This window comes from Peromyscus eremicus, chromosome 2 (assembly GCF_949786415.1).
Source record: "Peromyscus eremicus chromosome 2, PerEre_H2_v1, whole genome shotgun sequence".
NCBI lineage: Eukaryota > Metazoa > Chordata > Mammalia > Rodentia > Cricetidae > Peromyscus > Peromyscus eremicus.
In genome coordinates, this window is record NC_081417.1 from 148,351,602 (window position 1) to 148,423,133 (window position 71,532).

General features: G+C 43.8%; 1 protein-coding gene across 4 annotated transcripts; it reads right to left on the reverse strand.

Moving 5' to 3' along the window:
* Positions 1 to 10,830: 10,830 nt before the first annotated feature.
* On the reverse strand, positions 10,831 to 52,908 carry Cdc42 (cell division cycle 42). 4 transcript variants are annotated; one of them, XM_059255219.1, is made up of 6 exons: positions 52,732 to 52,908; positions 28,026 to 28,180; positions 24,930 to 25,002; positions 20,224 to 20,333; positions 19,923 to 20,120; positions 10,831 to 12,309 (listed from the first exon to the last, which is right to left on the reverse strand). In XM_059255219.1, the coding sequence occupies exons 2-6, from the start codon at positions 28,128 to 28,130 to the stop codon at positions 12,220 to 12,222; spliced, it is 576 nt and encodes a 191-aa protein (XP_059111202.1). In that variant the 5' UTR covers positions 28,131 to 28,180; positions 52,732 to 52,908; the 3' UTR covers positions 10,831 to 12,219. The 4 variants fall into 4 exon arrangements, with proteins under 4 accessions (XP_059111202.1, XP_059111200.1, XP_059111203.1 ...); XM_059255217.1 differs by lacking the exon at positions 52,732 to 52,908 and adding an exon at positions 49,520 to 49,642; XM_059255220.1 differs by lacking the exon at positions 52,732 to 52,908 and adding an exon at positions 48,691 to 48,711.
* Positions 52,909 to 71,532: the final 18,624 nt, after the last annotated feature.

Consider the following 71,532-nt stretch of genomic DNA (forward strand, 5'->3'; position numbering starts at 1 on the left):
ATTACAGATAGACTGTTGAGTCTCCAAAGGCAATGGGGTGGATTGGGGGATGATTCTCATGATCCTGACTTTGTATGATTTTAGAATTACTATGAATTTTGAACACTATCAGATTACTGTTTCTTTCCCCCATCTTTCGCTTTCCTGAAGGTGTGTTCTGTCCACTCTAACAGAAGCGCCATGTACTAGTGGGGATAACATTTGAATGTGCTAAATCAGGCCAGAGCGAGACATTAGGAAGACTGCCTCAGTGCCCAGCACAGTAACAGTCCCAGCTCTTGATTCTCCCCTCACCTCAGTCTTCCAAAGATTTGGGTGGAGTCTAGCTGGCCTGCGTAGTCAGGGGAAATTCCCCAGAGTTCCTGTTTCCTGTGATATGTTTAAGTTCTACTAAGTTCTTAATAGCAAAAACCTCCTTCAGGAGAACCCACGGTCCTGTCCCCTAATCAGGGCTGCATGACCCAGGTTAGTCCTACCCCTAAATGAGCATTATTCAAATTCAAGCTGTCCTTTCAGAAACTGAGGGACTAAAGGTAAGCCTGGGTCTCTTCTAAGTATATAAAACCTTCCCTAAGCCAGGCGATGGCACACACCTTTAATCCCAACATTTGGGAGGCAGAGCCAGGGGATCTCTGTGAGTTTGAGGCCAGCCTGGTCTATAGAGCAAGATCCAGGACAGGCACCAAAGCTACACAGAAAAACTCTGTCTCAATAAACAAACAAACAAACAAACAAACAAACTTCCCTAACAGCTGTGGTTGTAAATATTCGTGAGTGCATGTGCTTGCCTGGCATGTACCAGGCCCCAGGCTTGGTTCCCATCACAGCATAAACCAAGCATGGTAGCATATGCCTGCTTGGGAGTAGAAATAGCAGTATCAGAAGTTATCTATTCTCAGCTAGTAAATATTCTTCATTCTCTCCTTTAATCCTAGCATTTGGAAGGCAGAGGCAATTGGATCTCTGCAAGTTCAAGGCCATCCTTCTCTACATAGTGAGTTCCAGGCTAACCCAAGCTATTAAAACAGGGTGGGGGTAACTAAGAAGCTAGAGTAAGGCCTACACCAATGGTATTTAAATCTCTTGGTAAAATGCCATGCACAGGGGCACACAGCTCAATTTGCTTGGGGCAGTAGTGCAGAGCAAAAGTGATGAGCCTCCATGAGCTGCAAGAGCTGCTTCACGCTAGTTTTTGTTTCTGTAATGGGGTTCTACCATACAAATCAAATACCCCAAACAAAACCTGGGTCTCCAACTCCCAGAGCTTGTTCCAGCGGTATTGTCAGGACAGTGGGAGAAGTGGAAGGGAACATCAAAAACCATGCTGCAGCAGAAAGCATAGCCAGTGCGCGAGGCCCCTGGGGGGTCTTGGAAGAAGCTGGCAGTCACGACAGAGTCCTTACAGCAGCAAAAGCAGTGAGTGTGGACTCAGCTCAGCTCCCCAGAGGCCAGGCAGGTACTGTCCACTACTCAGGTGGAGGGATGGATCTAACTAACTCCAGTATCCCTATTCCCTTAGCTAATAAAGAAAGGGCTTCCTTTTATAAGTGCTTCAGAAAGGAAGCCTCAAATCCCCTTCCATCAGACCAGACCAGGACAGGACAGTCCTCTGATGCTCTACAAAAACCAGACGGCTGGCATCAGGGCTCCAGGGTAAGTCTAAAACTTCAGGCACATTCCTCACACCTCCAAAACTGGTTAGAGATGAGAGGGAGAGATGGGGAGATGAGATGGGGGTGGGGGAGAAAGAACAAACCGAGGATCCCTCATTCACCGAGTAACCCAAGGGCAGGAGTCGGTCAACAGACCTTTCTGGCCCTGCTTGACAATGACAAGGAAAGTGACACTTTCCAGCCTCACAGAAAGCAATTCTCTAACCTCAGCAAAACACAACTACTTCCACTTCGCATAGGAAATGTTTACTGGCCTCATATTCGAGATCAGGGGAGTAGTCGAGCCAAACTCAAGCCCCAAGCCTATGTATGCAATCTGCACAGCACTACAATGCCAAGATGTCTAACTTCGCTCTCGCCAACTATCCCCACCTCTCTCCTCAGGGATGTGAGAGGATCAAGTAAACCCAAAAATGGCTGAGAGCCTCTGTTGAGAAACATGCAGCTAGAGCCCAACTGTCAACCTAATTCGGGGCTAACAAATGGAGGGAGGCAAGCAGGCTTTAGGGCCAGGTTTCCATTCCCAGCCTCGGGTACTCACCTAAGCCTGGCCTGCTCTCACCCCCACCTCCCCAGTGCTGAGAATCAAACCAACCCAAAGCCTTGGGTGTGCCAGGCAATTGCTTTCCACTCAGCCTTGGGTATGCCGGGCAATTGCTTTCCACTCAGCTACACCCTCAGCCCTTTCAAGATCCTCTATTCCAAGGGTTCTCAACCTTCCTAATGCTGTGACCCTTTAAAGCAGTCCCTTGTGTTGTGGTGATGCCCAACCACACAATTATTTTCCCTCCTACTTCATAACTGTAATTTTGCTACTGTTATGAATTTTAAGTACTTTGAAGACAGAAGTTTGTCAAGGGGGTCATGATCCACAGAATGAGAACTACTGCTCTAAGCCAGGCAAAGGAAAGGGTGCCTTACTCTAGCATTGGCTCTACGGTTCCTTCTCTAAAATGCTGCTTCCAATTTACCTGACCTGCACAGGAAGCCTTTTCCAGCACTCTGTCGGCCCTGACCACTGTGAGATGCTCAGGCTACAATTTTCAGCTGTGTGATTAGTCACATGGATTTTACTTCCACAGAACACTAGTCAAACCCACATGTTCCAAGTCAGAAAGATCTGTTCTAACTCTGACTGCAGGCATGAGGGAATTTCAAATCAGAGTCTTTCTCTAGTCAATGAAGATATCTGCATTATCAACTTCACAGGCTGTTATAAACTTTAGTGTGATGCATACTCTGCACTCAGTCAACACAGCTATTACAGCAAACGCGTGTTGTTTCTCTTATGGTCCTGAATGTTAAGAACCACTCCCCTCTTTAGTTGCGGGCCCTTGAGAGTCAGCTCTCCCCACTACACATATCTGTCCTCATTTTGTGGTGGACCAAGATTCTTGGCTTCCCCTCAACATGCCCAGGCTCTCCCATATTTGTTCAGGCTCCCACCCAGAAATTCTTAACTATGCACCTTACTCATATACATACACACTCATACACCACATTATTTCTGCATGTCAACTGAAAGGACAATTAAATGTCATTGGTGGGAGGCGTGGTGCAAGCGACAACTATGTCATCTCCCGACCTGATGGTTCATTTTTTACAGAAGCCCTTTCTGGTTTATCTAACCCCTTCCATACATCCAACTATGATTTCTCCTACAGTGTTCAGTAACTCCCCACGTACTTTCATTCTGAAAGCTTTCACCCCAGTTTCTATCTCAAAGACCTCTCAGCAATTTTTTAAAAGTACATTGTCTCTACATAAAAGGCATTTAGGAGATGTATGGTTTTAAGCATTTTATTCCTTCCAGCAGAATCCTTGTGTTAGCCATCCTGAAGATTGTTCTTACCATTCTGAGACACAGAATACCACACAGCTTGTCTAATCTTCAGACATTGATTATCAAGGGACATAAAAAATAAGAATCTGAGGCTGGGGGTGTAGCTCAGTTGGTAGACTGCTTGCCTACCATGCACAAGCCCCCATGTCTGACCTCCAGCACTGTATAAACAATGTGGCAGTCCATGCCTAAAATGTGGCACAGCATGCAGGTGAGCAAGGTCTTTCTCAGCTATATAAAAAGGTCAAGGTCAGCATGGGCTACAAGAGATCCTGCCTGGAATTCATGAGCTTCTAACTCAAGGAAGAACAAGTGAGTGAGTAGCTAGAGAAAACACAAAATTTCTGACACACCACAGTGGCACCAGCCAGAACTTCACACACCATGTTCTTCCCCCTGCAATGCAAATCTACACACTGCTAACACTGCACAGCAAAAGCTATGATCTCATTTAGTCCTCACACTCAGGGACAGACTCAACCATTCTCTCTCAACAACCTACTGAAGTACAGGGGGCACTCATACACTGTGCCAAGACTGGACAGCACCGTCAAGGCTCTGCACAATTTTCCTACGTTAGAAGTTCCATGGATTTTACATTTTGATTGCCTATGGAATTTGTAGGCTAACTCTTGACATCTTGAACAATTCACTAGTCTTCCCAGTCCAGCAAGTTACTAAAGGCAGCTCTATTACTTTCTGTCACTGATTTAAAAACAAAAACAAACAAACAAAAAAAAACACCCATAAGGAAGAACTGACATCCGAATTATAATTTGGATTCAACCACCAGAGTTTTAACCTAGATTTACCACTAGATGGCGCTAATCTCAACCATCCAAGCAGCTCTTATCAGAAATTCTTGTCTGGGTTCTGAGCTAAGTCTCTCTAGAAATCATTCTAAAGAGTTAAGACAGTGTGGTGTTAGCAGAGGCCTTCCCACCTTCCTAAAGCTGCTCCAAAGCTCATGATGAGAACTAGCTCAGTAACACTCTCCAGTTTCTGCCTCCGAGACTGACCAGATACCTACGTTACAGCTCACAAATTAAGCTAATCCACAAAAGCAGGTACTACCTGTTTAATTCTTTACAGCTAAAAATCAATCCTAGCTGGGGACAGTGGTAGTGTACCCTTTTAATCCCAGCAGGAGGCAGAGGCAGGCAGATCTCTGTGAGTTCAAGGCCAGCCTGGTCTACAGAGTGAGTTCCAAGACAGCCAGAGCAACACGGAGAAACCCTGTCTTGAAAAATCAAAAATCAAAACAAAACAAAAATAGGAAGAACAAAGAAAGTAAAAATTATTAACCCTAAATAATCAGAAAAAAAAATTCAATCCACCTACAATTTCCCACCAACTGATGGAACATGGGCCTGACATTGTGCCGAGGTGAGGTGATGAGATCTTCAGCAAAGGAACAAACCATTGCTTCTATGAATTTCCTAGAAGCCCAACTTAGCCTATGAGAACAGCTTTAATTCATATTCACTTCAAACACTGATTCACAAGCCTGGAGTTTGCTACTGTGTTCTCTCTGGAAGTGAACTGAATGAAATATTTCTGAGTAGAAAATACACCAACTTCCATGAAAACTCACACAGCACACTGTCAGGTACTAGAAGGTGCTTTTGCTTAAAGCACTTACTTCACACTTAACTAAGACAGGACAGAAGTCTGCTTGCCTTCAGCTGTTTGGGTTTTTTCAGGGCAAAGTGATGCTTAACTCTGCTCCAGGCACATTAATCACTGACCTGCCAGTGATACCTATCTCAGAGAAGAGTAATTGAGGCACCTCACTGTCAGCTTTTAGTGTCCTATTCCAGACCTCCATAAAGGCACCAGGAAGCCTTCAGTCACTGTCTTAAACCAGCAGTGTCCTTAGATTCCAGACCATCAGAGCCTCCCAAATAGATCACACCATAATGAGATCACCCTCAACAGGAGCTGTAATCTCCCAGGAACTAGAACAGAGCCTCAAGTAGTAACTTCACCAAATCACCCAGCAGAACCTGAACTGATTCACTGACCAAAACCAGTGGTCACCAGTGGCTTAATTATGCGTACCTCTGGACCCTGCCCAATTCTTCCTCTATATTTTTTTAAGCTTAAGTCATTACCCGCAAGGAGGACTTGGGAGTCAGTGTACCCCCTTTCCAGTATTCAACTAGCTTAATTGCTAGCTTTGCTAATTTAATCTCCTCTCTTGGCCTTTGGCACTATTCGTACCTTTAGTTGGTACACTGGGGGTGAGTGGCTAAGATCAGCATACTGGGGCTCCTGGTATCTGATGGTATACTCCAGTAAAAGTAGAATATGCAAGTAAGATGAACTCAGAAGCCAGAGGGCAACTCAATAGGATCAACAAAATAGCTTCATCACAGGGATGCTCTTCTGCCTGGGGGTCAGTGATTCCTACAGAGAACAGTGGCCACGGACCAGAGCTCACAGAGAATGCTGCTGGACAGGATGTGACAAGAGCAGCCAGGGCTGCTTCTGATGTGTACTCTAATAGGTAACAGACTACTCCATTCACCTTTCCCTTCAAAACCTGTCCCTTCTACTTCAGAAAGAGAGTGCAATGAGGACCACTTACTGCAGGGCTTTCTTTACATCCTGGCCTCACTCATCTGCACAATTACTTTAAACCTCCCCTTCAGACATATATCTCAGTCTTCCTGCAACCCAGGACTCTAATGTATATACTTTCAATAGGCAAGTATCCACCGTTACAAAATTTAACAATTCTGTCAATAGCTAGCTCTAATGCCCACACTACCCATAGGCAGCAAGACAGTAGGAAGAATCTAGGAAAAAGCAGAGATGGAAAGCAGTACTCAGTGCCGAGGACTAAGATGAGGCCCTATTACTCAAGCCTGGGACTAATAAACTGCAAGCAAACACTATAAAGGGGAAGCCAGGAATGTAGGCCCAGCTGTCACATAGCTGTGCAGGGAAAAGATGTCTAAATTGTCTCATTTTCTTCACCACACACACAATTAAGGGATTATATGAACCACTCTCAATTCTGTGATTACAAAATACAAGGACTATGAAAGAATCACAAAACTGTTCACCCACCCAGCTGTCCTTAGCTTGTTTTAAATTCTCCTACCTAAATTTGACAGAAAGTAACAACCACTTCGGCAGGGTGGAGCATTGTTCAGCAGTTATGAGCACTGGCTACCCCTCCAGGGAACCCAGATTCAACTCCCATCACCCACATGGTGATGCACCCATTCCTCTAGTCCCAGGGGATCTGTCGCCCTCTTCTGGCCTTCCCAGGCACTACATGTATGTGGTGCACAAACACACATGCAGGCAAAACCCAAACACATAAAAATACAATGAAAAGCCTGATGTGGTGCACATCTTTAATCCCAGCACTTAGGAGGCAGAAGCAGGCAGATTTCTTGAGTTAAGGACAGCCAGGACTATACAATGAAAACCTTGTCTGAAAGAAAGACAGAAGACAGACAGGAAGACAGAAAGGAAGGAGGGAGGGAGGGAGGGAGGGAGGGAGGGAGGGAGGATTTAAAGAATATTACTAGTACAGTTACCCATGTCTTTCAAAGTCTTACGGGGGGTTGACAGTGGGCCACATGCCAATCATGGCCTCCAGAGAACTATGGGTACTGCAGTACACGTACAGCAAATACAGTGGATAAAGCAACCTATGGGGTACTGACATCCTTACCCTGCCAGCTTACATAGGCATTGCTTGACACTCACTTTCCAGTGTTTACAGTGCCCCACATGGGACACATCCTCACTAAATACTGGAAAATGAATGTATCATGGTATACACACAGGCAAGCCCTGGACTGTCTTGGGAGCAGTTCGAAGTATGATGAGAGCATATGCTTATTCAAGAAGAGGCAGCTGTCAAAACCATAAGGGAAAGAAACTTCCAACTAGAAGGCAGGTTAGCTACTTAATTCTGTTATATTCTCTACTGCATTAAGTGTTTTTTCTTTTGTTGTTTTGTTTTTTAGACAGAGTATATGTAGCCTTGGCTGTCCTGAAACTCTGTGTAGACCAGAGTTTCTGGCCTCATACAGAGATCTGCTTCCTGGGTGTAGGATTAAATGTGTGCACCACTACACCTAGCTTGCATGAAGTGCTTTTAAATATACTACTTATTAAATTTACCAATGACTGCTGAGAATGAATGAACAGCACTTTTTGAGCTATCTTAGCACTTTGGCATCCTCTAATTAACAGAATGAGAACAACTCAATGTACTTAAATGTGGCCCCCTTTACCCCCACACGCTGCTCATGATAAGTCACTCATAGGCAGTCACTGCTCTCTAGAGCTGGTTCTGGAGTGAGAAATATAGGACCTAGATGAGTACAACCTGAAACTGGAGGTGTGTGCAAATGATCCAACTTGAGAAAGTAAACACTAAACTACTCTCCTCCTTGTGGTTTACAGCACACTGCCATGGCCACAGCTACTAAAATGGGCTTTAAAAAGAAGTGGGGAACTCTGAAGAGACTCAGAGCAATTCCTTACATGGCAGTGGCAAGAAAAGAACACACTTGGTGAGGTCTTCAGCTTCTCTGTGTAATTATGTCACCACGCTCTGAAGCTGGTGAACACAGGGAATGATTTACAGAGTACAAGGAAAGCTAAAACAGGAGTGCGATTGGAAGCCCCTTTCCTCATACTCAGTCAGAGATAGTCTGATTAACTGGTCATTCCTCAAAGATTAGAGCTGTCATTACCAAGTAAGATGGTACCTTCCCTATTTACATAAGAGACTTCATCTAAAGAGGAAAGCCAGGATCAGCAAGGATCAAATTTTGAATTTGGTTTTTGCTTGTTTGTTTGGGTATGGGGGATTTAAGGTATGGTGGGGGCAGGAGTGAGATCTCAGGGCCTCATGTTGCCCAGACTGGCCTCAAACTTAATACATAGCCAAGGATGACCTCGAACTTCTGATCCTCCTGCCTCCACCCCCCAGGTGCTTAGGTTACAGGCATGTGCCACCATTCTTGATTTTCAATCCGTAAGCAGGGCCACTGTACACAGAGTATTTGTTTTTGAGACTGTAGCCCAGGCTAACCTGGAACTCACTACAGGCAGGTGAAGATGACATTAAATACCTCATCTTCCAACCTCTACCTCCCATGCTAGAGATAGAAAACAGGGCTTCATGCATACAGAGCAGGCACTCTACCAACTGACCTACAACCCCAGCCCCAGTAAACTACTCTTTAGAACACGAGTGATGTATTAATATTATAAATTCTGCTACAACCTAAGTCTGCTATTATGTATCCCAGGATATCTATGAATTTGGCCAACATATTTGCAGATGATCAAGCCATATTGTCAAAAGATTGAACACCGGCTGGAGAGGTAGCTCAGTGGTTAAGACAGAGCACTGTTCTTACAAAAGAGCAGAGTTCAATTCCCAAGACCCATGTTAGGTAGCTCACAACTACCTGTAACTCTAGCTCCAGGGATTCTGATGCCCTCTTCTGGCCTGAACAGGTATCTGCACTCCTGTATGTATAGCCCTACAAAGACACAGACACATGGACATACACACAAATTTAAATTGTCTTTAGGGTTGAAATGCCATGAGTCTAACCCACCACACACTACAGAGCAGTATCACTCATAAAGACTAAACAAATTTCTTGAGTCAAAGAAAACAGTATTTAAGTAAAAAAAACACATTATCTCCATCCATTTGCTACCCAAGCATATCTTCTAAGATGAAAAAGCCAGAATGAAAAGTACTTAAAGTTAACTTCAATTACCTGTTACCCTTGTTCTTCTCATGTGTATACATCTAACATCAATGCCAGGAGTGATGGTGCACACTTTTAATCTCAGCACCCAGGAGTCAGAGGCAGGTAGAGATCTCTATGAGTTCAATACAACCTGGACTATATAGCAAGTTCCAGGCCAGCTGGGACCACATAGCAAGACCCTGTCCCAAAAAAATAAAACCAGGAAGAAAAAAAAAATATATATATATATTGCTTTTTTTCCCCCCTCAATCACATGGCCTGCTTTTGTGTACTCACTCTTAAAATCATGTACTTGCCAGGCCATGGTGGCGCATACCTTTAAACCCAGCACTGGGAGGTAGAGGCAGGCTCTGTGAGTTCGAGGCCAGCCTGGGCTACAGAGGAGTTCCAGGAAAGGTGCAAAGCTACACAGAGAAATCCTGTGTCTGTGTGTGTATGGGGGGTGGGGGGGATTTACTTATCCAATAACTAATCTCAGCCAAATCTTGGGCTAAACACCATTCTAAGACAGGCACAGAGCCACAATAGAGGACCAACTCATAGCTACTATACTAAGATGTTGGGACAGACATCTCTGCTCTCCAAAGTATCATTGCAAAATCCAGTTACCCCTCCCTAGACTGGTCAAAAAGCAAGGTGCGCTAGTTAAAACTGCAAAGCAGAAGTCAGCGAGACATCAGCTAATGGCTCAACTGGTTAAGATATTTGCTGCCAAGCCTGACAACCTGAGGTTGATCATGGGATTTACCTGCTGAAGGAGAGTTCATGTGCCATGGCATGCTCATACATATACTTACCAAAAAAAAAAAAAGTTATTAAAAACAAAACCAAAAAACCCCAAAAACTAGTAAAGCCTTCACTGTGCCTCTTTCAAACCCCTTCCCACCCCACCCTGCTTAGTTTTAACATAATGCAGTCATGCCAAACTTGAATCCCCATGGGGAACTGAGCCTGCACTGAACTGGACTAAGTTTAAGCTTCCCAAACAAATAGATATAATGCAACTAAGGTAAATATATCATTCTTACCGACCAAAGAAAATGAATCATATTGACAAAACAAAATTTTCTAATATGAGAGGAAAAACTATCTAGGAACTCAAACTTGACTGCATTTTAGAAATGCCTGGAATACTATCTGTAGATTTCACTATGAAAGTTGTACTTTGTTAAGTAATCAAATTTGAAAGCCACCAATGCAGGCAGGCTGGGATAAATGGTCTACTTTCCCACTGCACTATAGGAGTATGTTAGTGCTTCCTTCCAACAATATGAGATGAGATCTTCACAAATGTTTCTGCACTAACAACTGCTCTGACCTACTCAGCATACAAGGTGAGGAGTTTCTGAGCTAGCTATCAATTTAGGAGGGAAGGAATAAACCCGAACATATGGAGGGAAACAACACAAGCTTATTGCCAGAAAACAAAACTAAAGCTTTAAAATTTTATCCCAAAATCTGTTCGATGTTGGTGTCACGTAACTATCACATCCTCGGTTCTAAATACCTGAAAAGTAAGAGGCGGAGGGAAAACAACGACCTTCAGGCTGGCTTGTGAAGGGTTTTGTTTGTTTAATACATCTGAAAAGAATTCATATACAAAGAACTGAGACACAAGAAAGCATTGGTTCAGCACTGACGAATCCACAAAATTAGGACTGGGGAAGGAGATTACCTAAACATTTTTTAAAATTGGAACCTGCAAACAAAATAATCTGATAAAATCTCTATTAACACTTATGAAGAGTCATGAGACTCTTACCATTTTTCTTGAGTGAGAGAACTTCAGCCAGTTGTTCAAGGGTTCCTCACAGGCATGGAAGAAAAAAAGGGGATAGCCCTGACTGGTCCCCATATTGGTTAAGTACGCTATGCTCCCCACCCCACATGCTCATGGCTTCTTAATGAAGCAGGCCTGTAACCTCATCACCTGAAAGGAGATGGCGATCATCAGGGACCATTTGTCTTCTAGCACCATCCCTTCAGGAACCCTACGTACCAGGTCTTCAGCTGAACCTGGGGACACTACAGTGAGTTGTAAATCTATGCTGAGCATATAAGAACATGACTGACAGGGGCAAAAGAACTTTTTTTAATTAGGAACTCAATCCATTTGGTGTGTTTCAAAAGGTGCAATACTTTTTTTCATTTATCAATGAAAGAAGTTAGAAATTATCCCCCCTCCCCAAATCAGCAAATGGCAAACAAACCCCCTTGAAAGTCACAGTCACATACAGAGTGCATCCTAGAAAGAGGGGCAAGACAGCTTCCATCCACCTTCATGAGTTTCATCAAAGACTGGATCCACTCAAGGGTGGAGAGAAAAGGCAACTTTCAAGAAGGAGTATGTTATTAAACGAGGCATTTCTACACTCCTTCCTAAGAGCACCAGGTGGGGACACATTTGCTAAACTACACCTGGGGAGTGGAATGTGGAAATAATCTGTCCTTCTCCCTAAGGGCTGTCCACTGGTTAACAAATTTTAAAAAACAAGACTAAGAAACACACACCCCAAAAGGAGAGAAGAGCTGGGGTGCGGGGGACCTAAGATGCCCCAGATTACTCTCCAGAATGGAACCAGGGAGCAGCTTTGACAATTTGAATTAGTCTGTTACAAAGTCATCACAAGCATGCCTTGCTTTTAAACAAAAAAACAAAACAAAACAGTGGGGATTTTGTTGTTTTTTTTTTTTTTTTAAACAAGGAAACAAAAACTAGCACTCATCACTTTTCAGACAATACACAATTATTCAAAATTAACTATTACTGGGAGGGGGGCATACCAATGGGCCTTGTCTCACATGAGTGCATGTGGGTAGGTGCAGGGCGTTTGTCATTATTGCAGAAATGAATTTTAATTTTTAATCTTTAGTTTGATTTAAACATCTCTTTTAGTATGATGACACCACCAGCTGGGCAGAAAGGGCTCTGGAGAGGCGTTCATAGCAGCACACACCTGCGGCTCTTCTTCGGTTCTGGAGGCTCCAGGGCAGCCAATATTGCTTCATCAAACACATTCTTTAGGCCTTTCTGAAAAGGGGTAGAAAGAAGAAATGGGCAATCTGATTTTCAGTGTAACAACAGAGCTGGAGTTCATGTTTAAAACAGACAAACCCCAAAGACAGTGAGCAAACAAAGAAATATTAATAACCCTGAAACTTGACCTAACAATCTTGCTTCACCCAGTTGTCTCGTCAGGGCACAGGAGAGATTCAGCAATGCTGGCACAGATGAGCAGATACTCGTGAGTGGTCCTCTGAGTTTTTTGCAAACCAGTATGTATCACAAAGAAGCAAACAAGCACATGTCATTTGATCATTCAATGAGTTGTGTGATGTATTGCTAGAATATTGTACGTAGGAACAAGGGAAGCAGCTCTGCACTCAAATGGAGCAGCAGTCTATAAACAGAGAATACACCTGGGCAGTGGCATCCATGTCACATGAAAGGCAGGGGGTGGGCAGCAAGGGTATGGCAGCTATAAATATATTCATTTTGAACTCCCTTTATCCCACTAATTAGACAGAGCCAAGGGGATTCAAGTAAGCAGAGGTGGGTACCAGATACAAAAGTGAAGTTAGAGCCAGTCAGTGCAATAAGAATAAAGCTTCACCAGGCATTTATACAAACAATTGTATATTTTTAATTTCAAAATGTAAAGATAACCACAATTGTATGTTTCCCTCACAACAGTAAAATCAAAAGCAGGAATATATAAAGGTAGTAGCTTTACATTTCAACATCAGCAAACCTTGAGTCAACTGTTGAATGGATGCTAGGATTAGGAGATAATGTGTAACAACAATGAACTCATAAAGCAGTAGCAGATACATGGATACTGTCCCCATCCCAGAATGACAAACACTCCACCTACAGCACAAACAGCCAAAGCAAGAGCAACACAAAGTTTCACTGCACACAGGAAAACCACAGGAGAATCCTCCCTTCCCCAATACACTCTACTAGCAAGTCAACCTTTTTCATAGTTTGTCATGCAATTACAATTAACAATCAGTAATTACTGAGTAAAGTGATGTTTAGCGATACTTTGTCCATCTAGAACTAACATCCAGAAGTGTTAAAACTCTTATTTTCTCCAAGACATCATTCTTAATGCCAAACCACATTCCTTTTCGCAATAATAATTCAAACCAAAGGCTCTGAGCATCAGGCAACTCAAGCAGCAGAAAGTTAAACAAGTCTAATGTGACTACTGATCACAAAAAATATTCTAAGATATTGCATTCATGATCAAAAATGAATACAGTTTGCTCTAATGTGTTGAGTAAGAAGACGCAGAGGCTTTCAAACAGGATGGTTTTATTCCTTTGTTTTAAATGATCTTTCTACAGTAGTGGGACAGGAAGCAGCAGCAAAGAGGGGAAGGAGAAAACAGTTTAGAATATACAGCACTTCCTTTTGGGTTGAGTTTCCGGAGGCTCGAGGGCAGCTAGGATAGCCTCATCAAACACATTCTTCAGACCTCTCTACAAGACAGAGGGGAGGAGAGAGAACAGCAGCCAGGTTAGAGGATTAGAGACTAGCAGATACAATAGCAGTCTGGGTTAAGAGCTGAATTCACAGAAGCAATGTGCTTAAGGAAAGGAGATATTAGAATGTTCGTTCTTGAGTGAGAGAGTACTGAGAGGGTAGATAACTAAACAGAAATGTCACCTCAAAAAAAGTTAACTAAGCAAGGAAAAAAAACTAATGAAAAATGCAGTATGTAAACTTATAAAGAATCACATACTGAAATCTAATATTACATTTTGGTATAAAATCTCAAGAAGAAAAAATAGCTATCTAAACACAAGATAGATGTGTTGGAAAAAGTGAGATTCCAACATTACTGATGACATACATATTTTGGAAATCAATCTACTAGAATTCCAGGCTTTTGTGAATTCAGCCCCTGAATAACTGAAGGGCACAAACAGCAACTAACAGGCATGCTACATGTTTCTAGGTTCAGTGACATATCTGGATGGGATTAATCGGGATTTAGTAAGTCAGTTTCCCAGCCACTCAGGAGGATTCCCTGTGCAACAGCAGCAGCAACTGTAAGGACTTTATAAAGAATGAACCCCAGAAACAGCATGCACTTCAGGTACTCAGCAATGTTATTAGAGCAAGGAACCACCACCCATGTCATAAGGAAACAAAGAATGGGGTCTCAGAATGAGAGTCAGCAAGCAGTCCGATGCTTTCAGATGTCTGCATGGGTCCAGCGCATGTAGCATGGAATGAAAACAGACCATCCTGACATCTACAGGGACTAGACTACAAATACACTTACAGCTCTGCCAGAAACTCCAAGGATCCTGTGATTGGCAGCAGTGGAACTCTCGAACCCAGACAGCTCACCTACCCTTGAGGCCACAGGTTTACTACCCAGAGCAGTTTCACGTGTTCTTTAGGTCAGTTTGATCTTAAGTAAAAAATGTCCCCAAAGTTCCAGAACACAGCCCCAGTGGTGTCATCCACTGGACTACCCAGGCTGCCCTCCTTATAACCCCAGAGGAACCATACCCACACAATCCATTTAATATAAAATAAATGAGAGCAATCAAAAAATGAGATTTGAATGTTTTCTTCTTTTACCTCCTTTTTCTGGTAGAAATACCATGTAAACACTAAAGTACCTCTGCTATCTGTCCACACATCTGTATGAACGCTCACAGGCAAGTAAGAAGAAACGAGACGGTGGGAGGAAAATACTTGCAAGGACTATAAACAAAGGGAAGAGAACTGCTAGAAAGTAGGGTATACCCCACTGAAGAAGAATTCCTAGCCAGGTGAAGTGGCTTAATCCCAGCACTCAGGAGGCAGAGAGGAGACTCTGAGCTTGAAGCCAGCCTGGGCTACAGAGTGAAACCTGTCCCAAAAAAATTTTTTTAACAATCAAAACAGCAATCCTTTCTTGTGTAATTACTTCGGGAAAAGATCAACAAATACTTTAAGAAACAAGGCCAATCTTGGCTTTTCTAGTACCTTGTTATATAAAACTTTTAGTTATAGAGGAGTCAACAAACAGAACCTGAAGTTTAAACTTCTACACAAACCCACAAACCCCCCCCCTTTCTATCTTTTACCTCTCTGACTTCTCCTAACTTCAGAATCTGGAAAGAAAAATGTTCCTCCTAAGAAACTTCCACATACTTCCAGTTCTAAGTAACTTGATAATCTGCTCACACTGTGGAAATCTTACATGAAGTATCCAACTGTCTAAAATAAGCTTCACCAGTGACCTAAAACTGGTCCACATGGCCTACTTGCCTCTCCTTCCCCAAAGGAACCCATATCTGAGGAACAAAGAGCATACCACAGATACATGCTGTCAGGTTCCACACACTTCTTACTAGACACACACCTCATGCCTGCCTTCACTTCTCAAGGGATGGTACTAGAACACTATTTGGTTATTGTCTCAGTCTGTACTCTGTGAAAAGGTTAAGTTTTTATGAATTTTTAAATATTTGCCTCTACAATAAGATCAACTACTAAACTGGGCTGGGGGATGTGGAACTAAGAAATTGTGCCTTCAAGTTACCCTACAGAAATCTGGTTAAGTACAAAAGCTTTACACTTAAATACAAAATCAAACAAAAAGCTGGGAGTTTAAATTATGCATCTGGTCTTATATACACTGAATTCCTCATAAAAATCTAAGTATGCATAATTATACATATATCACTGATAAAAACATTTGATCAAGAACCCAACAGTATTAAAAATGACCAATAGCTGAAAAAGCACAATGAATATAATTGGATTTAATAATATATTAGTAACCTCTATTTTAATTAGGTATGTAAATCAGTGAGTCCAATGCTAATTATTTCCCAATTCTTTCCTTTGTTCCTAGAACCACACTCAAAACCAGGAATGGACAATGTATGGTTAGTAACTATCAACTTAACAGAATCCAGATATATCTGGGAAATAGCCTCTGGGTATGCTTGTGGAGGATGAACTTAATTACATTAACTGATGTGGGCAGACCCTTCTTAAATGTGGGTGGAACCATTCCCTGGACAGAGAAGTTGAAACTCAATAAGGACAAAGTAGCTAAGCACTAACTAGCACACTCATTTGTTCTGTCTCTTGACTGGATGCATGTGAGCAGCTGCTTAAGTTCCTGCACCTTGGCTTCCGCCATAATGAACTGTACTTTACCCTGTGAGCCAGAAGAAACCTTTCTCCTGTATGTTGCTTTGATCAAGGTATTTTGCTAGAACAAGAAGAAAAGGAACTAAGACACAATGCTCTAAAGCCTCAGAAGACTGAAATGCACAAGCATGTTAAACTCTCAATCACTGCTCCCTGAACTTGGCTCCAAGAACACTTCTAGTCACATCACTCAGAAATGTCCAGGGAAAAATTCCAAAAGGGAAATAATACCCTTCAAAACACAGGACTGGAGGTTGAAGAGATGGCTCAGTAGTTAAGAGCACTAGCTGCTCTTTCAGAGATCCTGAGCTCAATTCCCAACACTCACATGGTAGCTCACAACTATCTGTAACTGTAGTCCCACGGGATCAGATACCCTCTTCTGGTGTGCAGACATACATGCAGACAAAACAGCCATATATATAAAATAGATAAAAATAAATCATGGGGGGGGGGGGGGAACCAAAACACAGATTTGGGAGATAATATATAATAAACGATTGATGACTATGGCAAAAGTAGCCCACACCTCCTTTGACTCAAAAAAGCCTCAAATATTATTATTAATTTTCTGTCCCAGTTGAATTACCCTATATCATTTGTCAGAACTAGGAAGGAAGAAAGATTTTAGTATCTAAAGACAAACAGACAGACAGACAAAAAACACACTCATCTGGACCTCATCATCTTGACTATCCAAATCATTCAACAAGAGTACAACATGGAAGAGAAACAATGCCAGACCTTTAAGAGACTAACAAGGCTCTCCATAAACAGCCCTCTCACCAAACAACATACTGAAGCCAGGCATGTTCTTCTTGGACAGCTTTGAGCACTATTACTGCTGAACACACTCTGTAAAGCCAGGCTTGGGGGTGCAATCCTGTAACCCCAGGACTGAGGAGACTGAGTCAAGACTGCCACAAATTCCACACTAGCATGGACTACATAGCAAATCACTACCTCAAGAAAAAGGGGGCTGGAGAGATGGCTCAGTGGCTAGTATAGCCTCCTACTCTTCCAGAGAACTGGGGTTACATTCCCAACACCCACTACAGGCGGTTCACAACTCCTGGAACTCCACTAAGTACAAGTTGTAAAGGTCTGGGGATATAAAGCTTAAGTAAGTTGTGAGGGTCTAAAAAAGTGATTTAAGGTGTGTACATGCAAGTTGTAAAAGTCTGAAGAAGTGACTTAAGGTATGTGAAAATGAGAAATGTTTCAGATTTCTTTCCCTCTCAATATACTATTGTTATATCAAGACTTCAAAAATTTGGGGGCTGGAGAGAGAGAGAGCTCAGCAGTTAAAGAGCAATGACCGCTCTCTCAGAGGACCCTGGTTCAATTCCCAGCACATGGCAGCTCACAACGGTCTATAACTCCAGTTCCAGAGGATCTGATATCCTTACACACAAGAGAAGCTGAAAGCTAAAAAAAAAAAAGATGCCAGGCGGTGGAGGTGCACGCCTTTAATCCCAGCACTCAGGAGGCAGAGCCAGGAGGATCTCTGTGAGTTGGAGGCCAGCCTGGTCTACAGAGCGAGATCCAAGACAGGCACCAAAACTACACAAAGAAACCCTGTCTTGGGGGGGGGGGGGGGAAGACTTCAAAAATTAGAAATTTTAATATTAATCAGCGGAGTTCTGATAAGCTATTGACCTAGACCTGGTAAAGCACTGGCTACTATTATAGTCACAGGCTCAAATTTTTTAACTTCTTTTGGTTGTTTCCTAATACAGACTTAGAAGTATTTCTCACTGTGCTGAAAACATCTTTGGCTTATAGACATTTGTTAACTGCTTTTTTCTACAAGGAGGACTTCAGTGAAGATTACAAATAGTTGTAATGCTAAAATTTTCATCTTTTTATAAACTTTAAAAAAATTCATGTAAGCTTCAGGGAGTCAAGACTTGGATCCACCTATGAGAGGTCAACCAGACTCCAAATAAGTATTCCTGTCAATCAACAGCTTAACCTTTCCTGCCTAATGCCTATCCCTGAGTGCTAGAGATGCTGTGAATGTGTTGCTCTGATTGGTTGATAAATAAAACACTGATTGGCCAGTAGCCAGGCAGGAAGTATAATGTAGGCGGGATAAGGAGAGAGGAGAATTCTGAGAGATAGAAGGCTAAGTCAGGAGATGCTGCCAGCCACCGCTGCCATGAGAAGCAAGATGTAAGGTACCAGTAAGCCACAAGCCATGTGGCAACTTATAGATGAATAGAAATGGGTTAATTTAAGATATAAGAACTAGATAGCAAGAAGTCTGAGCCATTAGGCCAAACAGTTTAAATAATGTAAGTGTCTGTGTGTTTATTTGGGTCTGAGACTGAGCGGGACTGGAGAGAACTCCAGCTACACCTGAAGATGGGCTCTCTCCTTCCTCTGGTCTGTGACTCCTTCCACCACCACCCCTTGCCCCCAACTACCAGGACCACAGGTCTGGAAGTTTCAAGTCTAAACCCAAGATAAAGATTCTCCCCTAAGCCCCCTATCTCTACCTTCTGCTCCTAGCCTCTATCTGTCCTCGCAGATTTCCAAACAACTACAGAATGCAAAGTGCTCCAAACATGCCAGCCTCAGGTGGTCCTTCAGAACCAGCAAAGCCTGGACTTGCTGAAAGCTGATGTAAACTAAACGCTGCTGACAGAATTTCTGACAGGCTCAAGCTTTGGACTAGCATTCCAGCTTCAAAGCAGCCTAGCCTCCCCTACTCCCCCAGCCTTAAACCAACATTCCAGCCTTCTTGGTCTCCGACAACAATGTCCTAATTTCAGCTAAGAAGCAGTTACAGAAGAGATTACATTGCCTCTTATCACAAACAAAAGGCTGGAACATAAGGTTCAAATTCTGGCAGTTCCCCTCCACCAAAGAAGTCAATTCCTTATCACAGGCAGAAGGGACAAGCGGCTATCTGTGGTGCTCCTTAGCTATCAAAGCACATGCCCATCTACATGTTCCCTCACTATCACAAGTACCTGTTATACATTTCAGAGTCTATGCTGGCATCCTGGCTCTTCTCACCCCACTGCTCACCCTAAACTTCTCCAGCTCAGAAGCTTCCCTCCCCACAGCTTCAACTGCTCTTTCCACTATGTCCTCTCTTGACCCCCTCTGTCTCGGTCATCTTTCTCTTTCTCACTCTACCCATCTCTCTCTTCTCATGACCAAGTCTAATCTGCTGGCCATGTTCAGCCTAGAGTTTTCTCTCTCTGCTCTGGATGCATCCAGATGCCTCTGGCTACACTCTCCCTCATAACTACAATAAAAACCTTCCTCTCAGGCATGGTCATGTTGTCAGTTTACACACTCTGCAGAACTGCACTCACAGTATACATTCACAGACATAAGTAATTTTTAAGGGAAAAAGAAAGAATAAAAGGAAAAGAGTCACTGTTATCCTAATACTCAAAAAAAAAAAAAAAAAAAAAAACCAACCAACTACAGGAAGATATGGGTTCCAGAGCCCTTACCTGTGTGAGGGCGGAGCACTCCACATACTTGACCGCCTTCAGATCCCGGGCCAGCTTTTCGGCAGTCTCTGGAGTGATAGGCTTCTGTTTGTTCTTGGCAAGTTTCTCAATAGTAGAGGGGTCATCTCTGAGATCAATTTGGGTCCCAACAAGCAAGAAAGGAGTCTTTGGACAGTGGTGAGTTATCTCAGGCACCCACTAAAAGGAAGGTTTCAAAATGCTTTTGTCAATCTGCAAGCCTCTTAAACTGTTAACAGGGCAACAGAAAGAACATCTGTACAGGGGAAAGAGTCTAACTCACCTTTTCTTTCACATTTTCAAATGAGGATGGAGAAACCACTGAAAAACATACTAGAAAAACATCTGTTTGTGGGTAACTCAGCGGTCGTAGTCTGTCATAATCCTCCTGCCCTAAAGAAAAAGTTAGGAGAAGTCAGCAACTGAAATCTGATGGCCACATGGCATTAAAATCACAGGTCTAATAAAAGGAAATTCACAGGTCAAGAGCTAAGGCAACAGCTCTTTAGTAGGTATTGAGTACCTAGCATGCACAGAGCCCTGAGTTCAACCCTATACCACATTAAAACCAGGCATGGTTGACACAAAACTATAATCTCAGCACTAGGGAGACAGAAGCAGGAAGGTTGAGTGTGCGCCAGTCTGAGCAACATGAGACCATGAGACCAGGTACCACCACCACCCCCTCAAAAAAGTCAAAGATGGATAGGGCAGAGCTAGCAAGATCACTCAGTGGATAAAGGTAGTGCCATGAGTTAGGCTACCATGCCTAACAACCTGAGTTCCATCCCCAGGAAACAGATAGTAAAAGGAAAGAACTAACTACCCTAAGTTTACCCCCTCTTGACCTTAAAAAACACATATGCTATGGCATGCACTTCCTCATAAGGAAAAAAATTTTTTAAATAAAACTTTAAAGGAAAAGAAATGGATAGTGGAACACACACCCATAAACTCAGCACTCAGGAGGCAGAGGCAGGAGAATCACAAGTTTGAGACCAGCCTGGTCTACAAAGCAAGATCTAAACCAGTCAAAATGACATAGCAAAACTCTTATTTCAAAAAACAAAGGGGGGGAGGTGGGGATAACAGCTCTGTCAATGCTTCAAGTGTACAGTTCATAGTATACTGGCCATTAGCAACAAAGCAAGTTATCTATCAAAGGTGTGACTTAGTATTATATGCTGTTTGGACAATACTCCTGAGGTAATTCTATTACATATGTCAATAACTTAAATGGCAAGGAAATTGGAGTATTATTTGCTTTTATTTTCAATTTTTAGTTCTTTATTAGTAACTCAATAAAAAAAAGTAGTAACAATAAACTACTGCTACAAGTGTGATTCAAAAAAAATTCAAATCTACTTCTGGTTATGTAACAATCACAGTGAAACCACCTAACAAAATACTAATCTCAGTAAAGCTCTTAGTGAAGACAACCTCTATCCATAATAACAATCAAACTAAGCCCAATACTTGCCATGTGCATGTTAAAGCCAATATCTGAAACTGGAAAGGCCTAAGAAAAATGAACTTGGCAAGAATCAATAGATATGTAAAAAAAGAATAAAATACTTAGGAATTAACCAGGAAAATGAAAAGGGCAAAAAGTAAAGAAGCCCCAAGAATTGGAAAGACATCCTATACTTACATGCTAGATGATCAAATATTAAGATACCGTCAATTCTACCCTACATATCCAATGGTAGAAGACCCTATTTTTTTATTTCAAAGCTTAAAAAATGGGGGTGGAGAGGGACTCAGCAGTAAAGAGCACTTGTTGCTCTTCCAGAGGACTTGGGTTTGATTCCCAGCAACCACACAGTGGTTCACAACCATCTGTAACTCCAGCTCCAGGGATCCAATGCCAGCTTCTGACCTCTGGAGGCACTAAGCATGCACATGATGTGCATACATTCATGTAGGCAAAATACCCACATACACCAAAAAATGAACAGTTCTAATTTTTAAAAACCTTACTAAAAGGCTACAGTGAGCAAAAGAATATAATACTGAGTTAAAGACAAATAGACCAAGGAAAAAGAAGAGCCAGAAATAAATAATACAAAACAATTTTGACAAGGATCCAATAGTAAATAAAAAGTACTAGGAAAACTGGGTAGTCACAAAAATAATGAAGTTGGGCCCTTATCTAATATTACACAGAAAAATTAACTCAAAATGGATCAAAGACCTAAACCTGAAAACTCTCAGAAAACCTAGAGCAGACCTTCATAGCGTCATGCCTGACAATTACTGGGGGGAGAGGAGGGCATTAATAACACCAAAAGTACAGGAACCAAAGACAAAGTAAATAGATTAGACTTCATGAAAATGTAACATTTTTATGCATCAAAAGCCAGTATCAATGAGCTGGAGAGAAGGCTCAGTGGTTAAGAGCATTGGCTGTATTTCCAGAGCACCCAGGTTCAATTCCCAATACCCACATGGAGGTTCACAACTGTCAGTAACTCCAATTCCAAGGGATCCAATGACTTCTTTTGACCTCCACAGGCCCTGCACGCACGTGGTGCACAGAAATGCATGCAAGCAAAACACCCATACACAGACAAAATTTTTTTTAATTTTTTTTTTTATATAAAGGAGTATCGAGAGAGTACATATTTATTTCTCTGTGTATCCTTGGCTGTCCTGGAACTTGCTCTGTAGACCAAGCTGACCTCAAATTCACAGAGATCTGCCTGCCTCTGCCCAGTTCTGGGATTAAAGACATGTGCCACCACCCAGCAGAACAGTATAATTTACTGGCAGGTGCTTACCTCATCTATATCAGGCCCTAGGCTCAAATCCAAACTCATCCCTCAAAAGGACTGTATCAGCACAGTAAAAAGGCAATCCAGGAGCTGGAAAGATGGTTCAGCAGTTAAGAGCACTGGCTGCTCTTCTGGAGGACTAGAATTTGGTGCCCAGCACCACATGGCAACTCACAACCATCTGTAACTCCAGTTCCAGGGGATACAACACACTCTTTTAGCTTCAACAGGCATTGCATGAATGTGGTGCAGAGACACACATGCAGGCAAAACACCCATATACATAAAATAAAAATAAAATCTGGAAAAAAAATTATAGTGATCCAGAGAATGGGAGAAATAGCCTGCAAATCCTGATCTGGATGAGAGATTATCTACAGAACTCCTAATATTCAACCAAATTACAAACAAATCCAATTCATAAAAAAGTAAAAAAAATTTTAAAAAATTTAAAAAGCCAGAGGACTCACATTTCTCCAAAGAAAATACAACCCTCACACATTATTGGCAGGAACATAAGTTGGCACAGTTCTTGAAAAGAGGCTCCTAAAATAACTAAAAACAGAATTTTCACACTATCCAGCAACTCCACTTATAGGTATACACAGCTACAAGAACTGAAAGCAGGGTCTCAAAGAAGGATTTGTAAACCTATGTTCATATCAACGTTACTGACATCAGATTAAAACAGAAGCAGTTCATAGCACCAATATTTATAATAGCTTATAACTAGAACCCAAACACATTAGCTCACATGTGGATAAACAATTATGCTGTATTCAGAGTAGGATAGTGCTTAGCAACAAAAACAAAGAACCATGATATACATGCATGGATGACTCTCACAGGATAAAGGATTCACAAGAAATCCTAGAAGAGCAAAATAGTGGGAACCTAGAAGTCCATCTGTGGCTATCAAGGTCAAGAAAAAGCTGTAAAAGCACAAGCAAAATTTTAGGATATTAAAAATTAGATGGATGGATGGATGGATAACAGATGGACAGATGGATGGGTGAGTGGGTGGGTAGGTGGCTGGATAGATATAGATATAGATGGATGGATAAAAGAGACTCATACATAAGGTAGATATATTGATTATGGTGGAAGTCAATACAATTCATCAAACTTAACACTTACCAAAATGAATTTTATTGTATACTCAACAACTTTTTTCTGAAAACACCTGTAATCTCAAAGTCAGGAGGTTGAGGTAGGGAGACTTTATATTCAAGACTAACCTAGACTACACAAGAATACTGTCTCAAAAAATAAAATAAAACACATTCTGAAGGACTGATTCAAAATGCTTACAACTGCCCAGGTGTAATGGCACAGGCCTTTAATTCCAGCAATGGGAGACAGACGCAGGTAGATCTATGTGAGTTCGAGGCCAGCCTGGTCTACAAAGAAGAGTTCCAGGACAGCCAGGGCTACACAGAGAAACCCTGTCTCAAAAAAACCAATAAATGGATGGATGAATGAATGAATGAATGAATGAATGAATGATAAAAATAATAAATATGACATTTACAACCTTGGTCATATTTAGGAAACAGAGTACTTCATTTCAGGGTCTTATGTAGCCCAGCCTGGCCTTGAATTTGCTATATATGACTTTGAGCTTCTGATCCTCCTGCTTCTGCCCAGAGAAGCTTCTGCTGTGATTACAGCCATACCAAATTTATGTGGTAATGCTGGGGATTGAACCCAGGGCCTCATGCATGCAAGGGGAATATGCTACCAACTAAGCTACATCTCTAGTCCTCAACTGTAAGATTTGAACAAGGGGATGAAGGGAAATAATCAGCAGACATGTTTTCTGAGCTCAGTCCCCTAGTCTCTCTCCAGCCTCCAAACCCATTAGAGTTTACCTAATGACTCTCAGACCATATTGTATCCTCTACCATACCATCCACCCAGGGTATTCCAGGTATTAGCCATCCAGGGTCAACTATCTTTCTGAGTGTGGTCTTGAGACAGGGTCTCTCTACAGCCCTGGCTGTCCTGGGACTCACTATGTAGGCTAGACTGGCCTCAAACTCACAGAGATCTGACTACCTCTGCCTCCTAAATCCTGGGATTAGATTAAATCCCCTTGCTAATAACAAAAAATAAGTGAATTACTAATATACTAATTTCATGGTGTCCAAAGAAGACATCCAGTAGCAACTGTTACAGTAACAGATCAAAATATTATGAGACATTAAGTTTTCACCTGCAGTATCAAAAAGTCCAAGAGTATATGGCTCTCCACCAATCATAACTGTGACTGCATAGTTGTCGAAAACCTAAAAACAAAACAAATACAACATTGTTAGTGAGTGAGATAGTACAATTCCTAGCCACTTATTTCCTTCCCAAGAAGACAATTCATCTTTCTATGTAACCAATCTCACCAACTATGTCCTTGCATGAGCTGAATGGTTCTTGATAACAAAATGAGAGACTGTGTCCCGGGATGTCCTACTACGTGAAGAACACAAAATCGTAAGTGGTATCACAGAAATCAGGCCTCCGACTCTAGAGAACCTTTCCATCCGTCTTCAATGAGATTGGGCAGTAAAGGAAAGGTGATTTTCATTCTTTCTGACAACTAGTAGTATTAGGAAGCTTTTGAATAAAACACTTTGCTAAATGAAAATAAACTAGCTTAAAAAAAGAAAAGGGCTAGAGCGATGGCTCAGTGGTGAAGAGCACTGTTGCTCTTCCAGAGGTCTGGAGTTCAATTCCCAGAAACCACATGGTGGCCCACAACCATCTCTAGTGGGATCTAATGCCCTTCTAGCATAAAGGCGTACATGCAGATAGAGCACTCATACATAAAAAATAAATAAATAAATCTTAAAATGAAGGGAGGGCGGGAGGGAGGGAGGGAGGGAGGGAGGGACAGAAGAAGAGAAAGGAAAGAAAAAGGAAAAAACAAATTGAGTATGGTGGAACACCCCATAATCTCCAGCACTTAGGCAGGAGAAGCAGGAAGAAAAACCAACCAAGGTCACTCTGACCTATTTGGTGAATTTAAGGACTGTCTCAAAAATAAATAAAAAAATTTCCAAATAATCCCCTTCAAGTCTAAAAAACTTAAGACAGTGCTTTGCTTCAACAATGTTCAATTTGAAGGGCGGTGGTGGCACACGCCTTTAATCCCAGCATTCAGGAGGCACAGCCAGACGGATCTTTGTGAGTTTGAGGCCAGCCTGGTCTACAGAGCGAGCTCCAGGAAAGGCGCAAAGCTACACAGAGAAACCCTGTCTTGGGGAAAAAGAAAAAAAAAAAAAAACAGAAAGAAATTATTTATTCACAGACAGCTACTTTTAATTCAGAACTGAAACTGGGCTGGAGAGATGACCCAGTGGTTAAGAGCTCATACTGTTCTTTCAGAGTTCAGTTCCCAGAACCTACATGAAGGAGGCTCACAACCACCTGTAACTCCAGCTCCAGAGGAATCTAGCACCTCTGGCCTCTGTGGGCCTCTGCAGACATGTGGACATCATGCACACACAATTAAAAAGTAATTAAATAGCCAGGCAGAGGTGGCACACGCCTTTAATCCCAGCACTCAGGAGGCAAAGCCAGGCGGATCTCTGTGAGTTCGAGGCCAACCTGGTTCACAGAGCAAGAGCCAGGACAGGCACCAAAACTACACAGAGAAACCCTGTCTCAAAAAAAACAAACAAACAAATAAATGAGATTTAAAAAATAAATAAGTAACTGATTAAAGGAAAGGAAAAAAAAAAACAGGAAAATGCCAAATGTGTTGGGTAGCATCTATCCAGATGAGCCACTTGGGAAGCTAAGGCAGAAGGATCACTTGAGTCCTAGAAACCAATATGAACAATGTAGTGAAACCTTGCCTGGGGGCGGGGGGGATTCGGAAATCAGGAAGCATTAGACAGAGATATCAAGCAGACCTCTGTGAGTTTAAGGCCAGCCTGGTCTACACAACAAGTTCCAGGAAAGCCAGGGCTACACAGTTGAGACCCAGTCTCCAAAAAAAAAAAAAAAAGGTATCAGAAAAGCTTGATTTCCAAGTCTCATCTGCAGTTGGAGCTGACTTTTCTCTCCCATGGAAGATAAGATGATGTATAAAATTCTTCAGCTCTAATCTGTCCTCTAACTGGTAACTCAGTCCACAGATGGGCATAAACATGCACTGTATACCAAATCCATTTCCATGCCAATGTAGACACCACAGATATAGAATTTACTTTGGCCTACTTACCTAAACAGGCCCATCTAAAAAATTTATTCCACTGCTGATCTTTCCCTGACGATACAAATACACAAAAAACACCCAGAAGCTCACATCAAATAAAGTCATGAAAGACTTGGAAATCACGTTCACAAGTAAAAGCTCAGACACAAGTTTCCCAAAGGATGTCTCACCCTGAGACATGATCCACATCTTTTTTTTTTTAATAAATTTATTATGTATACAGTGTTCTGCCTGCATGTTTGCCTGCGTGCCAGAAGAGGGCATCAGATCTCATTATAGATGGTTGTGAGCCACCACATGGTTGCTGGGAACTGAACTCAGGATGTCTGAAAGAGCAGCCAGTGCTCTTAACCTCTGAACCATATCTCCAGCCCCTAAGATTTGCATCTTATCTCATAAAGACCCTTGTAACTTCAAAATATCTTCTGATTAATGGGCCAACTCAAAAATGTAGTTTTAGTACCAAACTACTTTTTTTTTCTTTTTGATTTTTTTGAGACAGGATTTCTTTGTGTGGCCCTGGCTGTCCTGGAACTAACTCTATAGACCATGCTGGCCTCAAACTCATTGCGATTCACCTGCCTCTGCCTCCAAAGTGCTGGACTTAAAGGTGTGTGCCACCACCACCCAGCTATCAAATTACATCTTTAAATTCTCACCCCTCAAAAAAACTTCTTTCTCGGGGGAAAAGCAAGCAGCCAGTACTCTTAACTGTGGAGCTATCCCTCCACCTTCAGCTGTTTAATTTCAATTTTAAAGTGTAAGTAATTACCCATGAGAAGTCAAAAACCTTTAAAAATAGCAAACAATATGCTGGTGTGATGACTGAGATGGTAAGGGCACTTGCTGCCAAACATGACAACCTGAGTTCAATCCCAGGGCCCACATGATCAAAAGAGACTCCTTCAAGTTGTCCTCAACCCTCCATACAAGTGCCAAGGCAGGTGGGGTATGTACATACATACACACACCCCACAAAGTAAATAAAGATAATGAAATTTAATTTTTTTAAAAGGGCAGTTCAGGCAGGCAAAGTTTTTTTCGAAGGAGATCACATTAAAATTCCTTTCACTATCAGAAAACCTTTATACTTACAGTTGGTACATATTCCGATGGAAATTTGTTTGTTGTATAGGATATCAGGAGACATGTTTTACCAACAGCACCATCGCCAACAACAACACACTTAATTGTCTGCATTGCGGAAATAGTTTTGTATCCACTTTTAATATTTCAAATTAGATGTTGACCTACAAAGAAATTAAAAACAATTATTCTATTGACTTCTACTTATATACATGTTTTTTTCCTCTCAACTAGTAACAGGTTCAGCCACTCAAAGAAAAGAACTAGCATTACTGATAAAGCTAAAATCCTCTAAAAAGAAATATGGCAACTGCTCAGAGCAGCAGTTGCAAGGGTCCATTTGCTAAGTTTCTGGACCTGGTCGTTTTGTCTCAAGTATCAAAATCTAAAGTAGAACAGTAATCAGTATACTTCTTTTTTTAAATTACTTTTTCTAATAACAAAAAGGAAGATAGGAGAAAGAGTCCCATGTGATATATGAACTTTGTGAAAGCTTACTTTAGTATGAACACATATGTACTATATGCAAGATCAATTGCAACACAAAGAACACTGTAAACGATGGTTCATTACCCAGTCTTAGAGCTGCAGCATCCCAGAACCTAAGTAACCAAGCAGCACAGTCCATTAACCCCAGAATATGTGAGCATTAGGAACTGGACAATGATCAGGTGATCTCTGGTCAGCAGCCATGGTAGCACCAATTAGCCTAGTTATTACTCATGGCCTGAAGAGTTTCAACCTACATTTTAAAAATGAAAATATCAGCTCTTCTAACCATAGTGATTTATTTAAAAATATAATTACATGGGCTGAGGAGATAGCCCAGAGCACACAGCACTTTCCCAGACAAGCCTGACGACCTGAGCTCAGATCTCCAGAACCACATCAAAGTCAGGTGCAGTAATGAAAGTGCCAGTAATCCTAGAAGTAATCCTAGTGCCCCTCCAGGAAGGGGGAGGCAGAAGCTTGCAGCCTAGATGGTACACAAAGCAGTGAACAAGAGAAACCCTGACTCAAAACACAAGGTAAAAGACAAGGACTGCCACTCAAGGTTGCCCTCAGACCTTCACTAATACACCACAGCAGTGCAAACACATTATTACAAATGTGCCAAGAATTTACTGTAAAAAGAAAAAAAAAATTGCAAGTGGCTATGGCATTAAAATTTTGCCAGGCAGAGGTAGCAAACACCTTTAATCCCAGCACTTGGGAGACAGAGGCAAGCCAATATCTGAGTTCAAGGCCAGTCCAGTCTACAGAGCGAATTCCAGGACAGCCACGATTACATAGGGTAACCCTATCTCAAACAACAAAACAACAACAAAGAATTTGTTACACTTAACTTTGAGATATACTTCCCCTCAAAAATTTTTTTTAGATTTGTTATGAGTGTTCTGCTCATGTGTATGCCCATGCACCTACCATGTGTGTCTGGTGGCCAGGAAAGTCAGAAGAGAAAGTTGTGAGCCGCCACATGTGGCTAGAATGGAGGCCAGATCCTTTATAAGAACAAGAGTTCTTAACTACTGAGCACATCTCTTCAGTGCCCCTCCAATTTTTTTGACATCTGCGAAATCAAGGTATGAAATCCTTGTGTGTCTGTGAATGTGTGTATAGCTGTATATAAGTACATATGCACTTGTGTGCAAAAGTGTGGAGGCCATAAGACAGGCTCAAGTGTAATTCTGCAGCTGCCATGCAGCTTGCTTGCTTATTTATTTATTTATTTACTTATATTTTTGTTTTATTTATTTTTGGTTTTTCGAGACAAGGTTTCTCTGTAGCTTTTGGAGCCTGTCCTGGATCTCACTCTGTAGACCAGGCTGGCCTCGAACTCACAGAGATCCGCCTGGGATTAAAGGCGTGCACCACCACCACCACCACCACCACCACCACCACCACCACCACCTCCACCACCTCCTCCACCTCCTCCACCACCACCACCACCACCACCACCACCACCACCACCACATGGCCTAATTTGCTTTTTTGAAACAAGGTTTCTTATTGGCCTTGTGTTCACCAAGTAGAAAAGATAAACTGAGCATCAAGTACCAACTTTTCTGTGGGTTCTGGAGATTGAACTCAGGTCCTTATGCTTGTACTTTACCAACTGAGTAATCTCCCCAACCACAAAGGAACAAATACTTCCAACAGCTTTGAGAGAAATAAATAAATAAATCATCTGCATAATCCCTGGGGGGGGGGGTTACAATTTCTTGCCGGTTAGAGCTGCCATCTTATTAAACATGAAAATATAGTTCTCTGGGCCAGTAAAATGGATCAGCCAAAGAAAACACTTGCCACCAAGCCTGATGACCTGAGTTCAATCCATGGGACCTACATGGTAGGAGAAAACTGATTTCCACAAGTTGTCATCTGACAACCACATGTATATATCATGCATGGCACATATAGGCCTTCCCCCATAAACAACCAATCAATGTATAAATAAAAAAAAAAGACATAGATAGATATCTCCACTAATTCAAATATAAACCCAAGGGTTGGATGCCATGTCTATGTATTTCTAAAACTAGTTCCCTTCACAACATTGAATCACAATTTAGAAATGTTCATTAATACCTCTGTACAGGTGCCTAGAACACTTCACACATCACTGTACTTTAAACACTTAGAACAGACTGACACGTTTATAAGCTGATGAATGAATATAAAACTCACATAAAACATAAAACTACAACAGTAGTCACAGGTGATATAAACTGCCCCATTACTCACAGAAACATGGGCTGGACATGGTGATAATAATCTCAGCACTTGGAAGAAGTAGGAAAATATTGAATTTGAGGACAATCTGGGCTACAGAATAAATCCCAAACCAGCTAGGATTACATAGGCAAGACTGTCTCAAAAGATAAGACAGGCTTAGTCAATAAAATGCTTGCCTTGTAAGCACAAGGACCCGAGTTTGATTCTCAGAACACACCTAGCACAAACAAAGGCTGGGGCCTGCAAGATGGCTCAAAAGACAACTGCCACTAATTCTGATGACCTGAGTTCAACACTGGGAGCCCACACAGAAGGAAAGAACCAACTTCCAACTTGTCCTCTGATCTCCACATGTGACATGACTCTCTATGAAATCCCAAACACACACACACACACACACACACACACACACACACACACACACACACAATGAATGAATGAATGAATGAATGAATGAATGAAAAAACTTCTTAAGCTGAGCACACCTATGCATGGTGTACACATCTGCAATTCCAGAGCTAAAGAAGTAGAAAAAGGCTGATCACTGGAGCTTACTAGCCAGCCATACTAGCCTATTTGGTGAGTTTCAGACATGTGTACCAAAACACTGAACCATGGTGACCACCAAATCCATAGTCAAATGGGAAGAGGTAAACAGCCTTGGCACCCATTTGCAGCTAGCACTTGAGGTGAGGGCAGTTTTGTGAAATAGGTTAGTATGCTGTGAAAGTTACATTAACTGACATGGCGTGAGAAAAAGATACTACATTCACACTAACCCAAAATACTACTAAAGTTGTTTTCATTTTAAATACACTTGACCCTAAAGCACTCCATTTTGTCTAGGTACAAGAAAGAGGAGACACTACAGGAAATCAGAAAAGAATTATTCAATTCCACAAGTCTTTCTTGCCAATCCAACAGAATGACTAGAGTCTGGCTACCAGATTAGGTAGAATATATAAAACCAAAACTCTGCCTCTATCTCTCTCTCTCCTGTCTAATCCACTTACCTTGGAGACTGCAGTTTACATAACCTTAGCATAAATTGTGGTAGTTATCTATATACAGCTTTAAAAAAAAATTTTTTTTTACAGCCAGGCATGTGGTGCACACCTTTAATCCCAGCACTCAGGAGGGAGGGCAGCCTGCTCTAGATGGTGAGTTCCAGGACAGCCAGGGCTTGTTAATATAGAGAAACCCTGGGGTGGGGGACCAAAAATACAAGATGAAAAGTGAGAAAGACACTTGACATCAACCTCTGGCCTCACACATATACACATAAACACACACAAAAAGTGCTCATACTACAAAACAGTCCAAATTTACATGCATGTACATTGTCCTGTTTGGCTCTACATCACACAACATGTGAGGTGATGCAAATATCCTACTAAGAACACAACACTGCTTGGGAATTCCTCCCAAAAACCTTGATGCCGGGAGGTGGTGACAACACCTTTAATCCCAGCATTTGGGTGGTAGGGGCAGAGTTCTCTGAGTTCAAGGATAGCCTGGTCTACAGAATGAATTCCAGGACAGCCAAGGCTGTTACACAGTGAAACTCTGTCTTGAAAAAAAAAAAGAAAAAGTTTGACAGAGTCTCATGTATCCCCAAATGGCCTCAGAGACAGGGATAGAAGCCAGAATTTTGTATATGCTAGGTAATTGAACTACATCCTCAGTTCCCAAACATTTCTTCTATACCTCCATCATAGCTACCTTTTTTCCCAAAACAAGAAATACACTGTTAACTGTTTTTGAACACTGGAATAAATATTTCAACTTATTGTATTAATTCTCCAAATATTACTCAAAAGAACCAAGACAAAGAATGAGAAAGTTAGAATGGAAGGTCTTTTAATGAACTAATTTTCTAGGTAAGAAAATTAAGCACTAGGTGAGGCAGCTCATACCTACAGTCCCAACACCTGGGAGGTAGAGGCAGGAACATGACAGCAAATTCTAGGACAGTGTTCTGTATAGCCCTCAGGCTCCATAGAGAAAAAGAGGAAAGGAGAAAAGTATAACTTGAAAGACTTGCCTCAAAGCCAGAAAGCTAATATGTATGCATCACGCCATTCTTTTCCAACTCTAAACTTTTTACACAAATGGTGGTACATGCCTGTCATCTCAGCAAAAGGATCATGAGTTCAATGCCAATCTAGGCTATATAATGAAAATGTACATGTGAGTGCACATTCACGCATATTTATGTCACACATAGAGTTGTTTTAACTTTATAGTTTTCAGAACCATCAGTAAACAGGAATTCTTCAAAAGTCAAAACAAAAAGCTGGGCTTAACTGGAGAGATGGCTCAGTGGTTCAATTCCCAGCAACCCTATGGTGGCTCACAACCATCTATAGTGGGATCTGATGGCCCTCCTCTGGTATGCAGGTGTATATGCAGACAGAGCACTCATATACTTAAAAAAATGAAATCTTTTGCCAGGTGGTGGTGGTGGTGGTGGTGGTGGTGGTGGTGGTGCACACCCTTAATCCCAGCACTTGGGAGGCAGAGCCAGGCGGATCTCTGTGAGTTCGGGGCCAGCCTGTTCCACAGAGCGAGATCTAGGACAGGCATCAAAAACTACCAGAGAAACCTTGTCTCAAAAAAAAAAAAAAAAAAATCGCTGAGCATGATAGCAAATGCCTATAATCCTAGCACTAAGAAAACAAAAGCTTGTATGTCAGAATTTCAAGGCCATCCCAGCTGCATATCTGAGGCAAGCCTGGGCTACCATGAAATGGGAGGGTGGGGGCTTGCTTAAATAAGTAAGTACAGCTCAGTAGTAGACAATGTGCTTTTCACATAAAGCCTTGATTTCAATCCCCAACACTTTTTTTTTCAAGTCAATTGTTAAATATTTAAATAAGCTATATAATTTTCAACTTGGTATTTCAAAATAGTTTGAAAACAATACACAGGGCTGGAGAGATGGCTCAGAGGTTAAGAACACTGAACTGTTCTTCCAGAGGTCCTGAGTTCAATTCCCAGCAACCACATGGTGGCTCACAACCATCTGTAATGAGATTTGGCGCTCTCTTCTGTACACTAAATAAATAAATCTTTAAAAAAAAAAAAAGAAAGGAAGGAAGGAAGGAAGGAAACAATACACAATAATGTATGAAGATACCATAAAACATTTTATTAGGAGAATGGAGATTAAAATTCTCCCTCTATAATTTTTTTCACTCATTCAACAGATTTTATTGAGAATCTGATATGTGCCAAACTTTATACCATTCAAAGCCATCTCTAATGTATGGAACAAAGTTCATGCCCCCTAGAGACAACAAGCCTACTGGGTACAGATAGTATGGATTTATCACTTCCATATATTCTTCTTGACATCACTGATGACTGATGCCTTTCTCAGCAGTTATTCAGAAAGATCAACAGGAACTCAGAAGTAGAACACAGGCCTATTCTCAGGTTCAATCCCCACTAAGCAAAAGAGAGAAGGGAGGCAACAATTCTACTCTTAGGAAGACTTGGGCCTGGTTTACTGATGGTTCTGCACCTTACATAGGCTCCACCCAGAAGTGGACAGCTGCAACCCTTCTGGGATAACCCTGAAAAACACCAGCGAAGGGAAATCGTCCCATTGGGCAGAACTTCCAGCAGTACACATGGTCATTCATTTTGTTTGGAAGGAAAAATGACCAGATGTTAAGATTATTCATTTGCTATAGCCAATAGACTGGCTGGCTGGTTAGGGACTAAAAAGAGAATGATTGGAAAATTGATGAGAAAACATCTGGTGAAGATGTAATGAACTTCTCCAAATGGACAAAGGATGTGAAGATACTTGTGTCCCATGTAAATGTTCATCAAAAGATGACTTCAGCAGAGGACAATCAAGTAGATAGGATGACCCATTCTGTGGACAGTCAGCCTCTTTCTCCAGCGATCCCTGTTGTTGCCCAATGGTCCCATGAACAAAGTGGTCATGGTGACAGAGACTGGGGTTATGCATAGGATAGACAACATGGAGTTCCATGCACCAAGGCTGACCTGGCTATAGCTGCTGCTGAGTGCCAGATCTGCCAACAGCAGAGACCAACACTGAGCCCCAAATATGGCACCATTCCCCAGCTGACCAGCATCAAATATCCCAGCAAAACAAATGTTTTTCTTTAGTGGTTCTACTATCTTGTTAATCACAGCTGATTCTTCAGCCCCAGCTAACCAGAATCACAAATTCTTAACTCAAAATAGCAAACAGCTCTGACAGAGTCATTAAGGGACTCTCAAACTTCCCTCTGAAATTTCACAGGCAAGCCTCCATTGTCTACATTGCTCTTAGCATTCTTACCTTCAAAGCTTCTACAGAACAACTCACCAAGCCTTAACACTTAATGGCTTTTCCAGCCCAAAGTTCTAAGCCTTTAATTTGCTTATAGGTCAAGAGTCACAATTGGTAGCCTTGAAGGACATCAGTATTGTCTTACCTGGCATCATCTTCAGGGAAAGTCACTGCTGGTTTTGCAAACAATGACAGATTAATTTCCCCAGTCAAAGGTGGAAAAGGCAGTATTTTAGGGGGTGGGAAGTGAGTACATCTTCTGCTGAAGGTGGAAAGACTTTTTTCCTCAGCTGAGATAAACCTTTGAGTGTGGTGATATACTGTTTCTAACCTAAGACATAAAAGCTGCCTGAAGATTAAAGGACAGAGCCAGCCAGAGATAGCCACAGAGGTCAGGCAGTGGTGGCACACACCTTTAATCCTAGCACTTAGGAGGCAGAGGCAGAGATCCGTCTGTATTTCTGTGAGTTCAAGGCCACACTGGGCTACACAAGACTAATCCAGCCTAAAAGAGAAACAGAGCCAGGCAGTGGTGGCATACACCTTAATTCCAGTACTTGGGATCATACACCTTTAATCCCAGCACTAGGAAGGTTGAGACAGGAGGTGATATGGCTAGGCAGAGAAAGGAATATAAGGCGGGAGGAGACAGAAACTCGGGCTCCTTCAGGCTGAGGAATTGGTTAAGGTTAAGAGGTGGTAGCTGTGGCTTGCTCTGCTTCTCTGATCTTTCAGCTCTCACCCTGATAATCTGGCTCTGGGTTTTTATTAAGACTAATTAGGATTTATGCAACACTTGAGAATCTGAGAATTCAAAGTTCTCAGCCTCAATAGGGTCTTCCCACATATGTCCATCCCAAGCTACAGAATTCCACTCTTTATTAATTCCCTTACTTTAACCACCACAAGACTTGAATTTTCACTATAATTCAGCTAGTCTTATATTAAGAGCTTGGATTTCATTTTCCACAACTTGAGCTCTGTGGCTGCTAGAGAGAAGATTCTCTTTCAGGGCACACTTAGAAACCTTTAAACTGTTTGTGCACATCTGAAGCCTATCACTGAGTTCATTGTTGTCCTTCACCATATTCTGAGATGCTAGAAGTTGGGTTAATTTTTGTTTTTGTTTGTTTTGGGTTTTTTTTTTTTTTTTCCAAGACAGGTTTTTCTATGTAGCCTTGGCTGTCCTGGAACTCATTCTGTAGACCAAGATGGCCTTGAACTCAGAGATCCAACTGCCTCTGCCCCGAGTGTTAGAATTAAAGGCGTGTGGCCACCACCATCTGGCTGAAGTTGGTTAATTTTATCACGGAGCTCATTCTTTTCCTTTGTCAATTTATCCAGGGATGCTAGGAACAACCAATCAGCATCATAATTTTCCTTATTTTTCTACAAATTGTCAAAAGCTTTATATAAAGCTGTATATACAGTCACCAAATACTTTATTATCACAAAATTACTGAATCAGGATAATAAATGCATTAATCTCCTTAAGTTTGTAAAATAGTTCATACCATGGGCTTTCAATACTCTTTAAGCTTCTAGGAGAGGTTTCAGTACCTGGAGAACCTTCAGTAACTGGAGGTGTTGGCAAATTGGAAAGCCTATTCCTGATACTTAAAATATCCATCCTTATACTTCTGTTGCTCTAAAACCACTTCTGGTACCATAATTTGGATTAGTCAAGGTTCTCTAGAGGAATATCTATCTAAAAATAGACAGATAGATATGCATAGAGATGGACAGACAGATAAGCATAGAGATAGATAGACAGAAAGACAGTCAGTCAACCAACATAAGGTCTAAGAATCTAGTAACTGTTCAGTCCACAAGGCTGGATGTCTCAGCAGGTCTTTAGTATACACCAGAATTCTGAAGTAGGCTCTAATACCAGTGAAGGAATGGACTTGCCAGCAAGAACAAGCAGGCAAAGAGCGAAAGCTCCTTCCATATGCTATATAAAATGTACTAGAAATTGTGGCCCAGATCAAAGGTAGATTTTCCCACCTCAAAAAATGTAGATTAAAGGTGCATCTTCACACACTTCATCTAAAAAATCAGGTAACATATACCAGGTAACAGCTGTATTTACTTCAGCTCTGAGACAGACCGAGTGCAGCAGGGCTACAATCTTTTACTTTACTTCTAAGAATCTCACACTGCCAAGATAAATTGTTAATCGATGACCAGCCACTTCAATTGTCCAATATGATTTGTGCTTATTCAAAGTCTACCTTTTTTCAAATCATCACCAACCTTCCTTCCACCCAAAACCTCACCTCTGCAAAACCTCCCCTACTTCTTCTATATTTCAAAAACTGCCAGCTGTCTGACCTCCTGCTATGGTTTGAAAGCTTAACCAGGCCAAATACTTAACCAGCCAAATGCTTAACCAGGCCAAAATGCTTCTAGTTTCTGGTCTCCACGCCTTATATCTTTCTGTTTTTGCTATCACTCTCTGGGATTAAAGACTCACTTCTTGGGATTAAAGGCGTGTGTCACCATGCCTGGCTGTTTCCAATGTGGCCTTGAACTCATAGAGATCCAGAGGGATTTCTACCTCTGGAATGCTAGGATTAAAGGCGTGTACTACCACTGCCTAACTTCTATGTTTAATACTGTGGTTGTTCTGTCTCTGACCCCAGATACGTTTATTAGCATGCACAATATTTTGGGGAACACAATACCACATGTTTGTTATCTAAAGTAATAAATATTGGGGAAGCATGAAATTTTCAAAGACAAGTAATATTAACTTTTTAGATTTTTTTTTTTTTTTTTTTTTTTTTTTTTTTTTTTTTTTTTGGTTTTTTCGAGACAGGGTTTCTCTGTGTAGCTTTGCGCCTTTCCTGGAACTCACTTTGGAGACCAGGCTGGCCTCGAACTCACTGAGATCCGCCTGGCTCTGCCTCCCGAGTGCTGGGATTAAAGGCGTGTGCCACCACCGCCTGGCTAGATTTTTTATTTATTATAATTGTATGTAAGTGTGTACAATCTGTTCGTGTGCCATGGTGCACGAGGAGGTCAGAGGACCACTTTTACCACTCAGTTCGTTCCTTCCACCATCGATTCCAGGATCTAAACTCAGGTGTCAGGCTTGCTGGGTCACCTCACCAGCCTGTTTATTTTTCCTGAGATAGGGTCCTATATATCCCATGAAGTTACTTCACAGAACTGCTACAAAGAGAAACAAGCTAATGCATATAAAGCAACTAGTATAGCACCAGCACAGGGCTGAGTAACGGGCACCTTACAGTTATCCCCAATTTAAACTTACAGAAACCAAAACAGCCCTATGGTGTAGCTGTAACTACTAATAAGAACTCAAAACTCTCCTTATTTCCACCTGCCAAGGTTGTCAAATCTGATCACTCCTTTGGAAAATCTCATTCTGATCTCAGACACAACTTAAACTCTGCATCTGTAATCTGTAGCCCAATGACTAGGAGTGGTATAGAAAGGATTATAGCCTACCTTTATTTTGCGGGGGGGGGGGGGGGACACCACGACGACGATGACGACGACGACGACGACGACGACGACGACGACGACGACGACGACACAGTATTATTTAGTCACAAAATAAATCTAGTCCCCATATATGCCCAAGGATAGACTAGTAGCAAACATCATGAGTTGGTTTTTTTGTTTTGTTTTGTTTTCAAGACAGGGTTTTTCTGTGTAGCCTTGGCTGTCCTAGAACTTACTCTGTAGACCAAGCTGGCCTTAAACTCAAAAGATCTGCCTGCCTCTGCCTCCCCAGTGCTGGGATTAAAGGCATGCACTACCACCAGCTGCATCATTAATTTTCAAATCAAATGGCATAAAACTCATTAGCCACATGTGTGTGACTATACAATGTGAATGTCATCACTTCATTTGTGAAGGAACACAGCGGTATCAGCATATAGCCGATGAGAATGAACTGGATTACTCCCATATACAGTACTTAACCCTCAGGTATGCATGCCCATTATCCGTGTGAAATAATTCAGGTAAGAGCAGCCATAGTGGCATTCTATAATCCACCAGCACTTGTGAAGTTGAGGAAGGAGGACTGCTGTGGGCTCAAGACCAGTACGAGCAAGATAGTGAATTCTAAGAAAGCCTGGGCTACAGAGTAAGACCCTGTCTCAAAAAGCAAACGGGGCCTGGAAAGATGTCTTAGTGGTTAAAAGCACTGGCTGCTCTTCCAGAGGACCCAGATTTGACTTCCACCACCCATATGGTGGCTAAAAATCATCTATAACTACAACTCCAGGGGCCTCTGTAGGCAATGTACACATGGTACATAGATACATATGCAAGCAAAACACCCATACATATAAAATAAAAATAAATCTTTAATTTAAAAAAAAACAACTTAAAAGACTCTTAATTAAGCAATCTGTCACAGCAAGATAGATTTTATACCATGAAGTAAAAGACAAATATACACTCCTGAAAATGAAGTAAATATTAACAAACTATTTGATGAGGAGATTACAGTAAGAATTGTCCTCAAACTATTAGGGCCTACTACACAAACACTTGCTTTAAAAAAATACCAGGACCAGACTTTAGTTTCTCAGCCATCTTGGCAGCTGCCTTGATTAAAGGCCATCCACACCTAAGAAGGAAAATGGTAGCCACAAACACAACAAAAAACATCTCTAGAGTGGGTCAACTCTAGGCTCCAACTTGCTATGCAAAGTGCAAAATATAAGCTGGTACAGGCAGACTCTGAAGACGGACCAGAAAGGGCAGAGCAAACTTGGTCACTTTTGCCAACAAGTGCCCCAGCAGTGAGGAAATCTGAAACAGAATACTATTTTGTGTTGACCAAAACTAGTGTCCATCACTACAAGAGCAATAATACTAAGTTGGGCACAGTATGTGGAAAATATTACAGAAGGAGCACATGGCTACCTAATCAGTCCATTCCAATATGAGAAGCATGTCAGAACAGATGGGAGAAAAATAAATCTGGGAAACCTTTTAAAATAATATCTGCCAGAGCTTGTTTTTGTTACTGTTGTTGGTAGTGGTGGTGTTGGGTGTTTGTTTCAAGACAGGCTCTCACTATGAAACCCTGGCCTGTAACTCAAGAGATTTGCCTGCTGGGTTAAACATGTGTGCACCTAACCAAAGTTTATTTTCAAAGTATGTGAGAGGTTGAAGAGATGGTTCAACAGTTAAAAGCACTGGCTGGTCTTCCAGAGGATCCGGGTTCAGTTACCAACACCATCTGTTGGGCTCACAACCACCTATAACTCCAGTCCCTGAGGATCCAATGCCTTCTGGGCTCTGTGGGACACCACACACATGTGTGGTATACAGATATACATGCAAGAAAACACCCATACACCTAAAAGTAAAGTAAAAATAAGTTTTTTGTGCATGTGTTTACATGTATGTCAAAACCAACAAGCAATCTCCCATGCGAGGGCAAATATCCAAATTGCATATATTCTTTGACCTGACAATTCCACTGGTAAGTCTATCTCAAAAAAAAAAAAAAAAAAAAAAAAATAGTCTATAAAACAAGGAGTTCACACAGCAGCCTTGCTTATAGGAGCAAAAGGCAAGACTAACTATACACCCAATATAAAACTGTACGGATGTTATAAAGAAATGCCATAAAAATGTTTTAAGGCATGAGCTGTACTGACTGCTATGGAGAAAACTAAGTCTTCACCAAAATGTGTATGGAAGTCAACCTCTACTACTTCAGAATTTGTTCTGTGCAAGGCATGGTGCCACATGCCTTTAATACTAGCATTTGGAAGGCAAACCTGTTAATTCAAGGCCAGACTGATGAAGGGAATTCAGGCCAGCCAGAGAGATACAGAGTGAGACCCTGTCTCAAAAAAAAAAAAAGAAAAAGAAAAAAGTCTTTAGTAGCATTACCTTTAAAGAGGTAATTAAAGAAAATGAGGCCATATGGGTGGGCTCTATCCATGACTAGTATATTTATAAGAAAAGATTAGAAACAAGGTTATGACTGACACAGTGACAGAGCATTTGCAGAACCAAGTGTAGGTATGATCCCCAGCACTGACATCACACTCCCAACAAAAACGGCATGGTAGAACACATGTGTAATCCTAGCACTTGGTAAACTGAGGCAGGAAGTTCACTGCAACTTCAAGGCCTGCCTGAGCAACACAGCAATAACCAGGCTAGGCCATGACTAAGAGTAAGACTGTCTTTAAAATGATGGAAGGAAGTAGCCCTGAGGTGGTGACAACACCTTTAATCCCAGCACTCATGAGTTCCAGGACAGCCAGGCTGTTACATAAAGAAATCCTGTGTGTGTGTGTGTGTGTGTGTGTGTGTGTGTGTGTGTTTAGGGGGGGTGCTGATAAGGAAATAGCTTACTTTTGAAAGTGCTTTGCTGCTCACACATAAGGACCCAAGTTTGGATGCACAGAATCCACATTAAAAGCAGTGCATCTGGCCAGGCAGGGGTGGCGCACGACTTTGCTCCCAGCACTCAGGAGGCAGAGACAGGTGGATCTGAGTTTGAAGCCAGCCTGGTCTACAGAGTGAGTTCCAGGACAGCCAGGGCTACACAGAGAAACTGTCTCAAAAAGCAAACAAACAAACAAACAAACAAACAATATCAGGTAAAGGCTACAGATAAAAAGAAAACTAAGGGTTGAGGACAAGGCTCAGATAGTAGTGTGCTTGCCTAACACACACAAAGCTTGAGTTCAAGCTCCCTATCTTGAGCACCACAGAAAACCAGTCACGGCTGTGGAAACCTGAAACCCTGCACTCAGGAGGTGGAGGCAGCAAAGTTCAAACTTGGCTACACAGTGAACTTGAGGTCAACCTGGGCTACATGAGACCCTGTGCCTCTCCTTTAAAAAGGAAAGAGGGAGGGAAGGAGGGAGGAAAATACTTGGGCCTAGATGGCTCAATCGATAAAGACACATGCTACCAAGTCTTAGCCACCTCTTCATTTTCTTCAAATCCTTATCTATAACTCCGATGTAAATTTTATGACAGATTTGTCTTGTTCTTTAGTCACTGGTCCACCACCAACACTAGGAACTATAACTGTTACAAAGCAAGCACACAAAGGGTCCTAAAGTTCCTAAATTAGTAAGACAATGAATGTGGTTTAGATATGCATCAAGTCAGCCGGGTGGTGGTGGTGCATGCCTTTAATCCCAGCACTCGGGAGGCAGAGGCAGGCGGATCTTTGTGAGTTCGAGGCCAGCCTGGTCTGCAGAGCGAAGGCGCAAAGCTACACAGAGAAACCCTGCCTCAAAAAGAAAAAAAAAAAAAAGAAATTCCAATCAATAGACATGCATCAAGTCAAAACTTGTTCTTTGAACTCAAAATAAACTCTTTATAATATACTCCTCTAGCTTCCTGATCTACTATCTGCATAAAGAATCAAAAAGAAATTAGACACAGCAGTAAAAAAAAAACACCCTCAGATAAATCAAAGTCATGCACATATCTTGTGCTCATCATGGTGTTGCCCAAACAAAGGCTGATGGGAATGCTGAAGGTGATAAAGCCAAAGTACAGAGGTGAAGAACAAGGGCTAGAAGACACATGGGGCTGTCTACAAGGCCTCTACAAAGAGGGGAGAAAGTACCTCTTTGTAAAGGAATAGGAAAAACAATACAAAAAATGGAGATGCCAAACAGACCAAGCACAGAAAGCTGAAGGTGCTGGTGACAGGAAAAAAGTGTGTGCTTTTTTTGGTTATTGTGTACTTCTAGTGACTTGTCATACCTTATCAAATTATATAAAAATGCAGAACTTAATTTTGCATTTTCGTTAAGATACAATGACAGCACACAGAACACTTCATTGTTTTGGATGGAAAGAGCATGCGTCACTAACAGACTGTTTCCCAAACTTTACTAATGTGGGAGGAAAGCACACTGTTCCCTGCTGGTTCTCAGGAGGGATTCCCTGATGTTGACACAATGCCAATCTCAGCACAAATGCCTTCTGATGTGGGAAACCCAAATTCATTTCTATCTTCCTCCCTCTCCACCATCAACATGTACTTAGCTCCCTTTTCTGTTTCCTGTATGTGGTGTATACATATGTGCCTATGTATGTTTCATGTATGTTCGAGCACTTAAGGTTGTTATCTGGGAATCTATCTCTATCTCTATCTCTCTTCTACCTTTATACACTAATGCAAGGTCTCTCAGTCAAATACAGAGTTCACCAACATGCTTAGTCTTGCTCATCAGCTTGCTCTGGGGAATCCCATCTCTGACTTCTCAAGCTGGTATTACAGGTAGGATATCATGACCACTGGCTTTCCTCACACTTGATTTACCCATTGATCTATTTGCCCAGTCCCTAAATCCCTTTTAAACCAGACACGTTAGAACTATTTGCCTTTGTGTATATGTGTGTTTTGCCTGCACCTTGTGTGTTATGTGCAGCACCCATGGGAAGATTTGCCTGCCTCCGCTTCCCAAATGCTGGGATCAAGGCTGTACCACCACAAAGAGTAGATATGTTTTATTTTGTTTTGTTTTGTTTTTAAATGGGCTATGTGCTAGGGATGTAGCTCAGTTAACAGAGTGCTTGCCCAACATGCATGAAGCCCTGATCTCCAAAACCCACATAAATCTAGCATAGTAGTGCATACCCCTGATTCTAGCACTTGGGAGGTGGAAACAAGAAAACCAGAAGTTCAAAGTCATCCCCAACTACAAAAAGAGTTCAAGGCCTGCTTGGGATTCATGAGCGAAAGAAAAGAGAGAGAGGGGTTGGGGATTTAACTCAGTGGTAGAGCGCTTACCTAGCAAATGCAAGGCCCTGGCTTCGGTCCTCAGCTCTCTGGGAGAGAGAGGGAGAGAGGGAGAGAGAGGGGAAGAGACTGAGACTGGCTAAATAGCTCAAAGGAAAATAGTTTCTACTATGTAAATTTAATGATTTGAGTTCAATAGCCAGAACCCACATTAATGGTATAAGAACAGACTCGACAAAGTTGTCCTCTAAACTTCACATGAGCTGTGGCAGAAGTGTACACACACACAATTTTAATTTTAAATCACACACGCACAGATTTTTATAAGTTATGTTTATGATTTTGTGTTGGGCCACATTAATAACTATCCTGGGCCACACCACCAGCCCCAGCAGTATTTGGTTCTGTGACAGTAGGAAAAATAAAAATGTAAAGGAGATAACAATCTCCACCTGGAAATTTTAGGATTCATTAGATTAGTCTGTGGGAGGGATGGTTATAAAAACATTTAGATGTGAAGTAAACACAGCTTCTAAGGGGTGGGGCCTAAGAGGTAGTAATAGGGAGAGCAAACACCTACACAGCTTTGCCTGCAGGTGATGAGTCTTAAAACATTTCATATACACTAACTGATACAATCTTCCACACTGTGAGGCAGGTGCTGTTACCAGCCTTATTTTTTGTTTTGACTTTTATTTGAAACAGGTCTCATGTAGCTCAGACTGGCATCTAACTTCTACAGCCAAGGCTTATGATCTTAAACTCCAGATCTTCCAACCCTCCTTCTAAGTGCTGGGATTACAGGCCTGAGTTACCTGACAGGCTTGCTAGCTTCACTTTTCAAAGGATAAACTGAAGTCACAAAGCATGACATAAGATTGTACATGGCTAATAAATGACAGATCAAAGATTTCAACTCAGGCAGTCTGGCTCCAAAGTCTATGCTTCTAACCCCTCTAAGCAGCAGCATCTCCAGAAATCACGGCAGCAGAACTAAAACAGCAGATGGAAATAAAGAACCTCAAGAAAATGATGTGTTAAAGCAGGAAGTGTTAAAGAAAATAATGAGCAACACAGCCAAGTCAGAGGTTCTCTTCCTGTGACAGTGCACCAACATGGCAGCCTAGGTACTCAATTTAAAAAGAAACTGGAGAAGGCTCAGCTGTTAAAAGCACTTGCTACTCTTGCAGAGGACCCAAGTTGGTTCCCAGCACCCACAGCCAGCCCTAACTCTAGTTCCAGAGGATCCAACCATCTCTTCTGGCCTTTGTGGACACCAGGCATGCACATGGTGCATATATAAGCATAAATGCAGACAAAACACTCATTCACACAAAGTAAATCTAAACTCACACTCTCTCTCTCTCTCTCTCTCTCTCTCTCTCTCTCTCTCTCTCTCTCTCTCTCTCAGCTGGGTCAGGTAGCTCAAGTTTGTAATCCTAACTACTGAGAGAAACTGAGGGAAGAGTATGGCAAATTCAAGGCCAACTTGATAACTTAATGAGACTCTTAAATTTTTTAAAATTAATAACTTAATTTTTTTTTGAGACATGATCTCTTGTAATTCAGACTGGCCTAGAACTCTATATCACCAAGGCTGACCTTAAACTTCTTCCACACCCTCCTGTACTCCCCAAGTGTTAAGATTATAGGAATGTGCTACCTTGACCAGTTTAATTTTTCTCAACTGCAAGAAGGACACATTTAGGTGACAAAATATTTGTAGTCTCTTCATGGAATAAATACAGTCTGAGACCAATGTTCCAGGGTAACTAGTGAAGAGGAACTCTGACACCCTGAACTTATGACACCAGCAATGGCAGACAAAGATGAATAAACACTAAAAAATGCTTCAGTAAAATACTTTAGACAGAAGAGATGAGGACTAAAAGTAGAAACTCAGGAGGGGCAAAACATCACATGACCAGGAAACTTGACACTGCAAGGGGGAAGAAGGAGGCTGAAATAAGCTACTATTTGCAAACAAAGAAATACAGGAAGATGAGGAAACAGGCGTTAAGTCTGGACACATTTTAGGAGAGTAAAAGAATAATTACCAGAGATTTCCTAATTGATGGCAAACTTTCCAGATAGTCAGCTGCAGAAGACACTGCACTAAACAGACAGATGAGGTCAAGCAAGGAGCTTAGCAATAGTTTCAGTGAGTCCAGAATAGGATATGGCTGGCCAGGCAAATAAAGTAATCTCAGGAGACAAAACATGAGGGCCTATAGGATGTGCAGAAAAGCAGAATGGTAACCCTCAGACATTACCAATTTCACTCATCCAACAAATATTTATTAAAGGGATACAAGATGACCATACCAAGTCAAAGCCCTTGATTCACAGACTTTTTATGTTCTATCAGGGGAAACTTAGAGCAAACATTTTGCAAAGACTGAAAAGGCACTATCATAGAAATACAGAATAGCCCTTTAACACTGAGGGACAAAGAGAGCTGTTTATGGGAGAAAAATGCACCCAATATGAACTGTTCCCCTTCAAAAGAGATCGTGTAGCCTAAAATGATTAAATATTTCTTATCCTCTTAAAAAAAACCAAAAACCTAAAATGAGAACTCCATTTAAATTGTAGCACTATAAATCAAAGTGCAGTTTGACCTGATGTTCCAAGCCCCTATTAATGCTCCTTCCCAAAAAAGACAAGAGTACATAATTTTCCAAATTTAATGGCTTTCAGATAAAATATTTTTATCAGAGTACACATAAAAATAACTAGAAATGCTTCTCTCATAGATCATGAGATGACAAGTGGAGTAGCTTTAACTAGATTTAGCAGCTCACAAAAGAGGACACAGAGTTGGGAGGGGAAAATGTTGGGGAGAGGGTTGAGTGGCAGAGGAGGGAAATAGGGATGAATATGATCAAAATATAAAACACTTTGTATACAGGAATGAAAATATAAAAGAATAAAAACATTTTTAAAAATATTTCAAATGCAAAAAAAACTAAGAAAATAAATCTTGACGTTTTGTAAACTTTGTAAACTTCAGAATTTAGTCTTGATGAGCTTGCTCTGATTACTGGAGAGGGGAAATGTTTACTAAGCACAGGGGATTGGTCACAATATGAAAATATTTTAAGAGAATTTAACAGAAGACAAGACACCTTTGGGTCCTGAATAAATTACTGTGCATATACACATATATATATATTTTTAAGCTCCTTTTTATTACTCAATTAACTACCATCTCTTACTTCCTTGCCTCAGTCTAAAACTAAAAAATTCAAACTAATTATTAATTTTTATTTATTATTACTGTATTTTTTTTTTGTTTTGGTTTGGTTTTTTTATTTGTTTGTTTTTTGGGGGGGGGTTGTTTGTTTGTTTTTCGAGACAGAGTGTCTCTGTGTAGCTTTGCACCTTTCCTGGAACTCCCTCTGTAGTCCAGACTGGCCTCGAACTCACAGAGATCCACCTGGCTCTGCCTCCTGAGTGCTGGGATTAAAGGCGTGCGCCACCACTGCCCTGCCCAGCTACTGTGTGTATTTGTAAGTGTGTACACATGCATGATGGCAAGAGTGTGACTATCAGGGACAACTTTTGTTTTTTTCAGGACAGGGACTCTCTAGCTCTGGCTGTCCTAGAACTCTATGTAGGCCAGGCGAGCCTTGAACTCAGAGATCCACCTGCCTCTGCCTCCCAAGAGCTAGGATTGAAGTCATGAACCACTAAATCTGGCTAGATAACAACTTTTGAGAATCAGGCTTCTCTCCTTCCACCATGGGTTCTGAGGATCCAACTAAGGTAGTCAGGCCTGCCTGACAAGTGCTTTTATCCACTGAACAATCTCACCAACCCAGTTACTTAATTAAAAAGAAAAAAACGCAAATTGGTGCACATACAAACTTTCTAAATAAATACAAATTGGCCCACACATAAACTTTTTAAATATAGGAGACTAAAAAATACAGTAGTAGATAAGTGCTCCAATTTTATACTCCTATGTCACATTATGGCTAACTGTATTTTGGAAGATTTAGCACCATACCTACAAACTACAGAAAGCCAATTTGGATACACCACTCTGGTGTTTCTTAACAAACAATGCTATTTTCTATACAAATGAGCAGTAATGGGAAAATTCTTTCTCAAACACGAGCCACCCTAAAGGATGCATTACATAACAGGAGCTCATTTAGTTTGCAACGTTAATATTCAACACTGCTGCGTTTTATAATCCAAGGACACAATTCCAGTGATACAAGAAGCCTAAAAATATTACTCAAGTTTTGGGGGTTAAAAATTAAAACCAAGGGTGGTAATTTAAGTAGCTTGTGCCTGTAATCCTAGCACTTGGGAGGCAGAGACTACTTCTGTCAGTTTCCCCTGATAGAACATAAATAAGTCCTGTAAAGAGAGACTTGGAAGGAATGTCCCTTTAAGTTCAAGGCTGGCCAGAACTAAATATGGAGACCCTGTTTCATATTTATAAAAAAAGTAATAAAAAATAAACCCAAAAGCCGTTTTTAATGTTAAAACTAAAGCATGCAACTTTAAGTTGCAATTCTAACAAAGACGAATCAGGTGTATAATTAAATTCTCTTTTCGGCTCATTTTTAGCACCACACACCGAATTTAAGTTCCTTACGTCAAGTTAAGTCACATTAGTCAGTGTGGCAAAGAACTGCTCCCACAAGAGAGTACAGTCAAGGGGCCCTTTAAAGTTCATGCCTACCCAAGTGGCTGCAGACAAAAATAACCTAAGATTTTAAACCTTCTCGTACTTCAGGTGCATCTCAGGCAGCCATCAACGCAGGCAACATGACTTCCAACAAAAAAACCACCACCTTATTCTGAACCGAGGTGCTGAGTGGAGTCACCCACTAAGGCCGCAAGGTGTTGTCTGAATTTGGTGAGCCCTGACTTGTAGGAGTTAAAACTCTCACCCCTTAATGCTGCGATGACGTAATCTTCCACACTGCATTTCTCCCGGACTTAAAGGGGAGGAAAGAGGAATTAAAAAAAAAAAAAAAAAAAACCAACAAAGAAAAAATTTCCTGCTAGTAATGAGGAACCGAGCAAGCGGCCAGGCGGGGTTTCGGGAGGCACTTAGGCAGGTTCCGGAAGGGAAGGAGGCCGGCCCAGTCGTGGAAGCCCCGGGAGCCCCGGGCAGGAGAGGACAGACACAGCGCGGGGCTGGGGACTGCCGAGGGGCGCAGGCGCAGAGCCGCCCGGTCCGTCACCTCGGCCCCGGCCCGGCCCTGCGGCCGCAGTTCCGCTCCCCTCCCCCGCCCGCCGCAACGCGTCCTCGTCGGGGCCCGGGAAGCAGGAAGTCGAGGCCGACTAAGTAGCGGCAGCCCCCGGCCTCCGACCCGGGACCCGGCCCTACGTCCGCTGTCCCGCATCCCGGCGCTCCCGGAGCCCGCGGGCGGGCGGCCGGCCGGAGGGGGAGGGGAGCGGGTGGGATGGGTGTGCCTGGTGAACTCGCCGCCACTGACAGATCGGCAGCGTTGCGCCCTCCCGCCGCCGCCATCCCCGGCCGCGCCTAGCTGCCATTCGGGCCCCAAGCCTCTCCGCGACCCCGCCTCGTTCCCCTCAGAACCCGGGCCCGCGGGCGCACGCGACCCGGCAATCCCTCCCTCGAGGCCCGCAGGCACCGGGATGACCCCGACCGCGAGCATCCTCGAGGACCGAGGGAGGGCGGGGGGCGCGCGACTGGGACCGGGCGGTGCACAACACGCTCCCGCGGGGAGGCTACTCGGGCCCCGCACTCACCTCAGCTTCTCCGCCGGGGCGTTGGCAGCACTGCGCGGGGCCTCCTCGGCTGCCGGACAGGGGCACGCGCCTGACGTCAGCACGCAGGGGACGCACAGTTGGGTGCCCGCGGAAGTGGGAGGGGCAAAGAGAAAGAAGGAGCCCGAATGGCCCTGGTGGGCGGGGCTTAGCGATAGCTCCGCCCGTGTCGCGCTCGCGCGGGTTGTGGGTTCCTCCCATGGTCAGGTTTATTCTCTGCACCATTTAACAGTGATTTTATTCGTAATAAAACTATGAACAGAAATGTTCACAATGTTGTCACTAAAGTTTATTTTGATCCTTGAAACTTTGTGAAGAAAAGCGTTGTAAATGTCTTTTTTTTATTTTGAGACAGGGTGTCATTATGTAGCCCTTGCTGTCCTAGAACGGCTATATAGACCAGACTGTCCCAGAAATCAGAGATCTCCTGGTTCTGCCTCCTAAGTGTTGATATTCGACACCGTGCCTAGGCTGTCTTTTGTTTGTGTTTTGTTTTGTTGTTTTTCGAGACAGAGTTTCTCTGTGTAGCCCTGGCTGTACTGGAACTTGCTATGTAGCCCAGGCTAGCCGGGAACTAAGAGATCTGCTTGCCTCGGCTTCCTGAGTGCTGGGATTAAAAGTATGCATCCTCATGCCCAGGATACCTTTTTTAATGACTTTTGAGACAGGGTCTCATGTAGCTCAAACTGACTTTGAACACAACTGTGTAGCAGAGGCTGATCTTGAACTCCTGATCCTCCTGCCTCCACTTCCCAAGTGCTGGGATTATAGGCATGCATCTCCACACCCTACCTCTTTTTTGCTTCTCAAAAAGAGGTAGTGACTTGCTGTGCATAGCCCTCTGAAGCCCACGGGCCTCTAAACAACCTGCCGGTCCTGGAGTGATGGTAGAATAGTGCTCTGGATTTTGTTTGGAGCTAGAGACTTGCCCCCTCAAAAATGCCCCGCATTTACTGACACCTCTTCCCTGGCCCCTTTGGTTGGCTCCTGAAAGGACTCTAGCCAGCCCAAGCATGGCAAACATGGCTCTGGCAGCCTTGCCCTTCTCCCCCATTCCCTCTGTCTTGCTAAAAACTGTTAGATTATGGTCCTAAAGCTAGCCACCAAGGTCTCTTCCCTTATTTGGCCACTTCCTCCTCCTGAGGCTGACCACCAATGTCCAGCTATTAAAGTATTGTAGTCCAGCAATCAAAAGCCCCCTGTGGCTGCCCTAATTAACTTGTCCAATCAAAATGAAACACCTCATCCTGACACAAGATCCCCCTTTACCTTTCTAAACCGCCATTTTCCTATGGACCACTCTGTCTCCTCTCTATCCACAGGCAGTCCTTTGTCCCTTGGGACAAATACTCCTGCCCCTTCTCCCTTGTTCCCTTCTCCTTCTCCCTGGTCCTCTGTCTCCTGTCTTTGTCTCTTATCCCTGCCCTCTGTCCCTCTGAGGTAAATAAATCCCCTTTGTGCTGAGAACTGGGTCTTGGAGTGTCTTGTGCTGAATACTAGTCCCTTCAGCTCCGGTCTCTCAAATCCTTCTGCCTTTCTTGTCTTCTTAACACCTGTTTATTAGCTGTCTTCCCTGTTAGCGTGCAAGCCACTAGAGAACAGAGATCCTATCCTAGTCTCAGGTGCTTCCCAACATAGGAGGAAACCTTATCTTAATAATGTTCATTGCAGGCTGGAAGTGTAGCCCAGTCTGTAGAGTGCTTGCCTAGCATGCACGAAGCCCCGGGGTTGATCCTCAGTACCACTTTAATAAACCAAGCATGGGGCTGAGCAGCTGTGATGCCAGTGCTTGGGAGGCAGAAGTGGGAAAATCAAAGGTCATCCTTGACGGCATAGAGTTCCGTCTGTCCTGGGATACATAACACCCTATCTAAAAATAAAAGGAAAAGTGAGTTCACTTAGCTGGGCATGACATTGCATCCAGGAGGGTGTGTCACTGCATGTCAGTAATCTTAGCACTTGGGAGGGAGAGCTCTGAGTGTACAGATGTGCCGCTGCATCCAGCTTGATGTGGGCCCTGGGGATTAGAACTCAAGTCCCCACATTTGCATAGCGAGCACTTTCCGCACTGAGCCACCTCCCAGCCTGCAATCAACATCTTTCTGTGTCAACTGAAGCCCCTCCTACCAAAGCTGCATTCTACCCTGTGGGCATTACCCTATGCAGGCAATCTCACCTGCTGGAATTTGGGTGTCTTGCCTATTGTAAATTCTTCCCTCAGTGCCAGGGTGGAAACCAAGGCTTCCTAATGCCAGGCAAGTGATCTGCCACTCAGCTACACCCTTCCCTCAGACTACCACAAATGCCGATTTTTCACTATCACAAAAAAAAAAAAACAAAAACAAAAAACAAAAAAAAAAAACACCGCATCAGTTTCTTCAGCCTGAGAGAAACGGCTGGTTTTCTCTGTTTCCAAGGCCGGTTGACTGTGTCTTTTCCTTTATCCTGCCTCACGGTCCCATGAATGTCCCCAGACAATGCCTGCCCTTTCCACCAGCTGCCATATCTTGATGGGGTGTCACCCAACTGCTTGGCCTTGCTGCATTGATTCTAGGACAAGGACTCACTCAGCACTTTGTCTCTCGTGTTGAGTTTTGTCAGACGGCACCCTTGACCTTTCCACCATTCCCAAGCTGGAGTGGGGTTACTCCTTGACCCCAATCTACTCTATCCCTTGCTGTCGGCCGAGACTCCAGTCTCTCGTGTCTCCTTCCCCCGGTCCCCCTGGCTCTAGCTCCATTAAATTAACAGGATGGCAGCCTGCAAGATCTGTCTTAGGGTTCCTATTGCTGTGATGAAACACCACGAGCAAAAGCAACTTGGGGAGGAAAGGGTTTATTTGGCTTACTCTTCCACATTGTAGTCCATCTTTGAAGGAAGCCAGGAAAGGAGTTCCCACAGGGCAGGGACCTGGAGGAAGGAGCTGATGCAGAGGCCATGGAGGGGTGCTGCTTTGGCTTGCTTAGCCTGTGTTCTTATAGAACTCGGGACCACCAGCCCAGGGATGGCACCACCCACAACGGGCTGGGCCCTCCCCCATCAATCACTGATTAAGACAATGCCCTCCAGGCTTACTTACAATCTGCTCTTATGGAAATATTTTTCTTAATTGAGGCTCCCTCCTCTCCAATGACTCTAGTTTTGACAAGCTAACACAAAATTGGCTATCACGGTGTTCCCCAACTCTCCTTCACCTATAGTTCTGGTTCAGCATCTACTCCTTGGTAGTGACAGCATGGCCATTTCTCCTGAAATGACTTCAACTCCAGCTTTCATGTGGATCCGGAGATGAGCCTGGAGCCTGCTCCTGCCTGTAGGAATAGATGTGGAAACCCAGGCTGGACCAGTCTCAGCACTTCAGAGAGACCTGCTGAATCAGCATCAGGCACAGAACCCACGGAGATTCTGTTCTGGAACTTGGTGAGAACTGTCCAGTTGAATGAATGGAGTTGCTGGGGGAACGGGGGGGGGGGGGGGGGTGTCTAATCATGGCCCTGCTATCAGCCATCTTGCTCCTGAGAATGGGAGCCACACAAAGCCATATGCAAAAGCAAGTACTAGGAGCATTGTGCCATCCCTGGAGTGCAGGCTTGCTTCAGTATTCAGTTCCATTAGCCAACAAATACCCTGTCCTGCCTGGACCAGGTTGAATGGGTTTCTGTCACAAACACATGACTCTTATTCCTCTGTTCTTTTTGCCCTCCCCTGGTGCTGAGCTTACTTCTCATTGAGATCTAGCCGAGACGTTTTATTTTATGAATGGTGTGTGTGTGTGTGTGTGTGTGTGTGTGTGTGTGTGTGTGCACGCTGAGCCATCTCACCAACTCCAAACACAAGGCTCTTGATGAAATTGCTCTGCCACCTCTGCGCCTTGCCTGCCCCTATGTGGTACCCAGCTCTACCCCCTCTCTATATAACTTCCACATCTCCATCTCTTCCAGATCCTGATACCACGCCCATCTCCAAATTCCCAGCTATTAGCACCCCAAAGTCCCACTGAAGCTCCCCTCTCTTAGTTTTTCCGGGTTTTGACAGGGTCTTGCTGCACTGCTCTGACTGACTTCAAACTCATGTCACTTGGTTGGCCACAAAATCCTGCTCCTCCTGTCTCACCTGTACCAGTGCTAGGACCTCAGCCGTGCATCACCACACTGGGAACACACACACACACACACACACACACGCACACGCACACGCACACGCACACGCACACGCACACACACACAGGACTTCAGCCGTGCATCACCACACTGGGAACACACACACACACACACACACACACACACACACACACACACACACAGAGGACCTCAGCCGTGCATCACCACACTGGGAACACACATACACACACAAAATGTAATTTTTTTAATGTTTAGAGTTCAACTTCAGCCTGAGCTATATGAGACTTTGTCTCAAAAGAAAAAGACACAAGTGTGGTGAAGGTTATAGCTAGGAGGGAGATTATTTGCCTCAAATACAGGTTTGACCCTCATAATACCTCCCCCAACACACACACACACACACACACACACACACACACACACACAGATTGCAAAATGACACATGAATGAACATAATGGCCCTCCTTCCACAAAGTCAGCTCCCCCTGCCACTGCCAAAAGTGATCCTTGCCTCTTTCAAAGCCCCAGAGCACTATGGGAGTCCTTGGATAAGCCCTAGCCTCTTCTACCAGGACTACCCAGGCTACTTCCATCTACTGTGACACCCCAGAGGTATGCAGATGCCTTGAACATGAAACATGGGCTGGGCAGGCTGGGTGGGAGGAGCCTGGAGACTTTGAATGAATCCTACCTGTCTCCAGTGCCTGCAGAGAGGCAGGAAGATCCAGGCCTTGCATAAAGGAGACTGCCCTGTGGTCTATGCTCCTGGGATTTGCCCAGGTGAACCCTATTTGAAAACTTCCCCCATATAAAATACAAAAATAAACAACAGTTATAAAAAACCAGCTACTGGCATCATCCAAGGAGTTTCTATCTGCAAGGGAACAGAGGATGTAAGAGGACAATTCTCAAGGCTTCAGGACCAGGACATGGATATTTGCTTCATGATCGTCCATTGTATTTGTATATCTGTTTTGTAGGTTTTCCTCACCGATAATATTTTATAAATGTCATTTCATGAAAATTATATTAAAATAAAGTAACTTTTGGCTGAGCACAATGTTATACACCTTTAATCCTATACATGGGAGGCTGAGGCAGGAGGATTTCCACAAATTCTAGGGCAGCCTGGGCTGCACAACCAGACCTGTTCTTTTTTTAAAAGAGGAGACAAGTATAGTCTTCACAAACCCCCCATCAAAGAAACTTGTCTTTGCAAATGGAGACCGCTACAGAAAACCACAACCAATCAAAATGCAGAGTTGTGAAGCCCCAATGGATACATCTACAAAACACTCTCACACCTAAGGCTCAGGGAACATTGCAGAAGTGGGCGTGGACAGAGTGCAAGAGCCACAGGATCGGGGACCTTGTTGTGAGACTGTGTCTTCTAGTCACATCAGAAGCTACACCTACGAAGTCACCAATGTGGCCGCCCAAACATGAGCAGAGCAAGGACATCAATGGACATGCCAAACTGAACAGGGAAAAGCCCGTGAGGCCTCCTCCCTACACAAAGAGCTACAGGCAGATGAGTAAAGCTGGAGAGAGAGATGTGGACCTCCCTAGGAAAGAACACACAAATTGGTGGTCCAGTGCCAAATGGCCAGCCCTAAAAACACACATACAAATAATATACTATGGACTCAACAGGCTATATTTAGGAATATATATATATATACACACACACGCAATAACAATTAATGAAAAAAGAGGTTATAAAATTGAAGGAGAGCAAGGAGGGGTACATGGGAGGGTTTGGAGGGGAAAAGTTAAGGGAGAAATATGTAATTAAACGACAATCTCAAAAAATTTTTAAAAAAGGTAAAAAAAGAGGGGACGGGAGATATAGCTCAGGAGTTAAGAGCCCTGCTGTTCTTCCAGAGGACCAGGGTTCAATTCCCAGTATCCACATGGCAGCTCACAACTGTCTGTACCTCCAGTTCCAGGGGACCTAACACTCCCTTCTGGCCTCCCAAGGCACTGCACACATATGGTACACGGAGATTCATGCAGGCAAAGCACTGAAACACGTAAAATAAAAATTAATAAACCTTAATTTAAAAAGGGGGGGGCTGTGACATGACTCAGCAAGTAAAGGTGCCTGCTGCCAAGCCTGGTGACCTGAGCCCACTCCCTAGGAGCCACATGGTATAAGGAAGGAGCTAACTGACAGATTGTCCTCTGACCTTCACTCTTGAGCTCTGGCATGAGCCCCCACCTCACCCCACAAACGAATAAATAAATGTAAAATTTTTTAGTAGCCAGGTATGATGCTGCCGCCTATCTGTACTTCTAGCACTTGGGAGGCGGTGACAGGAGGATCAGGAGTTCCAGGGCATCCTTGGCTGTATATTTACATAGCAAGCTTGCAGCCAGTCTGTGCCTGAAGGCACATCAGGGATGTGGTGTAGTTGGTAGTGTTCACTAGCACGCACAAAGCCCTGGGTTTGATCCCCAACACCACAGAAAAATGGAAGTGAAGATACTGCATCTTAGCACTTGGGAGGTAGTGGAATAGGAAGACCAGTTCAAGGTTATTCAGGACTACCCAGCCCAGGCCTTGCTAGGAGCCCCACCCTACTGCTGGAGTCCAGGTGCCCTCCCGGAATGGCCTGCCACCCTATGTGGGTACGCAGCATGCCGCAGAGCCTGCTCCATGACCCAGGTACCCATGCCCTGTGCAGCTCCTGTTATCCTCCGTTTGTGCCCACATCAATAGGCTTGTCCAGGAGCCTGGACCTTTCTCAGGAGCCAAAGAAAGAAGACTCACTGAACCTGCTCTCTGACTGACTTTCCTTTGACTGGCCCAGGCTTGCCCACTTCACCTAGATACACATCTGTGGTGGAAGCAAGCTAGGTGACTAAGACAGCCGGCATGCTAGGGAAGAGAAAGAGAGAAATACAGAAATAGCCAAGCACCTCTACCTTTACCCTTTAGGATTCAGGGAGAACCCACACAAAGACCAAGTTCTAAGAGGACAGCAACCCGAGGATGGCTCTTGTGGGCCAGGTGATTGTCTTTCTATTCTGGCCCTTAGCTTCTCCTGGCCTTTGTAACAAAACCCAAACCCTATAACCTATGAGGCCCCCCATGGCTGGCCTTGTAGGCCTCTACCTCATCTGGACCACACACTTGCTCACTGAGCTCCAACATGGTTGCTTGCTTTGCTGTTCCTCACACAGGAAATGTTTATCAGGTCTGCCTCAGAGTGCCTTTCTGCTCGTCCTGTCAGTCAGCTCAGGCCCCTATAGGTCTTGGCAGGAGCTACCTCTTCAAGGAGACCCTCCCCCGACTGGGTTTAAGTGGCACGCAGCCCTGTTTTGCTCACTTGGCTTCACTTCCTTCTTGGGGCTTATCACTATCTTGTGATCTCATTTCTTTAGTTTTCTTATGCTCTGTCTCCTCCTGTTAAGAAGACCGTCCAAGGACTTCCTGCCAGGGTACAACCTCAGTGCCAAAACACATCACACACAAACAGCCATGTTTATTGATGCTCTTTTCATGTGGCAATATCATGGAATCAGCCTAGATGGCCACTGGCCAATGAATGGATATGAAAATGTGGCATGTCTATCCAACAGAATATTATTCAGTCATAAAGGGAAAAATGTAAAACATTATGCTGAGATAACTCGGGCTCAAAGGGTCCGTATCACCTGCTCCCTCTGGAACGCAGGACCTTGCCTCTAGTTGTTATATGTGTATCCATGTGTGAATAAACGTGGATGAAGGGCAGGAAACTAGCAATGAGCCTTTGAGAATTGAGGGAGAGGGTAAGAAAGACAACAGAACAAAACAGAAGGGGAGATACAACAGGGAGAGAGGGGTGGAGGGCCAACGAGACGGCACAGTAGTAGAGGTGCTTGACGACAAGCCTGACAACCTGAGTTCTATCCCCAGGACCCACATAGTGGATGGAGAGAACCAACTCCACCTGTTGGCATTGGACCTCCACACGTGAACTGTGGAACACTAAGTACTAACGCACTGACTCATTCAGCAAAGATTTGAACACTTTTTTTTTTTTTTTTTTTTTTTGAGACAAGGTCATAAGTAGCCCAGGCCGGACTCAACATCACTATGTAGGCAAAGATGACCTTGAACTCCCAATATTCCTGCCTCAGCCTCCTGAGTGCTGGGATTACAGATCCAGTTGGAAATCTTAATAAAGAGATTTGCTGACCATGGGAAATAGAAAGCCAAGAGAGAAGGGAAAAGGTAAGATTAGAATTCAGTTTGTGAAACATAAAAATGAGAGGTTTAAACAACAACCACGAAAGAAAACCTCACCCAGCACTTGAGGCAGAGGCAGGCAGATCTCTGTAAGTTCAAGCCCAGCCTGGTCTACAAAATGAGTTCCAGGACAACCAGAGCTATGTAGAGAGACCCTGTCTCAAAATAACAAAATAATAATAATAATAATAATAATAATAATAAGGAGGAGGAGGAGGAAGAGGAGGAGGAGGAGGGAGGGATGGAGAGATGCCTCAGTCATTAAGAGCACTTGTTGCTTTTAAATAGGACCCAGGTTCAATTCCCAGGACCCACATGATAGCTCACAACCATCCTTAATTCCAGTTCCAGGGGATTAAAAGCCTTCTTCTGTCTTCTACAGACACCAGGCATGCATGTGGTATACATACATACATGCAGGTAAAACATTCATACACAGCTAGGCAGTAGTGGTACACACTTTTAATCCCAGCACTGGGGAGGCAGAGGCAGGAGGATCTCTGTGAGTTCAAGGCCAGCCTGGTCTACAGAGTGAGTTCCAGGACAGCCAAGGCTACACAGAGAAACCTTGTCTCAAAACAACAAACAAAAACAAAACATTCATATACATAAAATAATTAAATAAAAAATAATAATAAAATAAGCTAGTAATGGTGGCACACATATTTAACCCTAACACTCAGGAGGCAGAGGTAGGTGGGTTTCTTCGAGTTCATGGCCAGCACAGTCTACATAGAAAGTTCCAGGCCATCCAGACTGTAATCGAATAATAATAATAATAATAATAATAATAATAATAATAATAATAATGAGAGAGACAGAGACAGAGAGAGACAAACACACACACACACACACACACACACACACACACACACACACACTTCAAGACTGCAGATTGCACACACACACCCCCCCCCCCCCCCGATTTAAGAGGGGCTCAGAAGAACAAGATGCAAAGAGCAGCTGAGAAAGAACTACTTGGTCCTTCATGGGCTGCAGGCTCAGACACTACCACAATGCATGCTGACTGAGGTCGTCTGCACCTCAGGGGTTATGCTAGGCCGCTCCTACCTGAGAATGAGACAAATATAGGAACTGAAGCTCAAAGATGAGGTGTGATGTGGGTGAGCTCACATACCCTATTAAGTGGTAGAAGTGATCATGGGGCCCCAAGATGTTAAGCAGCTGGGGGTGGTGACTCATGCCTGTAATCACAACACCCCAGAGCCTGAGGCAGGAGGCTTGCCATCAGCTGGAGGCCAGCTTGGATGTCATAGTGAGTTCCAGAGCATCCCGGACTACTGTGTAAAACCTTGTCTGAAAGAAAACAACAACATAAAAACCCACTAAGGATCAGCGGACAAGGGGCGGAGTTTGTGGCGGGAGGAAGTGGCTGCTTGGGCTGAGTTAGTGGCTTCCTGCCCAGGAGACACACCCAGTGTCTGTGCTGGGCAGTTACAGTTGTTGCTAAGTACCCAAGAGGCCTCCAGCTTTCAAACAGAGCAGCCAAGGGCTGAGGAGAAGGAAGTGACCGCTGATGAAGCCCTCCCCCATCCGTCTTTTTCTACTTCTTCTTCTTCTTGTTTTATTTCTACCCCTGTCCCCATCACAGGAAGCGGCAGTCTCTTTCACTCCTTGTTCTTACCCCAGCACAACATTTGGTGGTCACCTCTAAACTGAAGTTATTTGTGGTCACCTAAGATCAGGGAGCAACCAGGAGCGTCCCACCTTGAGCTGGCACTGGGCTAGTCATGAGAACGAAGAGCTTCACTCCTCCTGGAGCCAGGAACATAAACCAGGAGGATGCACTGTGGAGCCCAACTTAGAACAGGATGTGTTATAGAACACTGGGCACACAACACATGTTTGCTGAAGGGACAGGGACTGAGAATCAAGTCTAAGATGTCACAGGAGCCCATAGGAGATCTTCAGATGCTGTTTCAGGGCAGAAGTCACAAGAGAGGTCACTAGTACCAGAGTTATAAAGAATGAGGGGCTGGGTAGGGGCTAGTAAGATGGTTCAGCAGATGACTGCTCTTAAAAAAAAAAAAAAAAATGGGTTAGATTCCCAGCACCCACATGGCAGCTCACAATTGTCTGTAACCTGTCACTCCAATTCTAGAGAATCAAACTCCTGCTTCTGGCATGCAAGGGTATCATACACACTGTGATACACATATGTACACGTAGGCAAGACACACATACACTTCAAATAAATTTAAGTAATAATAAATAAAAGGAGCCAGGTGTAGCTCAGTGGCACAATGCTAGCCTAGCATGCAAGAAACCCAGGATTCCATCACCAGGAAGGGAGGGAGAGAGCCAGGCATGGCAGTACCTGTAATCCCAGCACTTGGAGGCTGAGACAGGATCATAAGTTCTAAGTCAGCCTGCATTATAGAGTGAGAACAAGTCAAAAGAAAAAAAGAGGCAGTGATGGAGCATGCCTTTAATCCCAGCACTCAGGAGGCAGAGGCAGGCAGATCAAAGCCAGCCTGGGCTACAGATCGAGTTCCAGGACAGCCAGAGCTACACAGAGAAAGCCTGTCTTGAGGAAAAAAGAAAAAGAAAAAAAAAGAGAAAAGAAAAAGAAAGCTGGAGATGCTGGTGACATCTGTAATCATAGGACAAGGCAGGAGAATAAGGAGTTCAAGGTCACCCTTGGCTACATGGCAAGTTCAAGCCCACCCTAGGCTATATGAGACCCTGTCTCAAAAACAACAACAACAAAAAGATGGGGCCAGCAAAGTGTCTCAGTGGGCAAAGGTACTTGCCACACAAACCTGTGTCCCAAGTTCAATCCCTGTGAAAGGAAAAAACCAACTCCACGAAGTTGCCCTCTGATCTTGGCACACGTGCCCCCCATAGATATCATGCATGTGCCTGTGCACATACACATACTAATCATAAATAAAAATTGAAGTTAAAAAAGTAGGCTGGGAAGATGGCTCAGTGGGTAAAGTCCTTTCGAGTAAGCATGAAGACCTGAGTTTGGATCCCTGGCACCCGGGTAAAGACAGAGGGGCACAGTCATGGGTAGCTGTGATCCCATCAAATTATGGCAAGATGGGAGCAGGAAGCAGGGAATTCTCTGGAAGTTCTTGTGCCAGCCACCCTGTCATATGCAGCAGAAACCAACAAGAGATTCTGCCTCAAATAAGATGGAAGGCAAGGATTTACACAAAAGTTGTCTGTTCTAACCTACAGAAGCCATAGCACATGCGAACACACACACACACACACACACACACACACACACACACACACACACACAAGATAAAGAAATCTTAGCATGGTAGCACAAGCTACAGTCCCAGCTACACAGGAAGGGCAGGAAGATCACTTGAGTTTAGGAACTGGAGGCTAGTATGAGCATCATAGTGAAATTCCAGCTACTGAAAAAGAAGAAGAAAGAATAGATAGATGAATTGGAGTAGGCTGGCAAAGCCTGGGGGAGGCAGAGGGAGGAGGAATGTCCACTACATGCATGGCAGTGGGTGGAAAGAGAATGTGAACTGAAATACTCAAGCCATTGTCAACGCCTTGTGCTGAGCTGCCCGTGGAAACAGACTAATGTGACACTTCTGGGAAGGCCACCTGCACTCACATTCCCTGGCCCCAGCACAGTGGACTTCAAGGCCCCTGCAAGCTCTCGAGCTGGACTCCTCCCCAGCAGCCAGAGTCTGGCATCCACTTGTGCCCAGCAGATTGCTTTCCAAGGCACCAGCCAGTTGTGAGGATTCTAAGGACATGTGACCCTGCAGTCATTAAGTAGGAGCAGTTTTCAACAAGAGGAGACATCTTAGAAACAAAATGTACAAGCATTTCTTCAGGGCTGTTCTCCTTCCCCATCACTTGCAAGGCTACATGTTTTTAGGGTTCTTTATAGAATTGGGGTCTGTATTGACTCAAGAAATGGCCTGAGGGTAGGAGTGAATGGAGTTCTATTGGTAGAATGCTCACCTAACACCCACAAGGTCCAGTGTCCCATCCCCACAGCACCACATAAACTGGTCATGGTGGCACATGTCCAAAATCCTAGCATTTAGTGGGTGGAAGACAGGGGATTGAAGTTCAATGCCATCCTCGGGCTAATATTGAGTTTGACTGTAGCCTGAGCTACATGAGACCCTGTCTCAAAAATGTTTGGGTAGTGATGGTTCACGCCTTTAATTCCAGCACTTGGGAGGCAGAGGCAGATGGATCTTTATGAGTTCGAGGCCAGCCTGGTCTTCATAGTGAGAACAGCCAAGGCTACACAAAGAAACCCTGTTTCAAAAAATCAAACCAAGCCAAACAAACAAAAAAGAAATGACATAAAAGATACAGGTAGGAATTGTGGGTAGCATTGACCATATGCATGGAGTCAGCCCAAGGGCCATCTGATGAAGAGAGCAGAGAAGATGTAGGGAACCCCTGACTCCCCTGAGGGCTAGAGCCACACAAAATGGACAGGAGTTTCAGCCTCTTCGTTCCACTGGGCGGGGAGGGGTGTGTGTGAAGAGTCACTTGTAAACTTGCTTCTCTACAAAGAGCTGCTAATACAAGTTCTCAGAGTCAATGCTGGTTTCCATAAGGAGCCTGAGCCCTGGCTCTGTCCTTTCCCCCCAACCCCAGCTAAGCAGAGACTTGACTTTAACCCTGTGACCTTATTTGTTCCAGTGCTGAGGATTGAACCCATCTCTCTGTGCACCTGAAACAAACACTCCACCACTAAGCTACATCTCCATACCCCCTTTTCTTTTATGAGACAGGACCTGCCTTACTAAGTTCCCCAAGTTCTTGAACTTGCAACCATCCTGCCTCATCCTCCTGAGTAGCTGGGGCTACAGGTACAAGCCACCACACCTGAGTTGACGTTACACTTCTTATTGGAAAGCCATATAATTGGTCTGGTGGTTTGAATGAGAATGGTCCCCATAGGCTCATACGTTTGAATGCTTGGTCCCCAGTTAGTAGAACTGTTTGGGAAGGATTAGGAGACATGGCCTTGTTGAGTTAAGTATGGCATTGTTGGAGGAGGTACATCACTCACTAGGGGGCATGACTTTGAGGTTTCAAAAGCCTACGCCAAGCCTAGACTCTCCTCCTCCTGCCTGCTGTCTGCAGATTAAGATGTAGCTCTCAGCTTCTCTAATACCATGCCTCCCTGCCTCCCTGCTGCCATGTTACTTGCCATGATAATCATTGACAAACTCTCTAAAACTGCAAGCAAGCTCCTAATTAACAAATGCTTCCTTTTGTAAGAGTTGCCTTGGCCCTAGTGTCTCTTCATAGCAATAGAACAGTGACTAAGACAAGGGGGACTACGCAAGTGTTTAAAAAAGAATAAAACAACTTTTTTAGGTTTGGCATGGTGATGAGCACCTTTAATCCCAGCACTCAGGAGGCAGAGGCAGGTGGATCTCTGTGAGTTCAAGGACAGCCTGGTCTACAATGCAAGCTCCAGGCTAGCCAGACTCTGTCTCAAAAAAACAAAAACAAACTGGAAGGCCAGGTGACGGTGTCTCACACCTTTAATCCCAGCACTTGGGAGACAGAAGCAGGTGGATCTCTGTGAGTTCGAGGCCAGCCTGGTCTACAGAGTGAGTTCCAGGACAACCAGAGCTACACAGAGAAACTGTCTCAGAAAAAAAACAAAAAACAAACAAACAAACAAAAAAAAACAACTAGAAAATTTCTTTAGACAAGGTCTCTCTGTGTACCCAAGCTAGCCTAGAGCTGGACATGCAGCCCAGGCTAATTTCTGAACTCACAATCTTCCTGCCTGAGCCTCCCGAATTCTGGGGTTATATGTGTGTGTATGCCACCATGCAGGAATCAAATTTATTTTCTCTTTTAATAAATCTAACACTACTTTGGTGTGGTGGCAGTACTCTTAATCCCAGTATTCCATAGGCAGAGGAGTTCAAAGCCAGCCTGGTCTACAAAATGAGACCCTGTCTCAAACAACAATAAAGCAAAGCTCCAGAACTGGGCATTCAAGGTTTTCCTTGGCTATGTATTGAGTTCAAGGCCAGTCTGTGCTACATGATACTGTCTTCCAAAAACAAAAACCCCTCAAAAAAAGAAAGAAGTCAATTTTGGTCTGGGGATATGGCTCAGCAGCAGATCACTTACTTTCCTAGCACGAGGGGGCCCTAGCTTCAATCCCTAGTAACAAGCACAATCAGAGGGGGAGTCACACCTAAAGAGAACACACAGCCCAGTGCACACTGCTCTCCCTATAGCTTTCTTAATGTAACCTTAATCTAGGGTCAGAAATCTGAGAGCCCTCCTCCATAATCCCCTCCAGTGTCCATTTTGAACCTGCCTTCTACTAAGCCACAGGTTCTCAACCAGGGGCAATTTTTTTTTTCTTTTTGTGTATTATGTGGTGTGCATGCATGCATGTGCATATGCTTTTGCATGTGTGTGGGCACATATAAAGACTCAAGAGAGTTGACGTCAGGAATCATCCTCCACTGCTCTTCCACCTTATTAATCCAGGCAGGTCTCTCACTCAGACCCAGAGCTCACTGACAAGGCTGGTCTCCATTACCAGCTTTCTCTGGGGATCCCATCTCTGCTTTCTGAGACTGGAATTACAGGTAGGCCTCCACGCCCACCTGACATTTACGTGGGTTCTGGGGATCCAAACTCCAGTCCTTATGCTTACATGACAAGGACTTAACAGCTGAGTCACCTCCCCAGCCCCATCCAGGGGTAATTTTGCCACCCAAGAGACAGTTGACAGTATTTGGAGACATGAGAGGTTGTCATATGTGGGAGGATGTTATTAGTATGGCATGGGTAGAGGTGAAGACTACTGAGAATGCTCACAGGCATGGGACAAGCCCCCACACCAAACAAACCTCGTCCAAAATGTCAACAGTGCTGAGGCTGGAAATCTACACTAGGTTTCCAAGGTCTGTTGTAATCATAACACTTGGGAGGCAGAGGCAGAAAGACAATGAGTTCAAGCCCAGTCTGTGCTGTAGAGTAAGATGCTGTCCACAATGCTCTTCCCTCCCCCAAATTTTCATAAATGAAAGAAAAGAAACCTCAGTGGCCTAGCCATAAACTCTGAAGGCTGGGGCTACAGCTCAGTTGGGATAGTGCTTGCTCAGCCAAGCAGGAAGTCCTGATTTCAGTTCCCAGCACTGCGTAAATGGAGTGTGGTGAGGCACACCTGTAATCCCAGCACTCAAGAGGTAGAGACATGGGATCAGAAATTCAAGGTCATCCTTGTCTATATACCAAGTCCTGGGTTAGCCTGGGCTATAAAGTGAGAGCCTGTCTCAAACATTCAAAAGGTTAACTTGGAGCTAGTAAAAGGTACTGTTCCCAGACACAAGGCCTTTGTACTCCCATGCCTTTGCCCAAGAAGTGCCTGCTCTCCACTAACGGTCGATTGACATGTCAACTAACATATCACTTCCCAACTTGGTTATGCCCTCTCTTCTGTTTTTAAGATTTCCTTAAAAACAGGAAACATGTTGGGGGCGATGGCCCACACCTAAAATCCTAGCACTTGGGAGGTAGAGACAAGAGAATCAACAGTACAAGGTCATCCTTGGCTACATGGTGATTTCAAGGCCAGCCTGGGCTACATGAAACTATCTCAAAATTTAAGACAAAGAAGAGGAGGAGGAGGAAGAGGAAATTTCCACACAATATCTGAATGTTTTCTCTCCCTTCAAAAACTATGTATTTCCTTAAAACCATTTGTTTGCTGTGGTTAGTGTTGTCAACTTGACAGAATCTAGAACTCTAGGAGGCAAGCCTCTCAGGACCCTCTTCGCACACCCATGAGGGATCATCTAGATCAAGGCTAACTTCTGAGATGTCTGGAGGGGACTATCTTGATGAGATTAATTAACATGGGAAGACTCATTTAACTGCGGACAGACATTGCCTGTGCAGGAGCTCCTGGACCGTAGAAGACGGGGAAAGCGAGCAAGGCGGCAGTACGTACCCATCCTCCTCGGTCTCCTGGTGGCAGCTGTGCTGTGACCAGCTACTTCTAGTCCCTGATGCCTTGACTTCCCCACCATGATGGACTGTACTTTGAACAGTGAGCTAAAACAAATCCTTCCTCCCCTGTTGCTTTTTAATTTTTTTATTAAGTTTATTTACTTACTCATGCATGTGCACACTTGTACCATGGTGCTCAAGCCTCTCCTTCCAGCACGTGAGTCCACGCTATCAGGCCTAGTGCATGTGCACTGATGAGCTATCTCGAAGGCCTGTTAAATTGCTTAAGTCAGAGACTTTGATCATAACCACGGGGACAGAAACCAAGACACTGGGTGTCTCCATTCTAATGCCTAGAGCGATCCTGGAGGCATGGGAGTCCTGAAGACAGCAGCAGAATGAGTGCTCCCCCACTCCCAAGCAGAAAGGCAGCCTCAAGTGGTGCCAAGCTTGCAGCAGATCAAAAGTCATGCAGGCCACTGGGGCAGGAGGTTTTCTCTAGAGTGGGTTGTGCTGGGAAAGCGGCCACTGTCCACTTTGCCTGCCACAGCCACAGCCACAGCCATCACTGTGTCAGCTGCTGGCCAGAGAGCGGGTCTCCACACGCCGGAAGGCAAGGCTGACCTGCATTGTGGGCAGGGCGGGGCAGGGCAAGGGCAGCTGGCTTCGGAGCAAGATCCTCACAGGAAGACAAGCAGAACAAAGGGGTTGGTAAGGCCACAAGAGCAAATGTGACATGGCTCTACCTAGGCTGGCTTACCTCTGGTGACCCTGCTTTACCCCTCTCACTCCAGGCAACTTAACTGCTCCTGGTTTTAAAAACAAAGCCAGGACTGTTCCGGTTGGCCAGCTAGAGCTCAGCCAGCACCACAACCAGGGCTCCTATTTCCCGAGCACTCACCCTCTTTCCTCAAAGGCAGATTCCAAAGAACTACATTGATCTGTTGCCACATGACATTGTTTTGTTTTGCTCGAGACAGGATTTTGCTGTGTAGCCCTGGCTAACCTTAATATCACATGCCCCTGCTGCCTCCTGTCTCTGCCTCTATAGAGTTGGAATTACAAGTATGAGGCACCAGTACCCAGTAGGATATTACGAAGGGCCAGACTTGATTTGGGAGGCAGAGATGAGAGAATTCCTGAGTTTGAGGCCAGGTAGGATTACATAGTGAGTGTACACACAGGTGGGAACAGGCACTCAAAAGGAGCTGCTGATGGGGTTGCAAAAGTTTCATTCATGTCAAAAAGTGAAAATCATCAAGTCTAAGTTAAATGGAATCATCTAGAAAAAAATAAAAACCAGCCTCCTGGGACAGCCCCAAGCAGCAGGCTCACTGTCCTACCAGGAGGGCGAAGAGACTCCCAGCACTCAGTCCCAAGAAACAAAGTCTCCTCTGCCAAACAGAGGTACAGTCACAGCTTGGTGGATTTTATCTCAACCTTCAAAGCCAAGCTCTAAGAAGATGGGCTCAGATTTCTCACGGCTTCAGGAGCATCTTGCGTCAAAGGAAGCCTTTGGTGGACCTTTCTGGAGCAGAGGCAGAGCAAGCTAAAACAAGCATTTGTCAGAGACTCTGACTCCAACCGACACTTGGCCACCTGAGCGCTGAGCTCTGGGACAGAGCAGCCTAGAAACCGCCTCTTCGCCAGCATTTCTACCATCTGCTCCTCCCACGGCTCTCAGGTCTCAACCACTGGCCAGCAAATTACCGGAGATGGCTAAGGACAGTCCCAGGCCTAGCTGTAAAAACCACAGTGGAACTTCCTGAGGACGGGGGATGGGAGGATTTTGTTGTTATGGTCTCAAGGTCCCCAGCAGTCTTCAAGGCTCTCGGTTGGAACCTGGACCTAAAAAGCCAGTCAGCGTTAGGATGACTTCTGCTCTTCAGCCACCTTGTCATTTGGCCACGACCTTATCTGACGATCTAGACTGCTCTTACTTCTTCAGCTCCCATCCTAGAACTGGGGTAGGGCCAGGTCGGGGGTGCATTTCAGATTCCTAAGCATAAAGTTGAGGTCATTAAGAGCAGACCCCAAAGACTGCTAAGCCACCCTGATCTCTTGGATCTGTACCCCAAACCTAACGAAGTTTATTCAAAAAGCTGCTACAAAGTCTATTTCCGTCTTTCTGCTTGCTGGATCAATAGAGGCAGTTGAGAAAAATGTGTTAATAATGGCTTAGCCAAATGAGAGCCAGAGAGTCTTCAAATGGAAAGAATGAAGGATGCTGACCTTTTTTGTTTGTTTGTAGCCGGGATCTCACAGAGCTCAGGCTAGCCTTGAACTCCTGAACCTCCTGTTCTAGCTCCCAATGACAGGATTTCAAGTTGGGCTTTTGTTGTTTGTTTGTTTGTTTCTCTGCGTAGCCCCAGCTGTCCTGGAACTTGCTCTGTAGACCAGTGCTAGTATGAAAGGCGTGTGTCCCTATTACAACCACCCAGGATTTCAAGCTTTGCCACCATGCTTTCCTTAAGAATCCTGGCCTTGCTAGCAAACTTGGATCCATTTCTCCCTCCCACTATGCTAATAGTAAGTTAAGGGGGGAAAAAAAGCACATGGATAGAAATATTAAAATCAAAACCAGGAGTGAGGATACTCACCTTTAATCCCAGCACTTGGGAGGCAGAGGCAGGTCAATCTCTGTGAGTGCAAGGCCAGCCTGGTCTACAGGGACAGAAACCAAGACACTGGGTGTCTCCATTCTAATGCCTAGAGCAGTCCTGGAGGCATGGGAGTCCTGAAGACAGCAGCAGGATGAGCGCTCCCCCACTCTCAAGCAGAAAGGCAGCCTCAAGTGGTGCCAAGCTTGTAGCAGATCAAGTCATGCAGGCCACTGGGGCAGGACAGGCACCAAAACTACACAGAGAAACCCTGTCTCAAAAAAAGTATAGCCTTGGAACTGGAGTTACAGATGGGTGTTAGCAACCATGTGGGTTCTAGGAATTTAACCTGGAAAAGCCATCAGTGCTCTCAACCACTGAGTCATCCCTCTGGCTCCATGTGATGAAATATTCTGATAGGGGATGGAGAGTGCTTAAGAGTACTTGCTACTCTTACAGAAGACCCGGGTTCAATTCTCAGCACCCACATAGTGACTCAACCACTGTGCAACTCCAGTTCCAGGAAACCCAATACTCTCTTCTGTGTGCACTGGACATGCACATGGTGTACATATATGCATATAGGCAAAACACTCATACACATGCAATCAAAAAATATTCTGACAAAAGCAAGTTAAAGGAGAACCATGTTCTGGCTCATGGTTCAAAGGCACATCCGTCACTGTGTGTAAGTCAAGACTGTAGGAGCTTGAAGCAGCTGGTCACGTCCTACTCACAATCAGAAACAGTGCAATGAATGTATGCTGCCCAGAATCCCAGAGAACGGTGCTGCCCACAGCGGGTAGTAGGCTTTCCCACTTCTATTAAAGTAATGAAAATAATCCCCACAGGCATGCCTAGAGACCCATCTCCACGGTGACCCTAGATTCAGTCAAGCTGACCAATTAACATTAACCATCACAATCACCAATACTCATTGCCTGTCCTGCATTAACTATTGGGGTGGGGGGAGATTCGAGGCAGAATTTCTCTACGTAACAGTCCTGGCTGTCCTGGAACTCATCTCAGACTCACAGAGATCCACCTGCCTCTGCCTCCCAAGTGTTGAGATTAAAGGTTGTGAACCACCACAGCCAGGCTTTTGTTTTATTTAAACATTTCCTTTTTTAATTGTGTGTCTGTGTGTGTGTGCCCACGCATACATGAGCACACACTGCCTGGTCCTCAGAGCCCGGAGGCACCAGATCCCCTGGAGCTGGAGTTATACCTGGTTGCCTGACATGAATACTGGGAATTGAACTCAGGTCCTCTCCAAGAGCAGTACAGGCTCTTAATGGATGAATGGACAGTTCCTAGCACCTAGTTACTAAGCTGCTCAGATTTCCCTGACCCATCTTCTAGAGTTTGAAGTGATTCTAGTCCCTGTAGCTCAGATATTCTTGGAACCCAGGCCAGTTTTTTTGGTTGTTGGTTTTCGAGACAGGGTTTCTCTGTGTAGTTTTGGTGCCTGTCCTAGAACTTGCTCTGTAGACCAGGCTGGCCTCGAACTCACAGTGGTCTGCTTGGCTCTGCCTCCTGAGTGCTGGGATTAAAAGCGTGTGCCACCACTGCCTGGCCCCAGGCCAGTTCTTATTACTGGGCTTTTGCTCACTCAGCAGAGTGGGCTCATCCCTCCCCAAGTTGTGAGTAATGCAGAATGAGAGGGAAAGGCAGAATGCCCTGGAACTTGGTGGTGCTGGTAGTTCTTTTAGATTACACTGATTATTTGTTAGAGGAGGGCACTTGTGGAGGTCAGAGGGCAACTTTTGGGACCCTGCTCTCTCCTTCTACCAGGTAAGTTCCAGGGACTGAATTCACTTCATCAGGCCTGGCAGTGCCCTCACCCACTGAACCGTCTCACCAGCCTGTGGGCACTGCCAGTTTAGAAGTGGTCTATGAGGCTAAAGAGATGTTCCTCTAGCTCCAGGGTTATCCAATGTCTCTGGCCTCCAAGGGCATTTGTGCTGGTATGTGTGAACATGCACACATAAATAAAAATAATAAAAAATGATTTTTTAAAAAGTGGTTTGTACACTGAGGGGTCATGTGTTGGAAACTTGGTTCCCAGTGATGTTAGAAGGTGATGGGACCTTTAAGAGGTAGAACCTAGCCAGATGGAGTGCGACATCCTGTAATCCCAGCACTCAGTAGGTAGAGGGCAGGAGGATCAAAAGTTCCAGGTGAGTCTCCATTTCATAACAAGTTGAGGACAGCTTGGGCTATATAAGGCTGTCATTTAAAAAAAAAAAAAAAAAGCCAGGCAGTGGTGGCGCACGCTTTTAATCCCAGCACTGGGAGGCAGAACCATCAACGCCAGCCTGGTGTACAAATCGAGATCCAGGACAGGCACCAAAACTACACAGAGAAACCCTGTCTCAAAACAAAACAAAACAAAACAAAACAAAAAAAAAAACCCACAAAAAACAAAAAAAGCATAATGGATAGGGCCTGGCAGAAAATTAGAGACAATTAGGTCACTGTTGAGCTGCCCTTGGAAGGGTTAATACCGCTTTCCTGAAAATAGTTAACTGTTTTAACTGTTTTGAGACAGGGTCTCTAGCTCAAGCTAGCTTCAGACTCTCTTTGTAGAAGATGACCTAGAATTTCCCATCCTCTGCCCTTCCCCCAAGCACCAGGATTACAACCGTGGGCCGCCACATCCACTTTATGAAGTGCTGGGGTTCCAAACCTCCTCCTCAGTACTGGATAACCACCCTCCCAACTGAGCCATCCCCCGCCTGAGCTAGTTCTTTATAATGAGGTCATAACATTGCAAACGGATGCCTCTGGTCCCCGTTTTCCTGTCCCCTCATGCCATCCCCTTGCCTGAGCTAGTTCTTTATAACAAGGTCATAACATTGCAAACGGATGCCTCTTGTGCCCATTTTCCTGTCCCCTCATGCCATCTCCCCACAGCACACAAGCTCTCATCACTGTAATGTCACCCAGAGCTCAGCTGACAGCAGCGCCACGCCCTTAAACCTCCAAATCTGTGCAGCAAACGAACCTCTTTCTTTATAAAGTGTCTAAGATCTGATATTTTGATATAGTCACAAGATAAAATGGAATTACAGGGACTTT

Coding starts and splice junctions, on each gene's coding strand:
- Cdc42 (XM_059255219.1), bottom strand. CDS start 28,130: ATGCAGACAATTAAGTGTGTTGTTGTTGGCGATGGTGCTGTTGGTAAA. Junction 20,334..24,929: donor TGGACTTTTTGATACTGCAG/GTGAAAACTTAA, acceptor CTTTTTCTTTAG/GGCAGGAGGATTATGACAGA. Junction 20,121..20,223: donor TTGAAAATGTGAAAGAAAAG/GTGAGTTAGACT, acceptor CCTTCCTTTTAG/TGGGTGCCTGAGATAACTCA.